The sequence below is a fragment of the Dendrobates tinctorius genome, unplaced genomic scaffold (genome assembly GCF_039654945.1).
Source record: "Dendrobates tinctorius isolate UK_male_01 unplaced genomic scaffold, ASM3965494v1 ptg000138l, whole genome shotgun sequence".
Taxonomy (NCBI): Eukaryota; Metazoa; Chordata; class Amphibia; order Anura; family Dendrobatidae; genus Dendrobates; species Dendrobates tinctorius.
The window spans coordinates 7,000,726-7,072,814 of NW_027361806.1; the positions used below are offsets into that span (position 1 = coordinate 7,000,726).

The following is a 72,089-nucleotide window of genomic DNA, read 5'->3' on the forward strand; positions in this document are numbered from 1 at the left end:
AAGTTCATTCCAACAATTTGCGATTCATTTTGTATGAATTCTATGGCGAGATCACGTTGACATTACAAAGGCTGTGTTTGCATGCTAGAGATTGAAAGCAGTTGGATACAGCCCTGGTTGACGGTAGAGTGTTACATCTTTCTTTTCAGGGCAGTTGGAGGTTTTCCAATATTGCAATTCGCTTCTAATCGATTTTTTGGGGTAAAAAATGTGTTGAATCTGATGAATTTGAATTTTACAGTATTTGATCATGTCTAGTGAGCTCATGATACTACAAAAGAAAATGCAAAACTGCTGTAAGTGTGGTAAGCCATGAGATATGACTACATTGGCTGTGACGGGCTGTGCACCTTCACTATAAGGGTCGGTTCTAGCAGGGACCTGGGCGCATTCAGTCTTTTACTCTCTTGCACTGAAATGATTTCTTATATTGTATCCTGAAAGAATATCAGATTTAAAAGCTCTTATCAACTTCCTTCCATCTGTGTCCAGAGGAATCCTGTGGCCGGGGTGATGATTTTCAAGAATCCATAACCGAAATTCTGAAATTGGCATTTCCTCTTGAAAGCCTTTTGCAAGATTTTTATCTCCTAGGAGAGAAGCCGATATTGAATATTGCATGAAAGGCGAAATGTGTCTTGTGCTCATTTATTGCTTCCTATAGGGTAGATTATCATCAGGGAACAGCCAAGTAGGAATATGGAAAAATCGCTTTATTTTTTTTTAACTGCGGCACATGATTTAACAATGTATCAAACTCCAAATTAAAAATGGCCCCAAAAAGGGGAGGTTAGTACGGACCAATGTGGTGTATTAACATTTCTTAACTTTTCCTATTGCAGACCATCCTATGTTTGCAATAATGCCGGAATTAGGAATATAATACTTTATAATATTGTAAATCAGAAATCTAGGAAAGCTGGGTGACTGCCATTATAATATTGATAATATTTTCAGTATTGTGTGACTTCCCCAGGGGGAATAAAAAAAAACCCATTTAAAATAAAACGTTTATTACGTATTATTTTCATACTACTTAAAGGGATGTTCAAAGTTATTAAGTTGCTTTTCTTAGCTAGAGAGCATGAAAGTATGCAGTTTACTTGCTTTTTCTATCTTCTGTCATTCTCCTGCTGTGAGAGCTTTTATCTTACATAGTGCACAGCTGGTTTCCGTGGAGATTGGTAGCAAATGCCTGCCCATATTCTGGCCCCAGAGTTCACAGTAACTACAGTCCAGGAGAGAAGTTAACTTCATGACAGTCAGCTCTCTCTCCATCCCAAATATTTATAACTTTTTAAAAGGCAAGAGCCCGTCCTTCCAGAAACCGGGAAGGGAGGAAACTGTAAGGAGACTACGTAGCTCTGAGCTGCTCAAGAGATAACTTGAGAATACCCTTCATTTAACTAAAATAAAACCTTTGATAAATTCCCGTTAAATTTCTAGAATAATACTGTTACTATTTCTACTTGACACAGTATGTTCACAGATCAACATTTTGTAAGACTCAATATTAACAGTGTTTACGCTTACTTTTCTAGACTTCAACCATTTCCCCTGGCAGCTGGATATCAGCTTCTGGGCCAAATCATGACAGTCCATGCTTGCCTTAGAATTGCTTGTAGTTTATCACAAACTTTGTGCTTTTGTTCTTCCACCCAATTTTTCAGGATTGACCACAGGTTCTCAATGGGATTCAGACCTGGGCAGTTTCCTGGCCATGGACCTCAAGTTTCAATGTTTACACATTGATGTTTAAATAGTAATTGAACTTGTTTCTTGTTGATCCAATAAATTGTCAATTTAGAGGCAATCTTACAAGCAGCAATGTCCTTACCTGTAAAGCCCTTTGGATGCAAGGCAATGAAGACTGCAAGTGTTTGCTTGGATGGTTCACAGAAGAAGACCATGATTTCAGGCACCATCTCCCTTTAAAAACATCCCATCTGCTCTTACAATTCAGTCACCATTACAGAGTGACATCAGTTGCCTTGACCTTGTTAACACTTTCTCATAAGATAACAAAAAGATCACGGAAATGATGCTAGCAGGTCCTTTTGTGGCAGGGATGAAATTCAGAGGAAATGTGGGTTTTGTGATTAATTTAATTCATTACCAAAGAACGACTTTGCAATTTTATGCTATTCATCAGATCAATGTTCATAGCAACCTAGATTCAATGGAGAGTGAGGAGGGGAGATTAGAGGAGAGAAGAAGCGAGGAGAAGAAGGGAGATTGGAAGATAGAAGAAGAGAGGGTGCAAGGAGAGAGATTCCATTCAGGTTCACAGAGGGGGTCTCCTGAATAAGAGACCCCAGTTTGTGAAGTCCAGTTGATTTGTCTTGACTAGTTGAGTCATTTGCTTTTTTTTTTTTAAATATGAGTTCCGAGTGACCATAAATTAGGTGCTGTACCTTTAAATCTGAGCAGGGATTTATGTTCCATTGTCTTTCTCCTATTTGATGTCAGTGTCTGATCTTATCTGTTTATCAATAATAGTGTTTTTTTTTTCACAATGGGCCTTGAATTAGCATAAATGGCACATAACAAGCGGACACCGTAATAAATGGCAGCGATACAAATCTCTGATAACATTTCACCTTGAATACAGAATAGAACTACGTACAAAAAGTGATTGGCAACTTAATAAAGGCTTTAGGAGCATTTCATTTATAAGGAAGCGTGGCGACTGATAGGGGAATTTGTTTAACTTGTCCTGAAGTTATATATTTAATATCACCGCAGGGGATTAGAATTGCAATTTCTGCAGTAGTAGAACCGTAGAATGTATGATGCCATTCACACAACCAGGGACACAAATAATCTGTAAGTGAATGATTCTCAATACAATGCACCATCTCATGCCGAATTATGAGTGGAAAATCATTATTTGGTCAGTGGACATAGATGTAGCTAGGGTCATTTTTTACAATAATTCATAAATTAGAAAATTGTGTGTTTTCTTGCAGATTTAAAGGGGAACTCGGAGGAAAAAAGTTTCCTATTAATTTTTTTCTATATCTGAACTCATGTTCCAGATGTACACTGCCGAGCTGCAGTTCCCAAAAATGTCCAGTGTATGGCGCTTTGCTCTTCTGGATTTGTACACTGTATACCTCCGACTATCTCCTGACCTAGTTAAATCTGATCAGAATAGTTGTCAAACTCCACAATCTGATACTGATAATCTATCCTAAGGATATTATATATTAAAGTCCTGAAAAAACCCTTCAAGTTACTCTTCTGCCTGTTGGGATATCGATGTCAGAAGTTGCCACTGTGTATAGTATATAATGTATCTAACTACATATGTACAGTGCAATGTGACGTTAATTCCAACCAACTGCTGATCTTACAAGAATAACCCCTTAGCGCAGAACCAGTCAGAAATTTTACGGGGGGTTGGAGTCCACAGAACAGCGACTTCCCTTCCACTCTGTGGGGATCCAATGGTCAATCAGCATCATGACCTGTCAACAGAGCAGGCCGAAAGAGATGGTGCCGCACTGTAGCGATGAAGTCAGAAGACCTGGAGAGTCACTGTCTGAGTTGTGAAAGATTTCTGCATGCAGATAGTTAGCCCAGCAAAAATGAAAGTGGATACAAATATCTACTCTCTCTGGTGGTCAAGGAATGTCCATGCATCTAATAGGCTGCACGTTGATTGCAATGTGTAGTACTCCATTTCTCCTCCAGGGGCGCTGCAGGACGAATAAGCACATGTTGTAAGTTATCCTCAATTATTTTATTAATTTTTATTTATTTTGCTCACTTATTTAGCGCCATTAGTTTCACAGATATTATCATCACTGTCCCCATTGGGGCTCACAATCTAGATTCCCTATCAGTATGTGTTTGGAGTAGGAGAGGAAACCGGAGAACCTGGAGGAAACACGGGAAGAACATACAAACTCCTTGCAAATATTGTCCTTCATAGGATCTGAACCCAGGACCCCAGCGCTGCAGTGCTAGCCACTGAGCCATGTGTTGCCTCATAACTTATAACTGATCCCACTAGGACAGCCTACATTCAGCTTATCATTAAGAGACTTAAAAAGATGAAAGCATTTTATTTTAAAATATGTATTCCTTTTTCCTATCATTTTGTAACAGTTGCGACATTCTCCGTCTCTATTCCTCCGGAAAGAAACTGCTGAATACAAAATATAATTGGAGGATTTCACTCCAGATGACATTTATTAAGTCCATTGTTTGATTTCAGGTGAATAGTTCTTTAAAGGGGAAGTAACACCGCTGATTGTTTATTATAAAGGGACGGATGGCCTAATAACGGGGTCTGTCTTTTCTTAGGTCCCTATTTGGATGATTACATCTAGTTTCTGCTTTGAGTCTGTCATGTATCATATGAGCTTTCTCCTGTCCAGCTCTACTCCTGTCGTCCACCGCTGCCTTTAATCTCTCGTCTCCACTCCCGGGCCCGGGATGATATGACTGCGCCAGGCGTTGTTGCATGTCATCCTGAACCGACTTCACATGTCAGTTCCAAGGACCACTAATTACGGCTCAGCCTGCGCAGGGCTGATACCATCCCAGCACTTGGACGGCGCAGAAATCAAGTTTCTCTTCCATCTTTCCCTAGACCCTTCTTCTCATCGGCAGAATATGACAGTTATGTGGACAGTACGAGTCAAGAGAGATTTGCTTTACAATTTGTATTTGAGATCTTTGGGGTCTTACGTGCATTTGACCAATTACATGGGGTCAACGCTCCCTGATAGTGATGTGTCCTGGAGGACGATATTCTTGTCTGTAGTCTTTGCTTGCAACTGGTTCATTTTACATCTTACATTTAAACATAAATTAAAAAAAAATCCCGGAATCCTAGAATCATACATTGCCCAAATAACACTTCCAGACAAATGCCTAAATACCACTTCCCAATCAATAATCTCGTGAGTATAGTTGCATTTCCTTAGGTGTAGGAAACATTTGTGAGATGAAGGCTGCAAGCTTGGGTTGCACAGGCTGTCAAGGCCAATGGCGCCCCTTAGAAGCGACAGTACATATGCACAGACCGCACAATCCTGAGGTCGATCCAAGGAAACATCTCTAATTCCTTACTGGTCACAGTCATACACAAACTGTACCTGTTGTGTGGCGGCCCCTGAAGTGTACAGGAGCTGTAGTATTGGGCCATGACGGCATGTCCCATATCGGGAGAAAAGTGGCCTCTACTATAAATGAACGACAAAACTCAGATGTCACCAGAATGTAACACACGTTTCATAGAACAGACCCTGGGGTCAATCAAAGAACAAAACCCTCCTGCCCCAAGTGTGTAAGGTTCTGGTAGGGAAAACAAAAAGTCATATTTGCAATGTACACCCCTGGATAGCCTAATAATGATAAATAACCCCATTACATGGCATATGGACCAGTTATATACACTGCTCAAAAAAATAAAGGGAACACTTAAACAACAGAATCTGACTCCAAGTAAATCAAACTTCTGTGATAACAAACTGTTCACTCAGGAAGCAACACTGACTGACAATCAATTTCACATGCTGTTGTGCAAATGGAATAGACAACAGAGATGGAAATTATTGGCAATTATCAAGACACCGTCAATAAAGGAGGGGTTCTGCAGGTGGGGACCACAGGCCACATCTCAGTACCAATGCTTTCTGGCTGATGTTTTGGTCACTTTTGAATGTTGGTTGTGCTTTCACACTCATGGTAGCATGAGACGGACTCTACAACCCACACAAGTGGCTCAGATAGTGCAGCTCATCCAGGATGGCACATCAATGTGAGCTGTGGTAAGAAGGTCTGCTGTGTCTGTCAGCGTAGTGTCCAGAGGCTGGAGGCGCTACCAGGAGACAGGCCAGTACACCAGGAGACGTGATTTACTTGGAGGTATATTCTGTTTAAGTGTTCTCTTTATTTTTTTGAGCAGTGTATTATTTGACCACATCGTATAATATTTAATCCTATTGTATGATACATGATTCCGTTATATGACATATAATCCTGGTACATGATCCATGACCTTATTATATGTTACATGATCCCATTATATGATCCATGACCCTACTATATGATACATGACCCTACTACAGTCATATGTTAAAGTTTGGGCACCCCTATTAATGTTAACCTTTTTTCTTTATAACAATTTTGGTTTTTGCAACAGCTATTTCAGTTTCATATATCTAATAATTGATGGACTCAGTTATATTTCTGGATTCAAATGAGGTTTATTGTACTAACAGAAAATGTGCAATCTGCATTTAAACAAAATTTGACCGGTGCAAAAGTATGGGCACCTTAACATAAAAGTGACATTAATATTTCGTAGATCCTCTCTTTGCAAAAATAACAGCGTCTAGTCGCTTCCTGTAGCTATTAATGAGTTCCTGTATCCTGATGAAGGTATTTGTGACCATTCCTGTTTACAAAACAATTCCAGTTCAGTTAAGTTTGATAGTCGCCGAGCATGGACAGCCGCTTCAAATCATCCCACAGATGTTCAATGATATTCAGGTCTGGGGACTGGGATGGCCATTCCAGAACATTGTAATTGTTCCTCTGCATGAATGCCTGAGTAGATTTGGAGCGGTGTTTTGGATCATTGTCTTGCTGAAATATCCATCCCCTGCGTAACTTCAACTTCGTCACTGATTCTTGCACATTATTGTCAAGAATCTGCTGATACTGAGTTGAATCCATGCGACCCTCAACTTTAACAAGATTCCCGGTGCCGGCATTGGCCACACAGCCCCAAAGCATGATGGAACCTCCACCAAATTTTACTGTGGGTAGCAAGTGTTTTTCTTGGAATGCTGTGTTTTTTAGCCTCCATGCATAACGCCTTTTTGTATGACCAAACAACTCAATCTTTGTTTCATCAGTCCACAGGACCTTCTTCCACAATGTAACTGGCTTGTCAAAATGTGCTTTTGCAGACCTCAGGCGACTCTGTTTGTGGTGTGCTTGCAGAAACGGCTTCTTTCGCATCACTCTCCCATACAGCTTCTCCTTGTGCAAAGTGCGCTGTATTGTTGACCGATACACAGTGACACCATCTGCAGCAAGATGATGCTGCAGGTCTTTGGAGGTGGTCTGTGGATTGTCCTTGACTGTTCTCACCATTCTTCTTCTCTGCCTTCCTGATATTTTTCTTGGCCGGCCACTTCTGGGCTTAACAAGAACTGTACCTGTGTTCTTCCATTTCCTTACTATGTTCCTCACAGTGGAAACTGACAGGTTAAATCTCTGAGACAACTTTTTGTATCCTTCCTCTGAAAAGCTATGTTGAATAATCTTTGTTTTCAGATCATTTGAGAGTTGTTTTGAGGAGCCCATGATGCCACTCTTCATAGGAGAATCAAATAGGAGAACTACTTGCAAGTGGCCACCTTAAATACCTTTTCTCATGATTTGATACACCTGGCTATGAAGTTCAAAGCTCAATGAGGTTACAAAACCAATTTAGTGCTTCAGGAAGTCAGTAAAAAGTAGTTAGGAGTGTTCAAATCAAGAAAATGATAAGGGTGCCCATACTTTTGCACCGGTCAAATTTTGTTTAAATGCAGATTGCACATTTTCTGTTAGTACAATAAACCTCATTTGAATCCAGAAATATAACTGAGTCCATCAGTTATTAGATATATGAAACTGAAATAGCTGTTGCAAAAACCAAAATTGTTATAAAGAAAAAAGGTTAACATTAATAGGGGTGCCCAAACTTTAACATATGACTGTATATGATAGGATCATGCATCATACAATGTTGATCATCTATTACATAATCCATGAGCCTATTCTATGTACCTGATCCGATTATATGATCCATGACCTTACTATATTATAGATGACCCTACTATATGATAAGTGATCCCATTATACTGTATGAATCATCATACTATTTTGTAATCCATGATCCTATCATATGATATATGATCCCACTATATGATACTTGATCCCATTATATGATCCCATCATATAATTCAAATTTAAATTTTCACTACCCTGGTCCAGTGTCCAGTCCAGTTCTTAGTGGCAGACAGTGTCACTTCTGCACTAGGCATCCACAGCCCAACATGCTAGGCATCTCCGGGGTTCACCAGACTCCACCACCTTAATGTGCCATAGTGCAATGGCTATAATGTCATCGCGGGTCCTAGTAAGCACCAGTCACCCATAATGTCAGGTTGCATTTGACTGGTACAGAAGTGAAGGCTGGCTGCCATGAAAGACCGGACTAGACTCCAAACCAAGGCAGCACAAATCATGTTGCACGCCTGTAATTGCCACATTATATGACCACAATATATGACACATGACCACAATGTATGCTATGTGTTACATGACCCTGTTGTATACTACATTGATCTTAATACATGACCACTATATATCATTTATGACCACTAGACACAATATATTACCAAATTAGATAATACATTAGTATATACGAGTCATGAGCACATCATATGATATAGGACCAAAATAGAGGCTACATGAGCAGCAGGGCTGCCCTGATTGGCGTCTGGAGCCCCTATGAACAGAGGGCCCCAGCAGCGGGGCAGGCTGGGCGGGAGGGGGGGTCAGAGAAGCACCATGTCAGCGCCTACTGCCCCCCGCCGCATTGAACTATATCGGCGTCTATGACACCGGCACAGTTCAAAGCAATGATGGAGGAGAGAGCATCAGCTGACGCTCCCTCTCCCATCATTCCCCGCTTTGCCTCTGACACAGCGGGTGCGCGATGATGTCATCGCGCTCTCACTGTGTATCAGGCAGAGCAGGAGACAGGAGCAAGCCAGCAGCGTGGGCACGAAGAGAAGGTGAGGAGAGTTTTTTTTATGCAACAGTGAGTACAGTCAGGACTGTGGGGCCATTCTCGGGGGGGGGTTGTATAGCATGGTGCTGTATACCATGGGGGGTGCTGTGCTGTATACCATGTGGGGCTGTATACCATGCGAGGCTGTGCTCTATACTATGCGAGGCTGTTCTGTATACCATGTGGTGCTGTGCTATATACCATGTGGTGCTGTGTTATATACCATGTGGTGCTGTGTTATATACCATGGGGGGTACATTATATTCTATGGGGGAGACTGCGTTATATAATATGGGGGGGCGACATTATATTCTATGGTGTAGCAAGTCAGACACCTGTCCTCCGCTCATTTCATTCTCTATGTGGGGGTGGAATTATGGGAGCGGTGGGGCTGTGGACAGTTCGAGGGATGAAGCCTGGGCTGGTCTCAAGGGGGTCCCAAAAATTTTGCCAGTATGGGGCCCCGAAATTCCTAGTGGCAGCCCGGGGTGGGTGGGGGGCTCATTTGAAAGTTCGCACCGGGGCTCATAACTTTGTAGTTACGCCTCTGATGAGCAGAATGCATCATGCTGTGTCATACACTGTGGTCATGAATGAAGACGCCTTGTCGTCAGGTCTGTGGCAGGAATGCACGTCCCAGAGTAAATATTCGGCTCTTCTACTAAATGAGATGCAGTTTTCTATCTATTTCATGGTTTTATGGGTCATGCAGCAATTTTAATGAAAATCAACTAATAACTATGCAGAGACATGAAATGTTGATGCTTCCTAAAAGTGCGGCAATTACTTCAGTCGAACAGCAATTACCTGGATTCGCTAAAAACTAATCCGCTGCCCCAAAAATCTTTTCCGCAGCTTTGGCAAATAAATATTATCACTTTTTGATTTAGCGCGCACTCAATATTTTATGAGGCTGCATATGTTTTATTGCAGAAAGTGAAGCCGCTTCCTTGTGTACCCGCTGCATGCTACAAATGAGACAAAGTGAGATGAAAAAAGAGATAGTGATACAATGTAACAATTCTGCAGGGGTCATAAATACTGATCCCAGAGGAAAATAGCTTCCTGTTCTTAATAGAAAGGGTCCAATTTGAAGTCAAAGAAATTTTGACAATTTTATGAGATCTAATTTATTTCTATTATGTGCCGGGTGAGGAAATAGTAAGCGGGATAATTTATAAAGCTGCGAGGGGAAAGGCTCGGTTATATCGATGCAATCCCTCACTGTGATCTATGGGAGAGCTGTCTTTATGGGATAACTAGTTCTTAACTAAAATCACTTTCAAGCATTATGTCACTAAATATTGGAGATCGTAATCTGAGAGTGGATTAATAAGGTTAACGTTGAAAATGGAGATGGAGAATGACACCATGATATAGGGCAAGGAAGGCAACCTTTGCATCTCCGTCTACTGTGAAACTACAACCCCCAGCATGCCAAGATAGCCTGGTGGCTCAAATGTAAGTTTGTTGAGAGCAGTGCCGGACCAGTGCAGGGCACAGTTATGCTACATTAATATAGCTGTAAGTTTAAAGGGATTGTTTAGTACTCAGATACAGTTGTGGCCAAAAGTATTGACACCCCTGCAATTCTGTCAGATAATACTCAGTTTCTTCCTGAAAATGATTGCAAACACAAATTCTTTGGTATTATTATCTTCATTTAATTTGTCTTAAATTAAAAAACACAAAAAGAATTGTCCTAAAGCCAAATTGGATATAATTCCACACCAAACATAAAAAAAGAGGGCGGACAAAAGTATTGGCACTGTTCGAAAAATCATGTGATGCTTCTCTAATTTGTGTAATTATCAGCACCTGTAACTTACCTGTGGCACCTAACAGGTGTTGGCAATAACTAAATCACACTGGCAGACAGTTGACATGGATTAAAGTTGACTCAATCTCTGTCCTGTGTCCTTGTGTGTTCCACATTGAGCATGGAGAAAAGAAAGAAGACCAAAGAACTGTCTGAGGACTTGAGAAACCAAATTATGAGGAAGCATGAGCAATCTCAAGGCTACAAGTCCATCTCCAAAGACCTGAATGTTCCTGTGTCTACCGTGCGCAGTGTCATCAAGAAGTGTAAAGCCCATGGCACTGTGGCTGACCTCCCTAGATGTGGACAGAAAAGAAAAATTGACAAGAGATTTCAACGCAAGATTGTGCGGATGTTGGATAAAGAACCTCGACTAACATCCAAACAAGTTCAAGCTGCCCTGCAGTCCAAGGATACAACAGTGTCAACCCGTACTATCCGTCGGCGTCTGAATGAAAAGGGACTGTATGGTAGGAGACCCAGGAAGACCCCACTCCTTACCCCGAGACATAAAAAAGCCAGGCTGGAGTTTGCCAAAACTTACCTGAAAAAGCCTAAAACGTTTTGGAAGAATGTTCTCTGGTCAGATGAGACAAAAGTAGAGCTTTTTGGGTAAAGGCATCAACATAGAGTTTACAGGAGAAAAAAGAGGCATTCAAAGAAAAGAACACGGTCCCTACAGTCAAACATGGCGGAGGATCGCTGATGTTTTGGGGTTGCTTTGCTGCCTCTGGCACTGGACTGCTTGACCGTGTGTATGGCTTATGAAGTCTGAAGACTACCAACAAATTTTGCAGCATAATGTAGGGCCCAGTGTGAGAAAGCTGGGTCTCCCTCAGAGGTCATGGGTCTTCCAGCAGGAAAATGACCCAAAACACACTTCAAAAAGCACTAGAAAATGGTTTGAGAGAAAGCACTGGAGACTTCTAAGGTGGCCAGCAATGAGTCCAGACCTGAATCCCATAGAACACCTGTGGAGAGATCTGAAAATGGCAGTTTGGAGAAGGGACCCTTCAAATATCAGGGACCTGGAGGAGTTTGCCAAAGAAGAATGGTCTAAAATTCCAGCAGAGCATTGTAAGAAACTCATTGATGTTACCGGAAGCGGTTGGTCGCAGTTATTTTGGCTAAAGGTTGTGCAACCAAGTATTAGGCTGAGGGTGCCAATACTTTTGTCTGGCCCATTTTTGGAGTTTTGTGTGAAATGATCAATTTTTACTTTTTGCTTCATTCTCTTTTGTGTTTTTTCATTTAAGACAAATGAAATGAAGATAATAATACCAAAGAATTTGTGTTTGCAATCATTTTCAGGAAGAAACTGAGTATTATCTGACAGAATTGAAGGGGTGTCAATACTTTTGGCCACAACTGTACAAGAGATACAAGTCATCAAGATCAGATAGATGTGGTGCCAGATGTCAGACCGCCAGTTGTTTGCAGCTTCCAGTGCTAAGGGAATTACATAGTGTGCAGAGTCAGAATACTACAGTTGTGTACACTACGTCAACTGCGGCTCCGCTCCTTTTCACTTCCTTTGGGACTGAGTTGCAGTACCCAAGAATGGCCACTACACAGTGTGTGGAGCTATGCTGCTTTGGCTTTGTACATGGTAGCTGCAAAAAACTGCTTGGTGGGGGCACCAGATGTATAACTTCCACTGACCTGATATTGATGATCTATTCTAAAAATAAATTGTTGATAACTAAGTCCTACACAACCTCCATTTTTATTTTGTTTCTCTATATTGGAGATATTAGTAAAATATTTGGCACCTACTAAGTTAATACTTGTTAAGTCCAAGTGGGTGTTGTCATACAGTTTTCACTGGGGGGTGTGTACTTCTCCCTGTATGAGTTGACCAACCATAAGCAGGCAACAACACAGAAGATAAAGAACATGCCCCCACCATAGCTTAGGCTTCTCAGTGTGTGAAATGTAAGGATACAGCTCTGATCTACTGGTCTCACCTCCTTCATGATTAGAAAGTGGTGAAAGATTAGTGAAGAAATTACTCATAGCTTTCAGATAAGGTCCATGTAGAGAAAAAGGGCAGCACAGCAGACAGCTGACTTTAGCTGTGTCACATTACAAACCCTTTTATTAGCTCTCTGGCTCTCATAGCACTGTCAGCTCTGCTGTATTCCCCTTCTTCACACTGCCTGTTTAGAGATGAGTCACACTTATGTCTGTTGTGCTCATAGCTAGTGTTGAGCATTCCGATACCGCAAGTATCGGGTATCGGCCGATACTTGCTGTATCGGAATTCCGATACCGACTTCCGATATTTTTTCAATATCGGAATTCGGCATCGGAATCGGAAGTTCAGTTGATTGACGGCCTGACGTCATCATGATGCGCGGTGTGTGCGCATCATGATGCGCCGTCATTTCGGGCCTTCCGGGGGTCTCTGCCGGCCTGCCGGGGGGCTGTGCCGGCCTGCCGGGGGGCTGTGTGGACTGCCCGGGGTCTGTACCGGCCTGCCGGGGGGCTGTGCCGGCCTGCCGGTGGTCTGTGCACCCTGTGGGGGTCTGTACCGGCCTGCCGGGGGGCTGTGCCGGCCTGCCGGGGGGCTGTGCTGATGTCCGGGGGTCTGTGCAAGCATCGTCCGATGGGACTACAAGTCCCATCGGGCGATGCCTGCTACCATGACAGTGATTGACACATTAGACAATGATGGGACAGTAGTAGTCCCATCATCCGGCTAATGTGTTAAATGTTAAAAAAAAAAAAAAAAATACTACATACATACTGCATGCTACATGCATGCTACATGCATGCTACATGCATGCTACATACATGCATGCTACATACATGCATGCTACATACATGCTACATACATGCATGCTACATACATGCTACATGCATGCATGCTACATACATGCTACATGCATGCTACATACATGCTACATGCATGCTACATGCATGCTACATGCATGCTACATGCATGCTACATGCATGCTACATGCATGCTACATACATACTACATACATACCACATGCATGCTACATACCACATGCATGCTAGCTACATACCACATGCATGCTACATACATACCACATGCATGCTACATACATACCACATGCATGCTACATACATACCACATACATACTACATACTACATATATGCTACATACATACTACATACATACCACATACATACTACATACTACATATATACTACATGCATGCTACATACATACTACATGCTACATACATACCACATACATACTACATACATGCTACATACATACTACATATATACTACATGCTACATACATACTACATGCTACATGCATGCTACATATATACTACATACATACAATACATTCATACAATACATACATAGACATACAGTACATATAACATAGAGTAACATACTTACCAATACTTGTCACATTGTTCCCCGAAGCCATTGTCTTTTCCGGAATAAATATTAACATAACAAACCACAAAAATACTCACCCACGATCCGAAGCACACAGCAATGGCATACAGTGAGACTAGGGACTTTTTTTTTTTTTAAGTGGCGGAGGAATACAGTGCGGAAGGATACCTACCTTCCGTCATTGGATTCCAGCAGCCCGTAGAGAACGGCAGCAACAGCTGATGCTGCAGTTCTCTACCCAAGATCGTCGTGGGACACACTCGTGGACTGCTTCGGATCGTGGGTGAGTATTTTTGTGGTTTGTTATGTTAATATTTATTCCGGAAAAGACAATGGCTTCGGGGAACAATGTGACAAGTATTGGTAAGTATGTTACTCTATGTTATATGTACTGTATGTCTATGTATGTATTGTATGAATGTATTGTATGTATGTAGTATATATGTGGTATGTATGTAGCATGTAGTATGTATGTAGCATGCATGTAGCATGCAGTATGTATGTAGCATGCATGTAGTATATATGTAGTATGTATGTGGTATGTATGTAGCATGTAGTATGTATGTAGCATGCATGTAGTATGTATGTAGCATGCATGTAGTATATATGTAGTATGTATGTAGCATGTAGTATGTAGCATGCATGTAGTATATATGTAGTATGTATGTAGCATGTAGTATGTAGCATGCATGTAGTATATATGTAGTATGTATGTAGCATGTAGTATGTATGTAGCATGCATGTAGCATGCATGTAGTATGTATATGGTATGTATGTAGCATGTAGTATGTATGTAGCATGCATGTAGCATGCATGTAGTATGTATGTAGTATATATGTAGTATATATGTAGCATGTAGTATGTATGTAGTATGTATGTAGCATGCATGTAGCATGCAGTATGTATGTAGCATGCATGTAGTATATATGTAGTATGTATGTAGCATGTAGCATGCATGTAGTATATATGTAGTATGTAGCATGTAGTATGTATGTAGCATGCATGTAGTATATATGTGTTATGTATGTAGCATGCATGTAGTATGTATGTAGTATATATGTGGTATGTATGTAGCATGCAGTATGTATGTAGCATGCATGTAGTATATATGTAGTATGTATGTAGCATGTAGTATGTAGCATGCATGTAGTATATATGTGTTATGTATGTAGCATGTAGCATGCATGTAGCATGCATGTAGTATATATGTGGTATGTATGTAGCATGCAGTATGTATGTAGCATGCAGTATATATGTAGTATGTATGTTGCATGTAGTATTTATGTAGTATGAATGTAGCATGTATGTAGTATGTAGTATGAATGTAGCATGTATGTAGTATGCATGTTGTATGTATGTAGCATGTAATTTTTTTTTTTTTTTTTTTACATTTAACACATTAGCCGGATGATGGGACTACTACTGTCCCATCATTGGCTAATGTGTCAATCACTGTCATGGTAGCAGGCATCGCCCGATGGGACTTGTAGTCCCATCGGACGATGCCTGCACAGACCCCCGGAGCCTGCACAGCCCCCCGGCAGGCCGGCACAGCCCCCCGGCAGGCCGGTACAGCCCCCCGGCAGGCCGGCACAGCCCCCCGGCAGGCCGGCACAGCCCCCCCGGAGCCGGCACAGACCACCGGCAGGCCGGCACAGCCCCCCGGCAGGCCGGCACAGCCCCCCGGCAGGCCGGCACAGCCCCCCGGCAGAGCCCCCCGGCAGGCCGGCACAGCCCCCCCCGGAGCCTGCACAGCCCCCCGGCAGGCCGGCACAGCCCCCCGGCAGGCCGGCACAGCCCCCCGGCAGGCCGGCACAGCCCCCCGGCAGGCCGGCACAGCCCCCCCGGAGCCTGCACAGACCCCCGGCAGGCCGGCACAGCCCCCCGGCAGGCCGGCACAGCCCCCCCGGAGCCTGCACAGCCCCCCCGGAGCCTGCACAGCCCCCCGGCAGGCCGGCACAGCCCCCCGGCAGGCCGGCACAGCCCCCCCGGAGCCTGCACAGCCCCCCCGGAGCCTGCACAGACCACCGGCAGGCCGGCACAGACCACCGGAGCCTGCACAGACCCCCTGGCAGGCCGGCACAGCCCCCCGAAAGGCCCGTACAGACCCCAGAGAGGCTGTACAAGGGCAGGAAAGGGTTTTTCTTATTCCGATACCGGAAGTCCCATAGACTTGAATGGGACTTCCGGTATCGGAATCGGCGATACCGATACTTTTTTTTAAAGATCGGCCGATACCATCCGATACGATACTTTGAAGTATCGGACGGTATCGCTCAACTCTACTCATAGCATCTTTGAATCTCACTGTAGCGATAGCACAATGAGCTATTCCAGTGTGAGATTTAATGACGACTTAATCTCCTCTCAATGCAGAGTGCTTACAAGTTGCTCTGAGCACAACAGACTTTAGTATGACTCATCTCTGGACAGACAGTGTGGTGGACAGGCAGTACAGCAGAAGTGACAATGCTAAGAGAGAAGAGCTGACAAAAGAATTTGTAATGTGACTTAACTAAACTCAGCTGTTCTGCCCATCCCTGCATACTGACTCATGCATGAGGTTAGACCAGGAGATCAGAGCTGTATCATTACACCTCACACACTCGGAAACCTAAGCTATAGTGGGGGCGTGTGTTTCTGCTGTGTTGTTGCCTGCTTGTGATTGGGCAACTCATATAGGGAGAAGTATACGCCCCCAAGGAAAACTGCCTGATAACTTTTTGTATGCCCAGTGGGTGTCAACTCAATAGGTGCCAAATAATTTGCTAAAATCCCCTCAGTGGAGAGACCCTCCCAAATTTTGAATGTAGTGACCTTGTTCCCCTCATTATATAGGAAGGAATATGGGGCTTACATCAGTTGGGGTGATTCTACATGGTCCTCATTGCAGCCACAGGCCTGTCTCTAAATGCTCTTGCTTGCAGTCAGTGTTGATTGAGGCTCCACCAAATCATGAAGGCCCCTCCTCTTTGGAAATCTGCAGGAGTTTCCTGGTGATCTATTTTTTCTCACTGAGGGTTTAGTTACTTGTGGTTTATTATCTTTCTGACTGTACTGTAGTGAGAATCATCTCTCCATATACAGACCTGCTGCGCTTGTACGAGCAAGATGAAAAAGCAAAGTTGCAGTGTAAAGCATGGGGGAAAGATAGAATAACAGTCTAAGACTCTGATGAGGCAAATGATGGATTTTAGATTACTTCACTCTTTTTATCTACAGTAGATCAACAGTCTTTCTTTTTTTTTATCCCCCTTTCAGCTCACTCCATTGGATCAAGGAGACTATGAATGGCGGCAGCGCACACTGACTGTAGTGTGCACTTACATTTGCCAGAGAACTTTATTGACTTCAAATAGAATTGAAGTGACTTGGTAATTTCTGCAATACTTGTCAGGAACAAGCGGAATATACAAATCCTTCCTGTCGAGTATAATGTCTGCAGCCGACGTCTGACTTCTCCCTGCACCTCTCCACTCCACTTAGATTTAATGAAGCGATCTTGAAACGCGGCCGAGTCCTGTACAGGGCGCAATTCATTTACTGCCGTAAAATATTTAGTCAGTGTCATGTATATTTCATTAACGTGACATATTTAATACAGTCGATGAAGGATTTCTGATCTGCTCCTGACGCAGTTAATAAATATTGTCTGCGCTTAACGCACGCCGGCCGTAGAGCTTTACATTAACCGTTTGCAGTCTTCATGTTACGTGGGATTAAGAAACCAGACTGGCACAGCACGTTACCAATCACGTAATTAATAGATAATACGAAAATTCTGATATCAAGAATATAGGAGATTAATGGCACGTCTATTAGGCAGAGTTCACACAGGAACAATGGGAGCAGTACGCTGCGATGTCCCACCCAAGACAATAACTAAAGCTTACAGGTTGTCCTGTAAAAATCCATTGCTCCCAAAGTGCACAAACGCTAAGTGATAGTGCCATATTGTAAATCACTCTACCAGACAAATCCTGCGCAGTGCTAGTCAGGGTCAGTCGCGTACGACCATATATGCCTCCAATGTGTTTCCCAACATTTCTTCTAGCATTGGCTGCACACATCACCAAAGTAAAGATTGGAAAGAAGGTTGAGTATTTGGGAACTTCATGATGTGCCTTAAAATCACATTATGAGGACTAAAGTCTTGTGCCCTCTACAAAACCCCCCCAGAGAATTTTTTTCCTGCTCCTATTCTATATCTATATGCATTATTTTAGACTTGGACCCTTTGCAGATATAATGGCTCCTGCTTTTCCGAGAAGGTTTTCTACAAGAGTTTGGTGGCAAGTGTGGGAATGTTTGCCCCTTCATCCAGAAGAGCATTTGTGATGTCAGACACTAATGTTGGACCTATGGTTCTATCCTATGGGCATGACTTCAATTTCATCTAAAAAGTTATTGGACTGGATTTAGGTCCGAGCTCTGTGCCTGTCTAGTTTGCACACACCAAACTCCCCCAACCATGCCTTTATGGATCTGGCTTTGGCCACAGGGGCACAGACATGGGAAACACAAAAGAGCCGTCCCAAGACTGTTCCTACAAAGTTGAAAGCAATATCAGAGAGTCTAATATTTATGGGGTTCTCCCCAATCTCCCCCAACAGATGATGTCAGGGGAAAGAAGGATCTGGCACGTAAGATTTCTGATGGATACTACGTGTGTTCTCCAGGTGATAAGTAGAGCAGTCTGGCAGAGGTTCTATTATAAAGCACACTTGAACACTCAACCGAGAGTGGACGTTAAAGAGATAGCTATCTAATGTATATAGAGGGCTCAAGGGTCGAGGCCGACCCCTGAAAACAACCCATGGCTTATTCCTTCTCCACCAAACCATATAATGCAGCCAGGAGGGTAACGTCCTCCTGGCATTCACCACACCTAGACTCCTCCATCAGACGCCAGATAAAGAAGTGGGATCCGTCACTCTGCAGAACAGATTTCCACTGCTCCAGAGTTTAGTGGTGGCGGCTTTACACCACTCAATCCGACACTCGACATTGTGCTTGGCGATGTAAGCCTGCATGCAGCTGCTCGGCCATGAAGCTCCTGACGGGGGTGCAGTGTTTGTACTGATGTTAATACCAGAGGAGGTCTGGACTCTGCCGTTATGGAGTCAGCGGAGCGTGGAGTGTTGGTGACTTTCATGTCTTCTGCTCCTCAGAACACTTGTAGCACCCGAAATGCATCAACAGGCTATTCTTTTTTTTTATATATTTATTAATGCCATTTTTCCATGTAGATCAGGAGAGGAGACTCCCAGTCATTAAATGTCTCACACTGGTAACATCTCCTTTCATTTATAATAATCTCTGGAGGCAGATTCTCGGGGAGCTCTATATCCGGCCTGTAGATCTTAACAGCTCATTTACATATTAAGGAGTGGCTTGATCTGGAATAAAACATTTAATTGCAGATATCAAGGTATCCTTTCATTCAGCTTCCTATGACCTACAAGCCCATATAGACAGCTCAGATTGGTTGTGTCCTACTGACGCATTCCCTTTAACGCAAAGTGCATTGGAATTCCTGAAAAGTGAATCTTACTGTGTATCTAAAGAAGCTGTTGATCTGTGCATATTTTTGCTGTTTTTCTTTTCCTATAGACTTCTATGGATAGATGGGAAAAAATGCATACAATTAATGTGGTCGTATATTTAAGTGTATGGTGGACCACGGTCTTAAAGGGGTTGTCCAGTCTATAATGAAAGGTCTGCAGTCGCTCTGTGTGATTAAAGACTTTTGCGTATGCACTGTGCGCTACGAGGATTAGCCAGTTTCTGAGCTGGGAACGGCGGGGATGTATGTGATATGCACACTCCAGGGCAGAAGCCATCCGGTGGGTGTAGCCTCACTCCATACAAGTGAATAGAACAAGGCCACGCCCACTAGACTGCCACGCCCACTGGACTGCCACACCCACTGGACGGCTTCTGCCCTGGAGTATGCATATCACCGATATCTCCAGAGTGACTGCAGACTTTTCATTTTAGACCGGATAACTCCTTTAATTTTTTTTTATTTAAACATTAATAGTATTGCTTACAATTATTGACCTTCTGGTCATACACTGGAGCTATAGACCTCCATTCATAAAACAGTTTATCAGATTTCTGTAGAAAAACTCCATGGAATGTCACAAAATTCTCCCCAACTTGTAGTTTCAGACTTTCTGAGACTATTGGCGCTTTTATGCCAGTCTCAATATAATAAAATAGAGGGCAAAGGTTCACTGGGAACCTGAGGGAATGGCCAAAAAAAGTGGAATGCATTCTGGCATAAATCTTCTCCAGTGCATTACTGGAATACAGTGTAATGTTGGCTCAGGGTAATTGAAAGATTCATTAACAAGGTCAATGAATTTTGCGCATCGTACTCCAGTGTTCCCTCTTCCCGTCGGCCTTTGAAGAATCGGGGCCGTAGAGTTTCATGATAAAATCCTGGCGACCATCTGCCACCACTAGGGGGCGCTCCCATTTTGTATACTCCTATAATGCTTTGCGTTTCTATCGAAAAAAGAAGGAAAATTTAAAGTTGCAGAAGTTTTCTCTATACAGTGATTCTGGCAGTCTCCTACGCCGCCCCGCCAGCCTGGATGCTATTCCGTGCACGCTGAACACTCGGATACGAAAAAAAACTGTTATTATTAGAAGTGGTGCAGAGAAAGGAAATGCATTTCTCAGAGATGCTGACAGCCTTGTGTTTTTTTGAAGGCGCACATACTTTTATGTTCTCTCTCACCACCGTCTGCCCATCTGCAGCGCTGCCAGTAAAAGGCTCGTTAGTTAAATCGCATTTATCTCAAAAAGGCGACTTTTTTTTCTTCCCCTCCGTAATTACGTGCATCACTCGCCTTGGCGGTTACATTTTCTTCACCTGTCTTCCCGGACTCCATTTTGAACGGAGATCTTGACGTTCTGAATATCATCAGAGGGAAAACCTGTGAAATTGTGGATGCTTTGTCAGCACAGATTAAGCCTACGGAAAAAGGATCGCTGACCCAGAAAACAGAGCGCAGCGGGCGAGAGGAAGTAAAGGGAAAGTGACAGCGGCAGAGATTTACAGGAAAGATTCTACCGGTGAAAGAAAATTGTGGGGTGGGAAAAATCTCACTTGATGTCCAAAGAGGAGGGGGCGCCATAGTGAGGGGTCAGGAGACATTTCAATTCCTGTTGCAGATCAGATCTGGGCTTTTATGCAATAATTCTCCCTGTCATCGCCGCCAACAAGGTGTCTCCTCTGGTTAAATCTCTAGTGAATAGTGTGAAATACAGTTCTGAGCGTTCAGGAGGCAGCGGCAGAGCCGCCACCCGCTCATCGCCCGGAAAGAGACCTGATCAGGTACAGGGGGAGTAATGCTCAAAAGGCGGAATTCAATTCAGAATCAGTAATCTAACAGAAAAATGTTGAGTAACTTTGCAATAATGTATTCCCATCATACATCTACATGGCGGAGTCACAGGATGTGATGTCAATGCTCAACGTTTGTGGGTCTCAGCTCACGCAGCCCCCACTGTCTTCATCATTCAGGGTGTGTTACACAATCCATTGATCTTGTACTCCAGTCACAGCCAGAGCTGCACTCACAATACAGCGCATTGCATTTGGATACAGACTAAGATTCAGCAGGATCAGTCATCTGGCCAAACAGTATAAGGCAGTCCTCCAGGCAGAAAAACTTATCTCTTTGCCTCACTTTTTACGCTCAATTTGCAGTCTCTTCCTCCCATGCAGTTGCTCCTGTGCAGTCATTGTGTGCGGTCTCTTCCTCCTGTGCAGTCACTGTGCGCAGTCTCTTCCTCCTGTGCAGTCACTGTGTGCAGTCTCTTCAGTCTCTTCCTCCGGTGCAGTCACTGTGTGCAGTCTCTTCCTCCTGTGCAGTCACTGTGTGCAGTCTCTTCCTACTGTGTACAGTCTCTTCCTCCTGTGCAGTCACTGTGTGCAGTCTCTTCAGTCTCCTCCTCCGGTGCAGTCACTGTGCGCAGTCTCTTCCTCCTGTGCAGTCACTGTGCGCAGTCTCTTCCTACTGTGTACAGTCTCTTCCTCCTGTGCAGTCACTGTGTGCAGTCTCTTCAGTCTCCTCCGGTGCAGTCAGTGTGCAGTCTCTTCCTCCTGTGCAGTCACTGTGCGTAGTCTCTTCCTACTGTGCGCAGTCTCTTCTTCCTGTGCAGTCACTGTGCGCAGTCTCTTCCTCCGGTGCAGTCACTGTGCGCAGTCTCTTCCTCCGGTGCAGTCACTGTGCGCAGTCTCTTCCTCCGGTGCAGTCACTGTGCGCAGTCTCTTCCTCCGGTGCAAGTATATTGTGGCACAACTTTGTTGATGCACAAAAGAAGGTTCCCACACCAGAATAGATACCAGAAAAAAATTTTGGCACTCAACTTTTTATCATAAGTGAAGAGTTTTATTTGCAGCCACATATAAATGTTTCGGCTGTAACAGTAAGCCTTCATCAGTACACTGCAAGGTCAATAAAAATATATACAGACAAATCAGATGCTACAAATAGGATCAGTAACCAAATGAAAAACAAAACAAAAGAAAAACTTTAATCAGTGCACAGTGCATTAGTGCTTGGGAGGATGGGTAAGGCCTCTTTCACACATCAGTTTTTTGCCTTCAGGCGCGATCCGGCTTTTTTTGGAAAAAACGGATCCGGCAAAATGCAATGCCGGATCCGGTTTTTCCCCATTGACTTGCATTAGCGCCGGATCGTGCCGGATGGCATTGCGTTTCATCCGTTTTTTGCCGGATCCGGCAACTTGTCTCATTCCGGCGTCTTGAAAAAACGTCTACTGTAACGTTTTTTGTCTCCGGCGAAAAAGCCGGAAGCGCCGGATCCGGCGCTTCCAGCTTTTTGCTACAATGAAAGTCTATGGGCACCGGAATGCGCCGGATACAGAAAAAGACGGATCCAGCAACCGGATCCGTTTTTTTTAAGTCTGCGCATGCTCAGATCCAATTGGCCAGCCGCCAGGAACAGAGACGGATCCAGCAAAAAAACGGATCCGTTTCTACAGTTCTCCAAAATTTATGCCGGATCCGTTTTTTCTAAAAAAAGCCGGATCATCCCTGACGGCAAAAAACTGATGTGTGAAAGTAGCCTTAAACAATAAAAGGTGAGGTTTGGACAAAGGAAGAGAACGACCAAAGCGGACCTACCAAGACTACTTTTGTTCACTAAACTGCTGAACGTCTGAAAATAAATGTCAGCACAAATGTATCAAATATTTATGTCATTAAATCTGAGATTATGGATGAGGCTCATACAGAAGTAAACTAAAATATACTCACTAAGATAGGGAGCCACTGTAATAATGGGAGTGATGAGTAAGTAATGTGCCATCCACACTGGATTACGAGGCCTAGAGACCTGTGTGTAAGAAATGTGTGGGTAAATCCATAATGTGTCCCACTTGAATAAACAAATATAATAAAAAATATATAATAATAAAAATTATGAATATATGAATCAGACCCAAGAGAGAGGGAACGCTAGATCAGTGTCCACAGCAAATGGAAAATAGTGGAATCAATCTTCTATGAGGTCTGGTAAGAAAACAGAGAGTTAAATCTATCAGCAGATGTCTCCTGTCAGCCGATTAGTGAAAGAGAAAAAAAAAAAAAAGTTCTTACCCACGTTTAGTATGGGGATGGCATGGACTCAGATGTAGCTAAGCGGCCTCAGGAACAAATATGAATATATGGATGGCCTTATTCATGTACATGTATTTAAATGAATAGCCGTTTCTGTGGGTAAATAAAGGAGAGGGTTAAGACGGCAGTCTGTAGCAAATGAATATGTGTACTATGGAATCAATATGTTATCGTTGGTGGGTGGTGGCGCCGTGTGACCTGGAGAGTACGCGGAATCCACTGCTAGTGTGACAGGCCACACCCTGCCGCGGTATAAGAAGGCAGGGGGCGGGACCATCCTCTGAGGTGATTGGACAGCATCAAAGGGAAGTGATGTGGTAGAGCGTGTCATCGCTTAGAAGCCCTGTGAAGCAGGGCGGTGAATGAGGGGCCTTCCTGTGTGTGATATGTAAGGGGGATGGCGCGGACATGCGCATTCTGTATGCCTGCACTCAGTGTCTCATTAAAGGATGGCATAGCGATCTGTGAGCTGACGTGTGTCAGTACATGTGTGTCTGCACCACAAATAAGGATGGCGTGGCCCTGCGTCTGCTATGTGCCTGCTATCTGTGTGCTACCTTGTGTTAGCAAATAAAGTCCGTGGAGCCTCATTTAAGAGTCTCAAACACGGGACTAGCCAGATGTTCCTCCAGGGAAGGACCCAGCCAAGGAGTGGCTCCTTTCGGAAACCACCATTACCACCATATTAAGTGGCCCTTTAAGTCAATATCCAGCTCTTTACAGATATGACAAGGGAAATACCAAGGCCAGGTATCCATCCACAGACAGCTGTTTCGGGGTGTTGCCCCTCATCAGTGTGGAGTAGGATTCTGGCTAGGTGGGAGCAATGCCTAGTAGACCAACATCACGAAACAATCTCTGACCTCAGGGAGACCAGTTAAAGAAAACACTGCGGAAGCCGGCAAAGGCGCTCAATCAGTGAAATCCTAGGTGCAATGCTCCCTGGGAAATACGAATATGCAAATAAAGTCGGTGGAGCCTCATTTAAGAGTCTCAAACACGGGACTAGCCAGATGTTCCTCCAGGGAAGGACCCAGCCAAGGGGTGGCTCCTTTTGGAAACCACCATTACCAACATATTAAGTGACCCTTAAGTGGCCCTTAAGTGGCCCCGCGTCTGCTATGTGCCTGCTATCTGTGTGCTGCCTTGTGTTAGAGCACACATGTCTGCACTATCAATCTATACCTCTATGTCTGTAGTGCCTATGCATGTTGAAGAAAGAAAAATAAGAGCAGAAAGGGAAGGGGAAAAAAAAGGGGGAAGAGTGGTATTTAGAGGACAAAGAAAAAAAAGAAGAAAAAATTGCATAAAGGGGTACGGGAGGGGAGAGTCCGAGGGGTAAACAAGACCGGGAAGGTGACAATTGCGTGACGTTTCAATAAAGATGACTCTGCGGAGATGAGACAATATGTTAGAATTATCATACATTATGCAAATGAGTTCAATGACAAAAATCAGATCCACACAATTAATGTAACCACATTGTAACTTTTTGGATTAAATTAATCGGATATATTATTATTAATACCCCAAAATATGGATGAATAGAATCCAATGGCCGGGACACATTTCACTCACTGTGGCCCATACCTATTAAATGAAAGATAATAAGTCATATTCTCTATTCAGACCTTTTGGAGTTAGGGTCTGTAATTCATGTATCCAAAAGGCTTCTCTTTGAGAAGTTGGATACGATTACCGCCTTTCCGGGGAGAGGGGACGTGCTCGATGACTTGAAATTTCAATTGTGGAATGGTGTGTCCGGCTGTGATGAAGTGATAGGGTAAAGGTAGTAGTGTATTTCCACATCTTATTGTAGACTTGTGTTTGCTGATGCGGTCCTTTATCGGTTGTGTGGTCTCACCGATGTAAAGAAGACCGCATGGGCATTTAATCAAGTATATCACATATGTTGTGTATGTGGTAAAATCTTTAATCTTATAACGTTTGCCAGAATGTGGGTGATGAAAATGGTCACCCTTTAGTACATTACCACATTGGTTACAATGCAAGCATGGGTGGGTGCCTGTCTTAGGAGTGGAGAGAAATCTTTGTGTCGATGATCTTAAACCCGAGCCAATATCAGCTTCGATTAAAGAGTCCCGAATGTTTTTAGGGCGTTTGTAACATGGTAAAAAATTCTGTTGAAATTCAGTGACCTCAGGATGTGACTCCCTTAGAAGACCCCAGTGTTTCCTTATGGAATGATGCAAAATGTGTACATATGGGTGAAACGTGTGAACAAAAGGTACTCGACCTGTTGTTGTAGTCGAGGTAGGAGGATGAAATGCATGATCCAATAAGTCAGGAGGATAGCCTCTCCCTTTGAATTTTTTATATATCTCTTAACGGCAGGATCAGAGACAATACGTTCAACTCTCCTGAATTGTGATGAGGGTATGGACTTCTTAGTGGAGAGGGGATGTAGGCTTTTGTAGTGTAATAAACTGTTGCGATCTACAGGTCAGTGCTTAAGTGTCCCTCATGACTCTTGATAATCTTAGTGTCTAGGAAACTCACTTCATGTACATCGCTCGTGTTGGTAAAAGACAAGTCAGAGCAGGCTGTATTTAAGGTGTTATAAAACTCCTCCAATGTGTGTGGTGGACCTGTCCAGATGCAAACAATATCGTCTATGAATGTTTTCCATATTAAGCAGTGGGTCTTAAAAAGAGGGTTGGAATACACTATTTCGTCCTCAAAGGTCGCCATGAATGTATTTTCATAAGGTGGTGCGACGTTAGACCCCATTGCGGTCCCCTTCCTCTGCAAATAAAATGTATCCTCAAAGAGGAAGTAGTTTTTGGTGAGTACCAGTGAAAGTAACGCAATGCAAAAATTGACCGTGTCACTATTCATTTCAGATCTTAATAGTCGTTTGACACAGCTAATGCCCAACTCATGTGGAATTGAAGTATAAAGGTCCTTAACGTCAAAGGACACTAAAAGGGAGTCTCTAGGAATGTGGCCTAAAGAACGTATAACCTGAAGGAAATCCCCTGTATCAAGTAGAAAGGATGGCGCTTGGCGTGTGAGGGGAGTAAGTATTTTCTCCAAAAGTATAGACAGTGGTGACAGAATGGATTCTGTCGACGCCACTATGGGTCGGCCCAGTGGACACTTCAATCTCTTATGTACATTTGGAAGAATGTAAAACACTGGAGTAATGGGATCTGTTTTTGTCAGGAAGTCACGTGTTTTTGTGTCAATCACCCCTCTGAGGGTTTAATCAGTAATAATAGTGTTAATAGAATCTCTGACACTTTTTATGGAATCATGTGGTAATATTGTATAGACTGAACTGTCACTGAGTTGGCGCATCACCTCTTTCAAGTAGTCCTGTCTGTCCATTACAACAATCGCCCCGCCTTTATCTGTGGGTTTAATAATGATGTTGGGGTCTCTCCGAAGGGCTTCTAATGCTTGGAAATCTACTACATCGAGGTTAGGGGAAACATGTAGTCTCCCATTCTCGATGTCCTGACGTAGTTTGAAGAATGCTTTATCAATGAATTCAATAAAGGATTCCACCGCATGTGAGCCAAGTGGAGGTAGGTATGTGCTCCTATTGCGGAGCCCCAGACGGTCGATAGAGATAGGACAAGGAGTAGTAGATAGAGGAGCGCCATCCTTTCTACTTGATACAGGGGATTTCCTTCAGGTTATACTTTCTTTAGGCCACATTCCTAGAGACTCCCTTTTATTGTCCTTTGACGTTAAGGACCTTTATACTTCAATTCCACATGACTTGGGCATTAGCTGTGTCAAACGACTATTATTAAGATCTGAAATTAATAGTGACACGGTCAATTTTTGCATTGAGTTACTTTCACTGGTACTCACCAAAAACTACTTCCTCTTTGTGGATACATTTTATTTGCAGAGGAAGGGGACTGCGATGGGATCTAACATCGCACCACCTTATGCAAATACATTCATGGCGACCTTTGAGGACAAAATAGTGTATTCCAACCCTCTTTTTAAGACCCACTGCTTAATATGGAAAAGGTTCATAGACAATATTTTTTGCATCTGGACAGGTCCACCACACACATTGGAGGAGTTTTATAACACCTTAAATACGGCCTGCTCTGGCTTGTCTTTTACCAATACGAGTGATGTACATGAAGTGAGTTTCCTAGACACTAAGATTATCAAGAGTCATGAGGGACACTTAAGCACTGACCTGTTTGTTAAACCCACAGATTGCAACAGTTTATTACACTACAAAAGCCTACATCCCCTCTCCACTAAGAAGTCCATACCCTCATCACAATTCAGGAGAGTTGAACGTATTGTCTCTGATCCTGCCGTTAATGAGACTAGACTTAAAGAGATGTATAAAAAATTCAAAGGGAGAGGCTATCCTCCTGACTTATTGGATCATGCACTTCCTCCTCCTACCTCGACTCGCACTAGAACAACAGGTCGAGTACCTTTTGTTCACACGTTTCACCCATATGTACACATTTTGCATCGTTCCATAAGGAAACACTGGGGTCTTCTAAGGGATTCGCATCCTGAGGTCATTGAATTTCGACAGAATTTTTCACCATGTTACAAACGCCCTAAAAACATTCGGGACTCTTTAATCAAAGCTGACATTGGCTCGGGTTTAAGATCATCAACACAAAAGATTTCTCTCCACTCCTAAGACAGGCACCAACCCATGCTTGCATTGTAACCAATGTGGTAACGTACTAAAGGGTGACCATTTTCATCACCCACATTCTGGCAAACGTTATGATTAAAGATTTTACCACCTGAGACACAACATATGTGATATACTTGATTAAATGCCCATGCGGTCTTCTTTACACCGGTGAGACCACACAACCGATAAAGGACCGCATCAGCAAACACAAGTCTACAATAAGATGTGGAAATACACTACTAACTTTATCCTATCACTTCATCACAGCCGGACACACCATTGCACAATTGAAATTTCAAGTCATCGAGCACGTCCCCTCTCCCCGGAGAGGCAGTAATCGTATCCAACTTCTCAAACAAAGAGAAGCCTTTTGGATACATGAATTACTTATTATCTTTCATTTAATAGGTATGGGCCAGTGTGAGTGAAATGTGTCCTGGCCATTGGATTCTATTCATCCATATTTTGGGGTATTAATAATAATATATCCGATTAATTTAACTCCAACCCATAAGGTTACAATGTGGTTACATTAATTGTGTGGATCTGATTTTTGTCATTGAACTCCTTTGTATAATGTAAGATAATTCTAACATATTGTCTTATCTCCACAGAGTCATCTTTATTGAAACGTCACGCAATTGTTACCTTCCCGGTCTTGTTTACCTCTCGGACTCTCCCCTCCCGTACCCCTTTATTCAATTTTTTCTTCTTTTTTTTCTTTGTCCTCTAAATACCACTCTTCCCCCTTTTTTTCCCTTCCCTTTCTGCTCTTATTTTTCTTTCTTCAACATGCATAGGCACTACAGACATAGAGGTATAGATTGATAGTGCAGACATGTGTGCTCTAACACAAGGCAGCACACAGATAGCAGGCACATAGCAGACGCAGGGTCACGCCATCCTTACTTTATTTGTGGTGCAGACACACATGCACTGACACACATCAGCTCACAGATCGCTATGCCATCCTTTAATGAGACACTGAGTGCAGGCATACAGAATGCGCATGTCCGCGCCATCCCCATTACATATCACACACAGGAACGCCCCTCATTCACCGCCCTGTTTCACAGGGCTTCTGAGTGATGACACGCTCTACCGCATCTCTTCCTGTGATGCTGTCCAATCACCTCAGAGGATGGTCCCGCCCCCTGCCTTCTTATACCGCAGAATTACACACCACCTTGGCCTGTCATACTAGCGGTGGATTCCGCGTACTCTCCAGGTCACACGGCGCCACCACCCACCAACGATAAGATATTGATTCCATAGTACACATATTCATTTGCTACAGACTGCCGTCTTAACCCTCGCCTTTATTTACCCACAGAAACGGCTATTCATTTAATTACATGTACATGAACAAGGCCATCCATATATTCATACTTGTTCCTGAGGCCGCTCAGCTACATCTGAGTCCATTCCATCCCCATACTAAACGTGGGTAAGAACCTTTTTTTTTTTTTTTTTTTTTTTTTTTCAGGTCTGCTTTGTTCTCTCTCTTCCTTTGTCCAAACCTCACCTTTTATTGTTTAACCCATCCTCCCAAGCACTAATGAACTGTGCACTGATTAAAGTTTTTTGTTTTGTTTTTCATTTGGTTACTGATCCTATTTGTAGCATCTGATTTGTCTGTATATATTTTTATTGACCTTGCAGTGTACTGATGAAGGCTTACTGTTACAGCTGAAACGTTTATACGTGACTGCAAATAAAACTCTTCACTTATGACAAAAAGTTGAGCGCCAAAAAATGTTTTCTGGTATCTCCCTCCTGTGCAGTCACTGTGTGTAGTCTCTTTCGCCTGTGCAGTCGGTGTGTGCAGTCTCTTCTTCATGTGAACTCACTGTGTGCAATCTCTTCATCCAGTGCCGTAATTCCATCCAGTTTCTTCCTCCTGTGCCATCACTGTGTGCAGTCTCTTTCTCCTGTGCAGACACTAAATGCAGTCTATTCCTCTTTTGCAGTCACAATGTTCAATCTCTTCTTCCTGTGGAGTCACTGTGTGCAGTCTCTTCTATCTGTGCAGTCACTGTTTGGTCTCTTCCTCCTGGGCAAATATCAAAAGACTGACCATTTCTTAAACCGAAAACTCGTGTGAACAGGTGCTTACCAAGAGTAGCCATTACCATATAGCCAACAGATAAAGCTGCCCTCTGTAGCGCTATAGCATGCAAATATGAAATATATGAAATCTGAATTGCATTACTGCTCTAGAAAATTAGAAAAATTGAGAATACTTAGCGCATAAATTGGCCAATTCATGCGTGTCTGGCAGCCACGATAAGGTGATTCCCATTGCTGGAAACCTGCCTAATGTGAATCCTCTCTTAGGCTGAAGCCTACATTTATATGGGAAGGTAGGATCCTGCTGTAATTAAAAACGCCTGAGGCTGAGGTTTGGAGTGCTCAGTCAGAGAGCCTATGTATGCAAATATCAAAAGACTGACCCTCACTTCCTAAACAAAAAACAGGTAATTATTAATTTTCTAGAGCAGTCAGTGTCCAATTTCTTCTTCCTGTGCAGTTACGGTGTACAGTCTCTAATTCCTGAGATGATACTGTGTGACCTTTCTTCCTCCTGTGCATTCACTGTGTGCAGCCTCTTTCTCCTGAGCAGACAACATGTGAAGTTTCTTCTTTTAGGACAGTCACTGTGTGCAGCCTCTTTCTCCTGAGCAGATATGTGTAGTTTCTTCTTTTAGAACAGTCACTGTGTGCAGTCTCTTCCTCCTGTGCAGTCACTGTGTGCAGTCTTTTCCTCCTGTGCAGTCATTTTGTGCAATCTCTTCCTTCTGTGTAGTCACTGTGTGCAGTCTCTTCCTCCTGTGCAGTCACTGTGTGCAATCTCTTCCTCCTGTGTAGTCACTGTGTGCTCAGTCTATTTCTCCTGAGCAGACAACATGTGAAGTTTCTTCTTTTAGGACAATAACTGTGTGCAGTCTCTTCCTCCTGTGCAGTCACTGTGTGCAGCCTTTTCTTCCTGTGCAGTCACTGTGTGCAGTCTCTTCCTCCTGTGCAGTCACTGTGTGCAGTCTCTTCCTCCTGTGTAGTCACTGTGTGCAGTCTCTTCCTCCTGTGCAGTCGCTGTGTGCAGTCTCTTCCTCCTGTGCAGTCGCTGTGTGCAGTCTCTTCCTCCTGTGCAGTTGCTGTGTGCAGTCTCTTCCTCCTGTGCAGTCGCTGTGTGCAGTCTCTTCCTCCTGTGCAGTCGCTGTGTGCAGTCTCTTCCTCCTGTGTAGTCACTGTATGTAGTCTCTTCCTCCTGTGCAGTCACTGTGTGCAGTCTCTTCCTCCTGTGCAGTCACTGTGTGCAGTCTCTTCCTCCTGTGTAGTCACTGTGTGCTCAGTCTCTTCCTCCTGTGTAGTCAGTGTGCTCAGTCTCTTCCTCCTGTGTAGTCACTGTGTGCTCAGTCTCTTCCTCCTGTGTAGTCACTGTGTGCAGTCTCTTCCTCCTGTGTAGTCACTGTGTGCAGTCTCTTCCTCCTGTGCAGACGGTGTGTGCAGTCTCTTCCTCCTGTGTAGTCACTGTGTGCTCAGTCTCTTCCTCCTGTGTAGTCACTGTGTGCTCAGTCTCTTCCTCCCGAGTAGTCACTGTGTGCAGTCTCTTCCTCCTGTGCAGACGGTGTGTGCAGTGTCTTCCTCCTGTGCAGTCACTGTGTGCAGTGTCTTCCTCCTGTGTAGTCACTGTGTGCTCAGTCTCTTCCTCCTGTGTAGTCACTGTGTGCTCAGTCTCTTCCTTCTGAGTAGTCACTGTGTTCAGTCTCTTCCTCCTGTGCAGACGGTGTGTGCAGTCTCTTCCTCCTGTGTAGTCATTGTGTGCTCAGTCTCTTCCTCCTGTGTAGTCACTGTGTGCTCAGTCTCTTCCTCCTGAGTAGTCACTGTGTGCAGTCTCTTCCTCCTGTGCAGACGGTGTGTGCAGTCTCTTCCTCCTGTGTAGTCACTGTGTGCTCAGTCTCTTCCTCCTGTGTAGTCACTGTGTGCTCAGTCTCTTCCTCCCGAGTAGTCACTGTGTGCAGTCTCTTCCTCCTGTGCAGACGGTGTGTGCAGTGTCTTCCTCCTGTGTAGTCACTGTGTGCTCAGTCTCTTCCTCCTGTGTAGTCACTGTGTGCTCAGTCTCTTCCTTCTGAGTAGTCACTGTGTTCAGTCTCTTCCTCCTGTGCAGATGGTGTGTGCAGTCTCTTCCTCCTGTGTAGTCACTGTGTGCTCAGTCTCTTCCTCCTGTGTAGTCACTGTGTGCTCAGTCTCTTCCTCCTGAGTAGTCACTGTGTGCTCAGTCTCTTCCTCCTGAGTAGTCACTGTGTGCTCAGTCTCTTCCTCCTGTGTAGTCACTGTGTGCTCAGTCTCTTCCTCCTGTGTAGTCACTGTGTGCAGTCTCTTCCTCCTGTGTAGTCACTGGAGGAACATTCATGGACTCTTCTCTCGTCCTTCCGTACTCATACACAACTTAAGAATAATTGAAGTATTTAACAACAATATGCTGAGGCGAAAACTGAAACAGGGCAATTAGGCATTTGCCCGGCAGGAAAAATGGAGTATTACATTGTGGCCATTTCGATGGTCGTCCATGTGATACAAGCCTCATTTTCTAACCACAGTCGGTTAGTACAAGTCCCAGCTCAGTACCTCAGTGTCTCTAATGACAGCCACAATAGTTACATGTTACAACCCCGAATAACCATTGTACCCCCAGTCACTTTCTCCATAATTCCCAACTGAGGATGTAAAATAAAAGTCCTTTATAAGGTGATAATTAGTGACATGAAACTACTAGAATTATCTCTGTTGCATCCAGCGACCGATCACATTGTAGTTTTACGTTTTAATTCTGTTCTTGAAACATGAACGCTGCGCTCTGATTGGTCGCTACAGGCAAAAAGAAAAGTTTTTTTGTTAGTTACTTTTTATAAAAGTTCCCCGTTGCGCTAGATTCTTGCTCTATACGTATGCTTCTAGATATGAAATCCAATAAATTTGAGAACTAGAAGGTCTTCAATAAAATATAGCAGAGCTGAGAGGGTTCTGTGCACATATAATGGGATGCTATGGACATCTGTGAGGACTGTACCCATCATCAGTCCTCCTGCCAGGACACATTTCCACTGAGGTCTTCCAGCCAATAACCATTTCCAAAAAACAAGTGCATTGATCCTCGCTGGCAGCGATACCGCGCCAAGCACATTATCGCCTAAGCCATTTGGATTTCCATCTCTGAAGAAGGGAAGCCAAACGGTACCTGGTCTGAAGACCTAAAATAGGCAGGGCCGGGATAAAAATGACCATGTAAATTCATATTTTTACACTAAATTAGATCCCGGGGAGGGACCCTGATAACTGTTTTGTCTTTATCACTTTGCACAATATATCCAAATTTAGGCAATCGAGAAAGCAGTTCTAAAATATTGAGCTACGGGGTTAATCCTTGTCTGGTTTTGATTAATGATCCAGAGAGCTGTGTAAACCTAAGACACTGTCAGTCAATAAGTTCTGCTTACCTGGTGTATAGCCCTATTATGCCTTGCTCTTGCTGTGTCTTCCTGTTTTATTCCATTTTCTGACCTTAGCTTCTATTTTGACCACTTGCTTCTTTATTTTGTCTCTGATGTGACCTCTAAGTATCGAACCCACTCGACAATCCTTCTTGCCACCAGCCAGCAGTTTATGGCCCCAGCCCACGGATTCCTGTACAGAGATTAACAGGTGAAGGCCAGGGCAACATCTTGGATCTGCTAAACAAAGCGGCTTGTGCGAAACCTGTCCGTGGAAGCCCTATTAAGAGCTGCCAGGCTTCCATGCACAGTGCAACTGAGACACCTAGAAATTACTAGCTTAAATACAAGGACAAAAGGAAACGCCAGCCCACTGGATCCACAATGAAGGTATCCATCAACCCTATACATGTTATGTTTATAAAGGTAGTCACTCATTATGATGGAGGGAACCAGACTAGCGTCCCCCTACCTCCCGGGGAGCTTTAACTGAACCCGACCTTAGGTCTCCAGTATTGTTAAGTTTATAGAATAGAAAAATCAGTCATTGCCAATGTTCTTAATAATTCTCCATAAAAGAGCCAATAAACAAAATAAAAATATCCAGATTAGTATAGACGTGTTTCTGGAATCATCCCTTCTTCAGGATTACACTTTGACTACTACCATCATGCATACAAAACCTGACAAAGAAACAAAAATGAATATAAAAGTAGTAAAGAGCAATAGTGCATATGAATACATAAGTAACATAGAGTACTTAGTAAACCGTAAAAGCGTAAATGCAGTGCCAAGGTGCACCCAGTCAGGATGGTCCTAACCTCTTGTATTAATACCTTTCCATGGGTCAAAAATTACCTCAATGTGAACAAGGGCTGAACAGGACCGGGGAGCAACTGTGGATACCCAGCAATGGGAAGCTGTAGTAACGTAATGCCAAGCTCAAAGAAAGGGAGGCCGCATCCTTGAGTGCACTGAGTACAAAAACCTAAAGCAAAACTTAAAGAAAGGAACTGGAGTATAAGCTGGTATACATGCAACGGACCACCTCCAATGAAAGTGGGATTGTGCATTATCATCAGCCGGACTGCATATACTGTTCTAGCACACGGGTCCTCTCTTGTCATGACTGGGAGGAAAGGGTTTGATGAGTGGCATAACTAGAATCTCGGGGGGACCTAATGCAGAATACTTAGCACATCTCCCACCTATTAAACGTTAATATTATTAGTCATATCAAATGGCCAATGGCCAAAAGGAACCTTTTGCCCCCCAATCTCCAAGTAGTCCAGGATGTTACTTCATTCCCTTCACCAATACATCTATGTCCCTGGGACTGACCTCTTGGACCTTCTCTAATGAGTAGAACCCTGTGGCGCAGCGCTCTCTAGCTCTTTCCCATAGACAGTAGGTCACTAGTGTATACTTGGACTGCATTTCCAACTTTGTCTTTCTAGACATAATGCATCATAAAATAGTATTTTCCCCTGACATGGCGGGAAGGTTTGTGTCTTTCTCGCATGTTCTACTTGTGTGACGGTTTGGAACGTTGCATTTCCGTTCTGTCTTTATTTTGAAATCACACACTGAAGCAGGAAAGCGGCGCTGACTCTGGTAAAAGTGACACTTTACAACGCTCCGACATATGGTCGGGACAAAACTGCTGTTTCTGAGGAATTCACCTGCATTAAACCAGCAGCCCTGAAGAATGAAATGTTCGGCGTCTGTGGGGGACCGTGGAGATAAAAAAATCAAACTGAAACAATTTTCCTTCATTTTGGGGGGCTGAAATACCCTCCTGACTGACCAAAATGTATCGGTGCAGGTATCAGGTAAGATTACCAGTCAGGGGTTCTGGATAGGAGAGTGATGTATGTTGCTTTCTGCTACACTGTAACAGCCCACAGCTGTGTGAGCAGAATTAGATTAGGACAGGTTTTGAGACTCTCCCTGGAGGAAATCATGCTTCCATATGTGGGGAAGGTGACTTAACGGACGGACTTGACTGAAGGAAGAAGGGACGGTTTGTGCACTGTAGACGGATATTGGCAATGACAGAAGGGAAACAGCTGCGGAAGATGGAAAAGGAGTGCAGTACCTAGATTTGACCACAAGATGGCTGGGGGAGCGTAGTTCAGGACTTGACAGCAGCTTAGGGCTTTAGAAACCGCTTAGTCATGGGGGGCGCGGAGATAGGAACCAGGAGGGAAATTCCCAAGGAAGGGGATAAATAAGACAGGACAGGGTTCCAGCCCCGGGAGGAGCTCAGGAGGAGAAGAATCAGTACGGAGAACTGACAATGGTGGAGAGCTCGACCAGGGGACTGATAGGAAGAGACAGTCAGGGGGGTGGCCCTGACACAAAGAACCGCAGGACAGACGAGGCCCCGGGGGTACCGATTGGACGACGACCTCGGACTGGTGAAGCGCTGGCGGTAGATAGGCCTAGGGCAGCCCCAGCAAAAGATCCACGAGGAACGTCGCTACGACTGAAGGAAGGTGAAGGTACCCGGGCCTGAATATGGAGAACTGTAAAGGAGCTGCGGTGTATGGCTACGGCCGCCAGGAGGACGGCCAATAAACTCGGACCTGTTGCAACCAAAATCTGCCTCCGTCTGGTGTCTGTGTCGTCTGGTCGCGGTAAGCAGTGGACCACCCCCCAATCCGGGCCATTACCATACATACACAGAAAGCAAGCAGAGATATTGAAAATGAACGGCAATGAGCAACTCTTCTACCTAAATAATTTATCGGATTTGAGATTAATTTTTGCTGCATTTTTGAGAATAATTAGCAAATCGATCCTTCTGTTTTCCTCTTTTGCAAATGCTTCATTCTTTTATTTTCATAACGTAAAGTAATAATAAATAAACAAACTAGAATTAACCCCTTCACCCCCAAGGGTGGTTTGCACGTTCATGACCGAGCCAATTTTTACAATTCTGACCACTGTCCCTTTATGAGGTTATAACTCTGGAACGCTTCAACGGATCTAGGCAATTCTGAGATTGTTTTCTCATGACATATTGTACTTCACTTTAGTGGTAAAAATTTTTCGCTATAACTTGCGTTTATTTATGAAAAAAACAGAAATATGGCGAAAATTTTGAAAATTTTGCAATTTTCAAACTTTGAATTTGTATGCCCTTAAAACAGAGAAATATGTGACACAAAATAGTTACTAAATAACATTTCCCACATGTCTACTTTACATCAGCACAATTTGGGAAACAACATTTTTTTTGTTAGGAAGTTATAAGGGTTAAAATTTGACCAGCGATTTCTAATTTTTACAACTAAACTTACAAAACCATTTTTTTTAGGGACCACCTCACATTTGAAGTCACTTTGAGGGGTCTATATGGCAGAAAATACCCAAAAGTGACACCATTCTAAAAACTGCACCCCTGAAGCTACTCAAAACTACATTCAAGAAGATTAACCCTTCAGGTGCTTCACAGGAGCAGAAGCAACGTGGAAGGAAAAAATGAACATTTAACTTTTTAGTCACAAAAATAATATTTTAGCAACAATTTTTTTATTTTCCCAAGGACTTCACAGAAGTTTATAACACCCGGGCGTGAAAATAAAAAATCATATTTTTTCCACAAACATGATCATTTAGTCCCCAATATTTTGTTTTCCCAAGGGTAACAGGAGAAATTGGACTCCAAAGGTTGTTGTCAAATTTGTCCTGAGTACGCTGATACCCAATATGTGGGGGGTACCACTGTTTGGGCACATGGCAGGGCTCAGAAGGGAAGGAGCCCCGTTTGACTTTTTCAACCTAAAATTGGCTGGAATTGAGATCGGACGCCATGTCGCGTTTGATGAGCGTCTGATGTGCCTAAACAGTGGAAACCCCCCACAAGTGACCCCATTTTGGAAACTAGACCCCCTAAGGAACTTATCTAGATGTGTGGTGACCACTTTGAACCCCCAAGGGCTTCACAGAAGTTTATAACGCCTGGGCGTGAAAATAAAAAATCATATTTTTTCCACAAACATGATCATTTAGTCCCCAATATTTTGTTTTCCCAAGGGTAACAGGAGAAATTAGACCCCAAAGGTTGTTGTCAAATTTGTCCTGAGTACGCTGATACCCAATATGTGGGGGGAACCACTGTTTGGGCACATGGCAGGGCTCAGAAGGGAAGGAGCCGTGTTTGACTTTTTCAACCTAAAATTGGCTGGAATTGAGATCGGACGCCATGTCACGTTTGACGAGCATCTGATGTGCCTAAACAGTGGAAACCCCCCACAAGTGACCCCATTTTGGAAACTAGACCCCCTAAGGAACTTATCTAGATGTGTGGTGAGCACTTTGAACCCCCAAGTGTTTCACTAAAGATTATAATGCCCAGGCGTGAAAATATAAAATCCTGTTTTGTTCCCACATAAATGATCATTTAGTCCCCAATTTTTAATTTTCCCAAGAGTAACAGGAGAAATTGGACCCCAAAAGTCGTTGTCCAATTTGTCCTGAGTACCCTGATACCCCACATGTGGGAGAAAACTACTGTTTGGGCACACGTCAGGGCTCGAAAGGGAAGTAATGACGTTTTGGAAAGCAGACTTTGATGGAATGGTCTGCGGGCATCATGTTCCATTTGCAGAGCCCTTGATGTTCCTAAACAGTAGAAACCCCCCATAAGTGACCCCATTTTGGAAACTAGACCCCCTAAGGAACTTATCTAGATGTGTGGTGAGCACTTTTAACCCCCAAGTGTTTCACTAAAGATTATAATGCCCAGGCGTGAAAATATAAAATCCTGTTTTGTTCCCACATAAATGATCATTTAGTCCCCAATTTTTAATTTTCCCAAGAGTAACAGGAGAAATTGGACCCCAAAAGTCGTTGTCCAATTTGTCCTGGGTACTCTGGTACCCCACATGTGGGAAAAAACTGTTTAGGCACACGTCGGGGCTCGAAAGGGAAGTAGTGTTGTTTTGGAATGCAGACTTTGATGGTCTGCTGGCGTCATGTTCCATTTGCAGAGTCCCTGATGTGCCTAAACAGGAAAAAAACCCCACATATGACATCATTTTGGATACTAGACCCCCAAAGAACAAATCTAGATGTGCCCCCAACTAATCTAATGTAAATTAGTAGTGCATGGAGGTGTGGTACAATTTGAAGCAATCCTTCATGCACAGGCCAGGTTTTTCGGGGCAGGTGTCGCATTGATAAGTGGTGTCCCTGCGTATTCCTTTTTTGTAACACACTCGACACCTTTTTTGCGGCTTACCTTTTCTTGGGGCTGGCGGGACCACCCCCGGAAAATGCTGACCTGGGACAATACGAGCACCTTCAATTCCTGAAGTACTGGGGCCCGCTCCTTCCTGAGCGCCAAGCATCAGGGTATTAACCACTACCTCCTGGAACTGAAGGTACGTTGTATCGCTGGGGCATGCACATTGTGACAGCAGGAATGCGTTGAGTATTGCCATTTGGACGATGTGCACGGCCAGCTTTTTGTACCACGCCTTGGCCTTCCTCAATGCATTGTACGGTTGGAGGAGTTGATCGGAGAGATCAACTCCCCCATGTTTTTGTTGTACCCCACTACACATGCCGGTTTGCGGACCTGTGTAGAGGTACCCCGTACAGTGCAGAGGGTACTGCCATCACCGTGTATGGTGGTCAAGAGATGGACATCTCTCTTGTCCTTGTACTTGACCACCAGCAGGTGGTCGCTACATTGGGCTCTGCTCTCACCTTTTCGGAGCATCTGCCCAAGTAGCGTCTTCGGGAGGCCTCTCTGATTTTTGCGGACAGTACCGCAGGCTGCGGTACGTCGCTCAGAGAGGGATTTGTAGAGTGGGATGCTGGTATAAAAGTTATCAGTGTAGAGGTGATAACCTTTATCCAGCAGTGGGTGCACCAAATCCCACACAATTTTCCCACTCACTCCCAGGAAAGGAGGACACTCAGGGGGTTCAATCTGGGTGTCCTTCCCTTCGTAAACTCTAAACTTGTGGGTGTACCCTGAGGTACTCTCACACAACTTATAGAGTTTGATTCCATACCTGGCCCTCTTACTGGGCAGGTATTGACGGAATCGCAGCCTTCCCTTGAAGTGAACCAAGGACTCATCCACGCAGATGTCCCTTTGGGGCACGTACACTTCAGCAAACTTTTTGTTGAAGTGTTCGATGACCGGCCGAACTTTGAACAGACAGTCAAAGTTGGGGTCATCTCGTGCGGGACACTCTGCATTATCAGTATAATGCAGAAACTTGTGGATGGCCTCAAAACGCGTCCAGGCCATGACCATTCGGAACACTGGAGTGTTGTATAAAATATCAACACTCCAATATTGCCGAATTTCCGGCTTCTTCAGTATCCCCATATGGAGGACCAGGCCCCAAAACTGCGTCATTTCAACTGCGTCTACAGGAGACCAGTTTGAAAATGTTGAACGCGGGTTTTGCTCCAAAAATTGACGAGCGTACAAATTAGTTTGCTCCACCATGAGGTTAACAAAATCCTCAGAGAAAGAGACTTTGAAAAAGTCAATTTCTGTGAGGCTGGTGGTGTCAAACTTGATTCCTGATTCTGTCACAAAATCAGGAATCAGTGGCTCGTAATTTTCGGGGGGCGATATCCATACGGGGAGCACTGGGTCAGCTGCGGGCATGGTGGGCGCTGCCTCATCTTCTGTCCTGGAGCGTCTGCGTGGCGGTTCCGCAGGACCCGAGGAGGAAGATGAGGAGGGGGAAGAGGAAGAAGAAGAGGATGAAGAATCCGAAAAATAAAGAAAAGTCGGATCATCATCCAAATCGCTATCAGTGTCGGAGGCAAGTATAGCATATGCCTCCTCCATTGAATAGCGCTGTTGGGATGAATTTGATGACATTTTTGTGTAAATATGGTGCTTGGGTGTACACTTTATTGAAAACTGTATGTGTACATGAGGGGGGGGGAGTGATTGGTGTAAACTTTCTGTAAAGAAAAAGCTGTGGAAAAAAGTCTAAAACAGCAGGCCCTAGCTGATAAGTGTCACTTATCAAAACTAGGCTGCTGGATGTGCGCACGGGGTGGCGCAAGGGGGTGAGGTGGAAAAAAAAAAAAAAAAAAGGAAAACGGCAGGCACAAACTCTGATAAGTGAACTGTGTCACTTATCCAAGTTTCGCAGCTGCGGGATGTGTGTATGGAGGGGCTAAGGAAAAAAAAGCGAGCTCGAGTGTTGATCGGTGAACTGCGTCACCAATCAACGCTCGGCGGCTGCGCACGGAGGTGGCGCAAAAGTGGGGTGGAGGGGGGTAAAAATAGGGAGAAGGGGATGGGGGGATTGGGGTGGATGAAGAGAGATTGGGCAGGGATCAACAGTTAGGGTTGTAGTTAGGTGGCACAAAGGGGGGTGAAAAAAATGAAAAATGGCAGGCACAAGCTTGGATAAGTGACGTGTGTCACTTATCCAACTTTTGCGGCTGCGGGATGTGTGTACGGAAGTGGCGCAAAGGGGGCTAAGGAAAAAAGCGAGCTCGAGTGTTGATCGGTGAACTGCGTCACCAATCAACGCTCGGCGGCTGCGCACGGAGGTGGCGCAAAAGTGGGGTGGAGTGGGGTAAAAATAGGGGGAAGGGGGATGGGGGATTGGGGTGGATGAAGAGAGATTGGGCAGGGATCAACAGTTAGGGTTGTAGTTAGGTGGCACAAAGGGTGGTGAAAAAAATGAAAAACGGCAGGCACAAGCATGGATAAGTAATGTGTGTCACTTATCCAACTTTTGCGGCTGCGGGATGTGTGTACGGAAGTGGCGCAAAGGGGGCTAAGGAAAAAAAGCGAGCTCGAGTGTTGATCGGTGAACTGCGTCACTGATCAACGCTCGCCGGCTGCGCACGGAGGTGGCGCAAAAGTGGGGTGGACGTTGGTAAAAGGGGGGTGAAGGGGGGTAAGAGGGGGGGTGGAGGGGGGATGGGAGGATGAAGATAGATTGGGGGGGTGAAGATAGATTGGGCAGGGGATCAGGGATCAATTAACACTTACAGTTGTAGTTTTCTTTCTTCTTTCTTCTGCAGGGATTGTGATGCTACAAGCTGTGGCACCACAATACCCAGCATAGGAGCTCTTGCTGCGTCCGACCTCTCTGCCAGAATCCTCAGCTAGAGTGAGGACCCCTGCAGACAGGTCAGACAGGTCAGAGGCAGGTCAGGGGGCAGGTCACAGAGCGGTCACATCGCTGCTGTGACCTGTCATTGGTGGGATCGAATGATTACATCGATCCCACCAATCCCTGATCTGCCTGGTGACCATGGCAACTGCCTAGAATCGGAGCTCACAGCTTCGATTACTAGGCAGGTCATGCCCAGGTCACCAGCAGGGCACAGAGCGGTCACATGGTGACCGCAGCTGTGCCCTGTGGTTGGCGCGATCGCCGATCTAATCGATCGCGCCAGCCAACTCCTGCAGGCTCCAGCCTAGGATCGGTGCTAATATAGCACCGATCCTGGCCGGTACTGGCAGGGCACAGCGGCGATATAGTGCTGCTGTGCACTGTGATTGGCGCGATCGATCAGATCTGCGATCGTGCCAATCTGGGTGCGTTTTGCCGGTGCCTGGCGTTGCCAGGCATCGGCTCTAGGATCGAGTACATCAGTACTTGATCCCAGCCTAGGACATCATTGTTTCAGCCAAGCTGATTGGCTGAAACAATGAGAAACGCTGCGATTGGCTCTGGATGCCGGGGGGGCGGGATCGCAGCCCGGGATGCCGAAGCCATCTTTTGTAAGGGGAGATGGCGTCGGAATTTTAATGCGATCACCGCGACTTTAGTCGCGGTATCGCATTAAAGGGCCCGACGTACTATCCCGTCCCGTCCACGGTCATACGGGCCCGGGTACCGAGGACGGGATAGTACGTCGGATGTCAGGAAGGGGTTAAAATAGGATAGAAAGGAGATTGTGACCAAGAAATAATATTCACCAGCAGCTCTGAAAATTGGGTAAAGCAAGTAATTAAGTCCACATTCAGTATTTGGTCAGTATTTCACATCAGTATTTGTAGGCCAAAATCAGGAGCGGGTGATAAATGCAGAAGTGGTGACGGGTTCCTATTATACTTTTCCTCTGATTGTTCCTCTCCTGATTTTGGCTTACAAATACTGATGTAAAACACTGACCAAATACTGAACGTGTGAACAATCGGGTTAGTTAAACCATTTCTGATTGGCTACTTGTTTAATAGAAGGTTTAGACCGACCGTACTTTCAATGTGCACAGAACAATCAAAATAGATCTGTAATTGATCAGTCTGTGTCGATCTGCTGTCAGTGTTCTCGGCAGCACGTGTATAATTAATTGAGCATAAAGTGCTGCCGAGAATGATCATTTTTTTATGAAAGTATAAAATAATTTCACCGGACAAATAAGAGTTTTGTTCTTTCATCAGGTGATCGGCAATCTGTTCGCTCTGGCCGATTATTTGGAAATAAGCAATAATATGAATGTGTATGTACAGTAATTGGCCTGTGTAAATGTTCTTAGAATGTAACCAAGTGCGCTGGAATGCTGCAATACTCACGATTTTCAAGATCACTGCTTGCTGTTAGTGAATGAGAGCAGTCTTGCTTGTTTCCGCAGACAATAAACATGTTCACACCCAAAAAGGAGAGTTTGCTACAACTGCATCCAGTCTAGGCCGGTCTCTGTGAGCGCCGATACGTTATAGCAAACTATCAGGAAGAGATCTGTTCTGCTGATGACTGTAGCTCACAGAGGAATGTATAGTCTGAACGCAACTGTAACAATCCTTAAGATGTAAAAAGTGTTTGAAGAAATTTTGGTTTAATGATTGTAAGTAATAACATTCCCATTCACTTGACAACAAGCAGAGATCATGAAAATGGTAAAGAAGTAAAATACAAAGTATTTTGAAAGGTTTCTGCACTTCTCATCATACTTCCACGGCCATCGTTAGGGGCAGGCATACCAGGCAGCTGCCTAGATCCCCCTATTCCTCTGGGGCCCCCAACCAGTGGCTGCTATGGTACCCCCGAACAAGAGGGGCCTGCGCCCCCACCCTGCATCTTGCATTCAACTTATTGGCATCATAAACGCCAATACAGTTGAAAGCAGTGATGGAGGAGAGAGCGTTATGTGATGCTCCCTCTAGCATCACTCCCCCTTTTCCTCTGACTCAGCATGTGCCAGCAGTGGAGCAGATGAGAACCTCTGCAGAAGCCAGAGCAGCGGGGAATGGGGAGGAGAGGTAAGTATTGTGTGTGTCTGCTGCACTATACTGTGTGTGGGGGGACTGCACTATACTGTGTATGTGTGGGGGCTGCACTATACTGTGTGTGTGGGGGCTGCATTATACTGTGTGTGTGGGGGCTGCATTATACTGTTTGTGGGGCTACACTATACTGTGTGTATGTGGGGGGCTGCATTATACTGTGTGTGGGGGTTGCACTATACTGTGTGTAGGCTGCACCATACTGTGTGTGGCAGCTGCATTATACTGTTTGTGGGGCTGCACTATACTGTGTATGTGGGGGCTGTATTATACTGTGTGTGGGGGACTGCACTATACTGTGTGTGTAACAAAACAAAATCCAGAGGAAAAAGATGCAGCACACTTCAACTCCATTAAAAAAACAAAGTCCTTTATTGAACTAGTTGGACAAGGTTAACATCAGGCTAGGTACATGAACACATGCAGTGAAAAAAGCAGGACTACAGCTGTTTTGCGTTATCCACGCTTCAACAGGTCCAGATGTGGAAGCAGGAATAACGCAAAACAGCTGTAGTCCTGCTTTTTTCACTGCATGTGTTCATGTACCTAGCCCGATGTTAACCTTGTCCAACTAGTTCAATAAAGGTTTTTTAATGGAGGTGAAGAGTGCTGCATCTTTTTCCTCTGGATTTTGGTTTGCTACTACATGTGGTTTTGTACAAGCACCACATCAACCATTTTGGAAATCACCCAGGTGTCCGGAACTCAGACGTTAATACCTCCACCAGTGGGTAGACTATTCTTGGTGCCGTTCTTCTGTTGTGGGGACTGCACTTTACTGTGTGTGGGGGCTGCACTATACTGTGTGTTGGGGCTACACTATACTGTTTGTTGGGGCTACAATGTACTGTGTGGGGACTGCATTATACTCTGTCTGGGGGCTGCATTATACTGTGTGTGGGGAACTGCACTATACTGTGCGTGGGGGGCTGCATTATACTGTTTGCGGGGGCTGCATTATTCTGTGGGGGCTGCACTATACTGTGTATGTGGGGGCTGCACTATACTGTGTGTTAGGGCTACGCTATACTGTGTGTGGAGGCTGCACTATACTGTGTGGGGGGTCTGCACTATATTGTGTGTGGAGGTCAGCCCTATACTGTTTGTGCGTGTGGGGCTGCACTATACTGTATGTGGGGGGGGCTGAATTATACTGTGTGTGTGTGTGGGGCTGCTTTATACTCTGGGGGTGCCGCATTATACTGTGTTTGTGTGGGGGGGATGCATTATATTCTGAGGGTGCTGCATTATACTCTGAGGGGGCTGCATTATGTTCTATGAGGGGACGACATTATACTCTGAGGGTGGCTGCAGTATACTCTGAGGGGGGGACACATTATACTCTGAAGGGGCTGTAGTATACAGGGCTGTATTATACTATGAGGTGGACTGCATTATACTCTCTCAAGGACCATGGGCAGTGCATTTTACTAAATGGAACCTGCATTATACTGTATCAAGGACTATCTGTACCAATCATTCTGCCTCAGCCGGAGTAAGTGTATGTGCAGACGATCAGCAATCGTTGCGGTTGGATGCTGTGTACTTGTGCAGCGTCCAACCCGCAAAGTCCAGATGTTACTGCATAGTGGATGGAATTTCAACAAATCCCATGCCCACTATGCGTCCAAAGGCACCCGCGGAGATGGACATGCGGCGTGTCTCTCCAGACCGCAGCATGTCTATTTATCTTGCGGAGACGCGAGCCTCCGCAAGATAAATATCACCCATACAATGTATTGGACGTGGTGAATCCGCACGGTTCAATGAACACACACGGAATCACCTGCATTCAATAGTCAGCAGCGCTTTGGACACAGCGGACATGTGCTGTGTCCAAACCGCTACCAATTACTGAATGTGTGCACCTACCAAAAAGAGGTCGGGAAACAAGCGTCGAACGACTTCATATTGTCAATCACACTCGTTTAGCGGCCTGATCTCGGTGCATGTAAATACAACAGAAATGTTTCTGAGTGATGGTGCAATATGTTAGCATTTGGGGCCACACTTTAAACTTTTGCCTAGGGCCCCACTTTGTCTAAAACTGGTCCTACATACTTCTATAATACAGCTCTGGCAAAAATTAAGAGACCACTTTCAAATGTTCAGTTTTGTCTGATTTTTCTCTTTCTAGGTATATTTTTGAGTAAAATAATTAAATTTTGTATTTTTTTTTTTCTGACAAAGAAAAATGGTCAAAATGTAAAAAAAAACACAGTGCTTTCAGACCACAAATAATGCAAAGAAAACAAGTTCATAATCATTTAGAAACAACAATACTGATGTTTTAGCTCAGGACGAGTTCAGAAATCAATATTTTGTGGAATAACCATGATTTCTAATCACAGCTTTCATGCGTCTTGGCATGCTTTCCACCAAGCTTTCACCCTGTTCCTGATACAAAAATGTAAGCAGTTCTTCTTTGTTTGATGGCTTATGACTATCCATCTTCCTCTTGATTACATTCTAGAGGTTTGTAATGAGGTTCAGGTCTGGAGATTGGGCTGTCCATGACAGGGTTTTGTTGTGGTGGTCTTTTAATTTTTGCCTGAGCTGTATAATGGCAGCTTTGGGAACTTTCTGAATGTTACACAAACAGTGCTTGCAGTATCAGGTGCAGCTGAAACAAGGAATACAATGTGGCCTCTTTCCTTTAGATGCCCCCCCTATAGTTTTTAATTATCTCCATACGTTTCTTAAGGTATGACCCATTCAGAAATTATTTTTTTGGGTTGCACCCATTTATAACTTCCTAATATTAACTCCTACTGTACAATCATCTGGAAATGAGGCACAGTGGAGAATTCTTTATCCTCACACCTCCAGAGAGACTCAGATTCTTTGCACTTCCAGTCATCAAAGCCAAAGCAATTACAGCCTGACTCTGAAAACACTTGACAGTTAGCAGCTCAAGTCAAGCAAGTTTGGGTCAGATTAGTCTTTGTGTAAAGAAGCAAAATGTCCTCTCTAAGAGTCAGGAATAAAACATTTCTGGGAAGAGATGGAGACTTTCAATATTTCTCATCCACCTCTTTTATTCCTTATAAACTGTTAGCTCTTATGGCAAAGCATTGCTCTTAAAGGGTATGTACAACTTTGCCACCATTTTTTGCTAATTTTAGTTTAAAAAATCTTTTGTTTTGGGTACATGTGAAGGATGACACCTGAGAGATCAAGCAGAATCCCTCCGCTGCCACCACATGAAGAACCCGCACCTCGCCCCCCTGCCTGAAGTCACTATTGCGTCAGCGAGATCACGTGGTACGGTCTCCTCACTTGCACCAATGTGACATTCTGCACCCCCCTGGGGAAACGTAAGGTCAGCTTGGTGCAGTTTTACACACACACCCCCTGTCTACAAAGGTCCAGGGAGGCATAAGGAGTGAGAGGATGTGGTCCACACAGTCACTGACATGGCACCACATTTGCTCACAATCCTGGCAGGCTGAAAGGTCCTTTTTGCTACCACCAGTGAAACAGAGCATTGCCAGCCCGAAAGGACTGCCACAAGTTCCTAGTTAGATCTAAGCCCAGTCCATTAACGGGATTATATGAGGCCAGAAACCAGCCCTGGTAGCATGGAAAGTTAAACCAAGAAATGCACCTGTGGATTCGGGGATCAAGATAAAAAAGCAGCCTAAGGTTAAATTATATATTTAATCACCTTAAGGGCACAATAGACAATACACTATATACACAATGGTTGCACATATACAATGGTCAGATATATGCAGATGGATGATGTTAATTACCGGGTGATGTTAAATTATGGGTTCACTGGACCACAAGGTGGCATGTTCTGCCAGCTGGCTCTTTGGACCTTTACAGAATGTTACTCGACTTGGCCCCCACTGTCGAAGTGGACTGCATGTATAACAGAGAGAGCGATGACATGGCCTTACACTAGCCTTTACTCCTTTGGGTCACTCCCCTCCTGTTCTCTGGGCTGAACCTAAATCCACTCCCCTTTCCTCTGCAGCTGCAAACTCCAAAATCTATAAAAGATCATGGACAGTCTTAGAGTGATGATTCTGGCCCAATTGGATCCAGTTGATCCCCTGAAATGCATGGGAACCTAACAAGCCTTCGCTATTTGGCTTCTACTAGATTTTCTGTATATCTGCACACCCCTGGGTGCTATAATGGGTCAAGTCCCAGGCAGGTGTTCACCACGTTCTGGGGATCTCGGAAATATACACTATGTATGGCTAGGAAAGTATTAAGTTACGTACCAGTAACGGTATTTTTCGGAAGCCCATGACAGCACCACGAGAGAGGGGATCCGCCCTTTAGGAACAGGAAACCTACAGATACAAAAAGGGCGGCACCTCTCCCACGCATCAGTTGGTTTACAGAGCTTGAGACGCTACCATGGTTAGTACACAACATATAATATATACAACCTATCTACCCTATATAGCAGAAACATTTTCCTTTTTTTTTTTTTTTTTACACCATCTCCCACATACCGTAAATTGTGGACAATCTTCTAAAGGAGTGCACCCCTATATGTGAACAAGGGAGGGAACTAAGGGTGCCGTCATGGGCTTCCGAAAAATACCGTTACCGGTACGTAACTTAATACTTTATTCGGACTCCCATGACAGCACCACGAGAGAATTACAGAGATGTAAACTAATTTAGGGCGGGACTACAGCTTGCAGCACCCTTAGCCCGAAGGTGAGATCTGAAGAGGCACCCATATCTAATCGATAGTGGTTAAAAAAGGTGGAAGGAGATGACCAGGTGGCCGCCTTACATATCTGATCAATTGACACTCCAGATCTTTCTGCCCAAGATGATGCCATGGCACGAGTGGAATGCGCCCTCAGGTTCTGCGGAGCCGGACCTCCACCTGCTGTGTAGGCAAGAGAGATAGCCTCCCTAATCCACCTCGCTAATGTGCGTTTTGATACCCTACAACCTTTCCTGGGACCTTGGAAGGATAGGAATAATGCATTCTCCTTCTTCCAAGGATCCGTGGCTGCTAAATATTTAAGTAAGCATCTCCTAATATCTAATGCCTGAAGTTTTTGCTCCTTAGGGTTGGTCGGATTAGGGAGGAAGGAAGGCAGAACTATCTCTTGTGTCCTGTGAAATTGTGATGCTACCTTGGGAAGGTATGCTGGTTCTGGCCTTAGGATTACTCTATCCTGTAAGAACTCTGTGTAAGGGGGCAATCTGGAAAGTGCCTGTATGTCGCTCACTCTACGTGCGGATGTTATCGCCACTAGAAAAGCTGCCTTAAGAGATATAATCTTTAATGAGGCCGAATCCAGAGGTTCGAATGGTTTTTCTGTCAAGGCCGTAAGGACTAAATTTAAGTCCCAAGGTACACATCTGTCTTTGTGTATGGGTCTCGATCTAGCCGCTGCTTTGATGAACCTTGCTACCCAATAGTTATTGGCAATATCATGTGCAAACAAGGCCCCTAAGGCTGAAACTTGTACTTTTAATGTACTTGTGGAGAGACCCAATTCGAGACCCTTCTGGAGAAATTCCAGAATATGTTTCGTGGGAATTCCGTCTCTGGCGTCAAACTGAAAGGTGGACAGGAATCGCTTCCAGGTCCTAGCATAAATGTTAGTGGTAGTCAACTTCCTGCTTTTTAGGAGGGTATCAATTAACTTCTTGGAGAACCCTCTATCCTCTAACAGTGACCTTTCAAAGACCACGCCGTCAAATGGAGTCTCGCTACTTGTGGGTGGCTGACTGGCCCCTGGTAGAGGAGATCTGGAAGGTTCGGCAGCACCCAGGGATCGCATACAGACATGGTCCTCAACCACGCGAACCAGGTCCTCCTGGGCCAAAAGGGGGCAATTAATATAACTCTTGCCCGATCTTCCCTGATCTTCCTTACTACCAGAGGTAGAAGATTTAATGGCGGGAAGGCGTATGCCAGAGAAAAGTTCCATTTTATCAGGAGGGCATCCACTGCCAGTGGATTTTCCCTGGGGTTCAGAGAGCAGAATGATTTTTCTTTCCTGTTTTCTCTGGTGGCAAAGAGGTCTACCTCTGGCCGACCCCATCTGCGGACAATTTGGTGGTAAATATCCCTGTTCAAAGCCCATTCTCCTTGCTTTAGAGTCTTGCGGCTTAGAAAGTCTGCCTTTACGTTGTCCTTTCCTCTGATGTGGAGCGCCGTCAAAGATAGAAAACTTCCCTCTGCTATTTGAAGGAGACGTTCTGTTGTCCGCATCAGGGCGACGGAGCGGGTTCCACCTTGGTGGTTGATATATGCTACCGCTACCTGGTTGTCCGAGAGTATCCTCACGTGATGGCCCTGTAGGTACATAATGAGTTTTTTGACTGCCTGCTCTATCGCCAGTAGCTCTCTTTGGTTGGATGAGATCTCCGTATCCGAATCCCACTGTCCCTGTACTACTATGTCCCCCATATGGGCCCCCCAACCGAAGGGACTAGCGTCTGTGGTTATAACACGGGTTATCTGCGTTATCCAGGGCACCCCTGAGGCTAGGTTTTTATCATCGAGCCACCATCTAAGCGATGTGACAGTCGAGGGGCTTAGCAACAGTTGACCTTGTAAGGAGTGTCTTAACGCCCTGCTATTAAATAGGACATCCTTCTGAAGGGCTCTAGTATGGAATTGTGCCCACCTAACTGCTGGGATGCATGAGGTTAGAGATCCCAACAGGGACATGGCCTGTCTGAGGGTCATAGAAGGATTATCAACCGCCCGAAGAACCTGCTGCTGTATCTTTTGCATTTTATCCAATGGCAACAGACACTGCTGAGTTTCTGAATTTAATAGTAAGCCTAGAAACTTTTGTATTTTTGAGGGCTGGAGTCGGGATTTCTCGTAGTTTAATATCCATCCGAGGTTTCCTAACCTGGACTTAGCTCTTTCTATCTGGGATGTACAATGGCCCACTGATTTTCCCACAATTAAAAAATCATCCAAATATGGAACAATCAGGATGTCCACTTCCCGTAAATGCGCCATCACTTCGGCCACTATCTTTGTAAATACCCGGGGCGCTGCTGAGAGACCAAAGGGAAGGGCTCTATATTGATAATGACGGACTGTGCCGTTTATTGAAACCGCCACCCTCAGGAACTGCTGGAAGTCTGTATGGATAGGTACATGATAGTACGCATCTTTCAAATCTATGACTGCCATAAAACACCCTTTAAACAATATTTTTATTGTCGTATTGATGGACTCCATCTTAAAAGTACGGTTTACCAAAAACTTATTAAGGAAACGTAAGTTAATGATCGTTCTAAATGTCTTATCAGGTTTTTGGATCAGGAATAAGGGAGAGTAGAACCCTCTTCCTCTCTCAGCTTCTGGAACCTCTATCAGGACGTTTTTCTGGCATAGGCTCAAGACCTCCGCTTCTAAAGCTGTTTGTTCGAGGGGTGAAGATCTTAACGAAGTAGATTTAAAGGTATCCCGCGGGACCTGGGTAAACTCCAATCTAAGCCCGGTGGATATTACATTGCGCACCCAGACACTATTTGTAATCTGTGACCATGCCGGAAGAAAGGGTGATAGTCTACCTCCCACGGGAATTGCTAGTCATTGATCTTGTCTCTTTTGATCTCTAGACGAGCGTCCAAACATGTAGCCCGTACCTCTTCTCCTTCTATCTTCCCATCTGGGACGGTCTCTAGTAGGCGAAGAATTGCGCCTTCTCCCCAGACGGAATCTCCTTCTACCAAATGGGCGTCGGTAGGATGTAGGCCAGAGATTTGGAAATTTTTTCTTGTCGTCCCCAGCCTTCTCAAGCAGTTCGTCCAGGACTGCGCCGAACAAATATTCCCCCTCACACGGAATAGTACAAAGCTTCGCCCTGGTTTGAATGTCTCCCTGCCAGCACTTTAGCCACAGGGCTCTACGAGCCGCATTAGAGAGACCTGCTGCTCTGGCTGCCATTCTTACTGCATCCGCCGAGGCATCTGCAAGGAAGGCTGCTCCCTCTTGGATTGTTGGTAGGGCCCCAAGAATTGTTTGTCTTGACGTACCCTGTTTTAATTGTGACTCCAACTGGTCCAACCAGACCATCATGGACCTGGCTGTGCATGTCGACGCCACTGCTGGTCTTAAGGAACCGGCTGCCATCTCCCAAGTATTCTTAAGGAAGGTGTCTGCCTTCCTGTCTAGGGGATCTTTAAGGGATCCCATGTCCTCAAAGGGCAGCGAGGATCTTTTCGATGCCTTTGCAATGGCCGCATCTAATTTGGGGGCCTTGTCCCAAGTATTTACTGCCGGATCATCGAAGGGATATCTGCGTTTGAGGGCTGGTGGTAGCGACCCTCTTTTATCCGGTTTTTTCCACTCTCTGTGGATTAGATCTTGGATCTTCTGATTTAACGGGAAGACTCTATGCTTCCTCTGCTCCAGCCCCCTGAACATGACATCCTGCATGGATAATTGGGGCTTAGGCTCCTCTACTTCCATTGTCCCTCTAACTGCTTTGACCAGCTTGTCTACCCGGTCAAGAGGCAGACAAAACCGACCAGAGTCCTCTTCTCCTGAGGAGGACGAGGGAGTTGAAGCCTGGGAGTCTCTACTTCTCCTCCATTCTGCCGAGGAATCGGACTCCACCGGGACCCCGCCCTTTATAGTTTCCCGCTGGGACAGTGACTTTAGGGTTTCATTCATTTCCGCCCTAACAATGTCTCTCAAACTCGCTGCTACTGCGGGCGACTCTTCCGCCACTGTCTGCTGAATACAGGGGGGCACAATCTTTTAGGGCATGAGTCCGGTAATGGGCATGCACAGAGTGCGCATTCCCTGTGTTTAGCCTTACTTGAAGCCTTCTTCCCCGGAGGATGAGGGGGGTTCTTCTCAGACGATGCTCCTGTCTGCTTAGAGGAGCTTTTATGGCTGGACTGATCACTTCGTCCCGCACGTTCGCTGCCACGTGACTTTCTTTTTCTGCTTGACCTGCCGAAGGTCATCCAGGGGCGGCAGGGATGTTTGTCGCTGCTGCCGTCTTTGCTGCTGTTGCCGCCGCTGCTGCTGCTGCTGCTCGCTCTCCATTACTGCTTGCAGTAATGTGGCCAAGGCAAGGCACCCTACCAGGGTCCTGCCTTTATACCCCTCCTCCGGACAGCAGTATGCGTGCCGCGCCCCTCCCCCCCTAACCGGGCTCCCTTCCCCAGCTGGCGCCGCACCCGGTCGGAGAGCCGACGCTCATCGGCGTTTGCGATGGGCGCCGCCATCTTGTTTTTCTCGCGCATGCGCAGTGGCGCCGCCGACCCGGAAGCACCTCCTCCGGCCGCCCCCTGACGTCACCGCGACCCCGCCTGACCGGAAGTCACGCGGGACGCCCGGGAGCTTCGGAATACCGCGCTCCCCGGTCGCAGCCCCCCCGCAGCGTGCCGGCCACCGCACTAGCGCCGCCGGATCCGGGGGCCCCCGGGGGGGAATATACTCACCGGCGGCGGCCTTTATTCTGGAGTCGGACATCCTCCGGACGCCGCTCCCTGCTGACTACGCCACCGCCGTGCTACCCATCCTGGGCCACCGTGACATCTTCCAGGGATCCGCACCAGGCCGAGGTAGGAGACCCCCCCGCTACCTGTATCGGCCGGCCGGCCTGGGATCCTGGTCTTCTGTAGGATCCCGTCCCTTCAGGAACAGGAAACCAACTGATGCGTGGGAGAGGTGCCGCCCTTTTTGTATCTGTAGGTTTCCTGTTCCTAAAGGGCGGATCCCCTCTCTCGTGGTGCTGTCATGGGAGTCCGAATAAATATAGTATCTCCATAACTCCTTATGGCATCATGTTTCTAGAATGTTCTATGGCAGCTTTACCATGACTCTAACACCCCAATTTCTAGTCAAACGCCTAAGTAGCATAAGAAAAACTGAGCTTATATAAATACTTTTTTTAAAACATGAATTAAAGTAACTAACATTATAAAGGGCTGGTTAGGCAGAGAATTTAGCAATACCTATACGAATGCTGCTGGGTTGAAGGGAATGGGAGAGAAGACAAATTCCAAACCTTTTCTGTCCTAGTTATGCTTCTATAGCTGTTGGACTTGTTACACGTATCAGTCTGGATAAAAGCTTTCGGATTGGAATCAAGGGCAGTAGAAACATTATATTGTGCTGGCTGATACATTGTTACAATCTCAGCAGTGTGAGCTGGGAATGGTCAGAAAGCCATGCTTAGTTATTATCTGTAACATTTCTCCCGATTCGGTCACAGCAAGCAGAGATCTGATAAAGTACATTATAAAGTTACAGAACTGTTTACGTCGTCACGATTGGACTGCAGGCTTATATCCCATTATCCACGGATTCAGCATTTGGACAGTTCCTAGTTCGTATTCAAGAGGAAAGTATTTTTTTTCTTTTCTATACGTAACTGTAAAGTTCCCTTTTAATTTAATTTCATGTTTTCCATTTTTGTAATTTCTCTAAAAGCCAGTGACAAACTAAAAGGGTGCAGGTAGGTGAGGATGGTGATGGATGGTGCACAATTACCAGGATATGACCAACGCCATGCCTGGGGTAATGTCATTACTAAATACACTTATCATGAATGCTGGTATTTTAGATGTGATGTGCTAATTTGTGTTACCACTCCCTTAAAATAAAAACGTGATAGCGATCCAAGCTCCTCTACAACATACGAATGTGTTCACGAGGAGGGAGGCTCTTAAAGCGTTGATCCTGCTGTCATTCTCTTATAAAGTGCAGCCTCCGAGCCTTAAATAGAATAATCTGTTCCTACGACGCCGATCTACGCCATGAAAAGAGCTCCGATATTAAAATAGAAATACATTACGACCTGCGCTATGGCGGAAAACCAGCAGCTTGTCTGAAACAAATGGACTATGAGCAGCCTCTAGGCATTGTATCCTTTAGTAAATCTGCTCAGATATAACCCGGCGCCATATGGTTCCCTGGCAAACCCTGTTTGTTTTCTGCATCAAAATTCCCCCGTCAAATTGTTATTGTGTCATTGCCCTTTGCAGATATTTGATGGGATTGATATGTTCTATAAGGGTCAGTAATTAACGCTGAGATAATTGTATTTGAAAGTTACTTCCATCAGAAAAGTAACTGGAGGGAATATTTCCGGCTGAAGGATAAATTAAAGGGGAATTTCACCCCCCCAAAAAAACTTACTATACCAGCAGAATTTACATGATGGTTTCATTCCTTACAGAGGTTGTATGCAATCAAAGGAAATGCATTTTTTTCCCCAAAAGAGCGCCACTCTAGTCCACAGGCCGTGTCTGGTACTGCAACTCGATTCTAATTTTACCATTTATTCGAAGTCGTCCTCTTATTAACCGAAGATAGACATCGCATTTTGATAACGGTCCACACTTATTAGGCAGTGAGTATCGTGACCTGATCATGATTTTTATGCAGATTTGCCACATCCTAGTTGTATACAGCTGGATGACGGTGATGTGTATTTGTGTAATGAGGAGGATGCAACACTCTTTATCAAGGATTATCAGCCAGCTTGTTTTTCCTCAGGCCAAATGGGCCAAAAAAGAGATTTAACCGACTCTGAAAAATCACAGAATTGTTACAAATCTTACGGAGGATGCAACTCCTGAAATGGCTCAGTTATTGGGGCGATCTCAGAACTATCAAAAGTTCTGTTGCAAATAGTCTCCGGGATCGCAAAAGTCGGGATGAGAAAAAGACGCCAAAAATTTGAGAACAATCAAACATGAAGTGGCCATGGTCCTCCGGTGCAGCCATATTCCAGTAGAAGGTAGGGAAAATACAGACGATTTTTGGATACAAAATATGCAACATTATTGTAGATTCATATTAAACAGGATATTCCCAGTACTGTAAAAAAATAAGAGCTTTACCTATAATAATAATAACAAAAATAATTTTATTTCTATAGCGCCAACATATAACTATGCGTTTAGAAAACGTCCTGCTATCAAGTACTAGCGATTTACTACTGATATCCTCCGTCTACAGGAAAACAAATAGAGAATGATAATTGTGCTACATTGTATCTATAGTGGCAGTCTCAGGGGGCAGAATAAGTGATAGCTGTTAATAGTGGAAAATCCATTCCAATATTATTAATGATGATAACAACCATCATCTTTTACAAGACAACATGAGGCGACCCAGCTCCAGACATAGGCGATCCTTCCACTCAGGAAATGTCTTGCAGACCTCTCCTGAGAAATTCTGTTTACCGTGTTTTTTTTTTTCGTTCTCCCTCATTTGCCTTCTTCCTTGAGTGATCGCACAGTGTATATAACACGAAGAGGAACAGAACAAGCCAGCGGCCCCAGCGTCTGTCACAAATCCATCGAGCAGAGAAAAGCTTGAGACCTCCGGGGTGTTTGTGAGAGGCAAATCGTATCCCCTGTCTCGGAAGAGTGCACAGCAGGAGGCGCGGGGGGTCCCCATAACTGTGCCGAGAATGAGGGGTATCGGAGATGAACTGCCGTGCTCGATAATCTATTCATGTCATGCAGCAGAGTCGCACACAGTCAGCCTGCATCCTCTGTACGGGGCTCGTGATTGTTAAGACCAGTGGTTGTTGTATCTTTTTTTCTCCAGTTTTATGATTTTGTTTAAAATGTTTGCTGAGCAGCCGTAAAATGCCGAGTTTTATTTGATCATCAATGAGGTAGTTACTGCAGAGCCGTCTTCCCTCAATGCCAGACTTTGCTGCCAATCCATCTGTTTCACATAGCGCAGGGACAAGCAAAAATTCAAGAGTCTCTGTGCTCCCCACCCAACCGTTAAAATGCCACATCAATCCCTCCGGTGACACAAAACCTTCTTAGTTAATGTTGGAAGCCATTCAAGAAGCCTATTTATCAAGCAATGGAAACTTGTGAGAAGATGGCTCAGCAATGTCCTATGTGAAGACACTGTTCTTTTTAATTAATGAGCGTAAATTATTAATGACAAGGGTTAATCGCTGAGCACCATGTCATAAACAGTATTATTCTACACATAAGATTGAGGAACTTTCTGAATATATTGCATTACATATATTGTACTGATCCTTAGTTACATCCTGTATTATACTCCAGAGCTGCACTCACTATTCTGCTGGTGGAGTCACTGTGTACATACATTACATTACTGATCCTGAGTTACATCCTGCATTATACTCCAGAGCCGCACTCACTATTCTGCTGGTGCAGTCACTGTGTACATACATTACATTACTGATCCTGAGTTACATCCTGTATTATACTCCAGAGCTGCATTCACTATTCTGCTGGTGCTGTCACTGTGTACTTACATTACATTACTGATCCTGAGTTACATCCTGTATTATACTCCAGAGCTGCACTCACTATTCTGCTGGTGCAATCACTGTGTACTTACATTACTGATCCTGAGTTACAGCCTGTATTATACTCCAGAGCTACACTCACTATTCTGCTGGTGCAGTCACTGTGTACATACATTACTGATCCTGAGTTTCATCCTGTAATAAGACGCCCATGTTAGACCATGATGGTGGCGAGTGGCGACTATACTCCATCTTAAGACATGATGGCAGCAGAGACATTACACTTGTATTTATCCTACTTTATAAGTCGTTTGAACCATGTAACTTAGAATTGATTTCTGTATCATTGATGTTAATATCACTTTGTGACTGAAGTTGCTCAGAAATAAGGTCAAACATAAGTAAAACCCCCATATCTCCAGGACTGGTATTTATCTTCAACTTCCAAGTGTGGTTGCCGAGCACATTGATTAATCACCCTCTATGAGCCGCTTTTTATCAATGGATATAATTAATGTGGACTATCCGGCTGTGGGAAGCCTTATCCAGAGCGTTCTATATCTGCCTTCCTCCCGCTCCCTGGAAACAAATGTCTGACCGCACTTTTACAGGGAAGGTTTTTTTTTCCCTTAACATTCCCCAACCGATTCCCCGACGCACGTTATGCCAACTGTCTGTCTCTGCTGGCAGATGCCTGCCTGCCACCACATTGACAGCTCCGTGATGGTCCTGTGCCCTGCTGCTGAATGCTTACCGCTGTTTACTGGCTTCTCTGCTGGACACAAGTGTTCATTCGCTCTCAGAGATACAATTCTGTCAACTTAGAAAAGGAGGAAAGAAAAGTTAAAATAAGTAAAGATTACACCAGTTCCCCCGATAAATAAAAGTTAGCAAAACTCACCCCCAAGTTGGCATCAAGCGGGAAGAAAGTTCAATATCCGTCTAGCATCAAATCTACTTTAATTCTCTCCTATTGGAGATTCAATATGAAATTCATCTATTTCACAGACAGACTGCGTCACATTTTGTCCCAAGTCTCACAGCTGATTTATAGAACGATGGTAATTTTGTTTCCCTCTTATAGAGACGTGGAAGTCGCCGCTTCAAATGTATTGTGCCACTCGGATTTTTTTCGGGGATTATTGCTATTCACTCTTTGGATTTTCTTGTGTCCTGGGTTTTATATTATCCATTGCCCTCTTCAGTGTCTCTGCTTGGATGGATGGAAATAAAAGCTCTGGCAAAAATAAGATGGACCTTTATATGTACGGTGTATGATGAAGAATGTATAGAAAATTCACAATAATTCCTTTAATGCTGTTTACTGGATCAGACGCACGCCACTATACCAGGATGCTGACCACTGTGCACACCTGAGTGCCAACGTTTCCCCCATTGTCTCAGCAGAGAGTTGCTCTTAAGGTTTGCAAAAACTACAGATGAGACCACCCTCTTTGGGCAAACTTTAGTAGGGACTCCAAATTCTCATGTTTTAAATTCAGCATGTGACCACAGCAATCACCCCATTTATTGCACTGATGAGCGGACTGTACAATACAAGCACGTTTTACCATTTACCTTTCGTGTCATAGATTGTAGCTCGAGTGCAAGAAAAAACTCACTCCTTATAGCATCTACCAATTTATGTGTCACAAAACCTACAAAAGACAAAATGAGAAAAACCCCGCTGTATTTAAACAAATAAAAAGCAAAATTGCATTTACCGGTAAGTAATACAGAGTTCTTAGTAATACTGTATTTGATCAAATATAGCATAACAGCCGACCCACCATCGACAAGGTGACTCTGTGGACGTGGCGGTCCTACACATTCTAATATTAAAAACCTTATCATGTGTCAAAGTTGACGTCAGTGTGTGAATAAGGGCAGACTAAAGGACCGGGTCCCAACCAGTTGTTTAATTACAGCAGGGTTTTTCTCATTTTGTCTTTTGTTGGTTTTGTATGCTTTATGGCCAGTGTGAACATGCATTTATATGCTGCATATTTACCAACTCAAACCAAGTTCAATTTTTGTGTTTTTTTCTTTGTATTTTTGCATTCTGTGCAAGCCGGGGCGTGGCCTCCCACTCCTGAGCTGGAAATTTTATTTAAAGGCTAACTGGTGTCCACTGGTTGGGACCCGGTCCTTTTGTCTGCCCTTATTCACACACTGACGTCAACTTTAACGCATGATAAGGTTTTTAATATTAGACTGTGTAGGACACTCTCGATCAGAGTCACCTTGTCAATGTTGGGATGGCTTTTATGCTATATTTGATCAAATACAGTATTACTAAGAACCCTGAATTACTTAAATGCACTTTTGCTTTTTATTTGTTTAATTACAGCAGGGTTTTTGTCATTTTGTCTTTTGTGGGTTTTGCATGCTTTATGGCCAATGTGAACATGAAGTCTGAAAAAATCATGACCCAGAAATTAATATTTGTACAATAATTCCTAGGCTCCATCTTTAAACCCAAGGATATATGGATATTGAGGGCCTTAATGAAAAGTCTTTATTAAGACCCCCCAGACCTATAGATATGCTCTCATGTTACAGAGGGGGCATTGGGCTCCATCAGACATTGGTGTACAACTGTACCGTGCAGATAGCGGCCCCATTTCCAGGTTGTGTTCTTCATGAATCTTATCTGTAAATTAGGTGTGCACCTAAAATATAATTGGAGATCGCTAAAACCAAGAGAAACCACAGGATTTCATAAAGAAGACATATCATATTCTGATACTAAACTTCTTTTATTTTATATTCTACTTATAGTTAAAGACAATACTACAGACTACGTTTAGCTACAGGTAGATTAAATTAATGATCCCAAATTGCCATTTTTTCCAGATATTATGACTTGAAATAAGTCATAAAGTTGTCAGGAATTATGGAGCGCTCAATGAAACTGAGTATTCCTAGGCTGATTTATGGCTGTTCTGGTTTGCTGAGCCTTAATACTGTCCAGAAAATGGGGATGTAAATGTTTAGAAGAATGCAAATAATTTATAAAAGATGTAAAATCAGGACTACTCCATATATATTTTTTTTAATGTAAATTCTAGGTGCATACAACTACAACTGGGAGGAGCTTACCGAAAATGTATTTTATGGCTTTCTATAGATGCTGTATACATTTGTATGCAGTGAGCTCCCTCTAGTGCTGTGTGTGTAAATCAATGTGCAGTGACTGACCTCCCCTAGTGGTGACTGTGTAAATCTGGATATAGTGAGCTTCCCCTTGTGGTGGCTGTATATATTTGTATACAGTGAGCTCCCCCTAGTAGTGGCTATATAAATCTAGATATAGTGAACCACCCCTGGTGGTGGCTGTACAAATCTGGATATAGTGAGCTTTCCCTTGTGGTGGCTGGATATATTTGTATGCAGTGAGCTTCCCCTAGTGGTGACTGTATAAATCTATAAGCAGTGAGCTTCCCCTAGTGGTGGCTGCATAAGTCTATAAGCAGTGAGCTTCCACTAGTGGTAGCTGTATACAGTATATCTGTATGTAGTGAGCTTCCCCTAGTGGTGGCTGCATATGTCTATAAGCAGTGAGCTTCCACTAGTGGTAGCTGTATACAGTATATCTGTATGTAGTGAGCTTCACATAATGGGGGATGTATAAATCTGTATGTAGTGAGCTCCACCTAGTGGTGGCTGTATACATCTGTATGTAGTGAGCTCCCTCTAGTGGTGCTATATAAATCTGTATGCAATGTGCTCCCCTAGTGGTGACTGTATAAACCTGGATATAGTGACCTCCCTCTAGTGGTGGCTGTATAAATCTGTATGCAGTAAGCTCCCCCTATTGGTGGCTATATAAATCTGTATGCAGTGAGCTTCCCCTAGTGGTGGCTGTATATATCTGTTTGCAGTGAGCTTCCCCTAGTGGTGGTTGTATATATCTGTTTGCAGTGAGTTCCCTCTTGTGGTGGCTATATAAATCTGTATGCAGTGAGCTCCCCTAGTGGTGGCTGTATAAATCTGGATATATTGAGCTCCCCATAGTGGTGGCTATATAAATCTTTATGCAGTGAGCTCCCCCTAGTGGTGGTTGTATAAATCTGTATGCAGTGAGCTTCCCCTAGTGGTGGTTGTATATATCTGTTTGCAGTGAGCTCCCTCTAGTGGTGGCTGTATAAATCTGTATTCAGTGAGCTCCCCTAGTGGTGGCTGTATAAATCTGGATATATTGAGCTCGCCATAGTGGTGGCTATATAAATCTGTATGCAGTGAGCTCCCCTAGTGGTGGTTGTACATATCTGTTTGCAGTGAGCTCCCTCTAATGGTGGCTGCAGGTGGCCAAAAAAATGTAAAGTCTTTCAGTGGTTGTATGAAAGGAAGTAGCTTATTATAGAATTATCCAAAAATATAGTCATTTTTATGCATATACTGTAGTTAATCATTATGTATCTTAGACTAGAAGAATTTATTTAATAACCCTTGGAAAAATACATTTGGAGTGTCAGCCATACTGGCAATGAGAGGCCAGCACAGTGCGTCTGGAGGTGCAGATCCTCGCCATGTGGACAGCATCGTACACTGATATTTTTAATGACAAGTGCCTTTATTCCCACTAATGAGTGGGACTCGACAGGCCTGTCTGTGCATGTACAGACCCCGGCGCAGAACACAAGAGACACAACTGTCAGCTTCCCAGTTCCTCTCCTCCTTGTCCCCGAGTACACAGGCTCTCCATTTATAAATTGAGCGCCTGAGATTCGCCAGCAGTACTTTTTCTCGGCTTAATGAGATTTTGTGTTTGTGGTTTGTTATTTTCTGTTTAGATAAAAACAAGCAGCTTCTCATTAAATCGTGATCCTCTTGGCTGAATTCCAACATGAGACGATCTCCCCTAGATCCGGACAGACGTGTTAATCAGAGAGCAGCGGATCAGCGTTCTGCACCGGGTCACGTGGCGGAGAATGTGGACATGCTTTCTTGGCACTGCACTAATAAGACATATTTTTTCCCATTAACATATGGTTATTTTCTTTAATCTGACCCATTGTCTTGGGACTGAAGAAAAGTGTGTCTAATTCTTTTTCTCTCCTTGGTATTTTCAGAAACCTCGGCAGAGGATGGATTCAAGTGGAAATGTTATGAAAGAGAAAGTGATTAAGAAGATCCGCTCCAAATAATATCAGTCTGATTCAGAAGTGGCAATGAAAAGTCGCCTCCAATTTTTAGGCTAAGTGCACATGTAGATTTTCCTCCTGTGGATTTTTCCACGCAGATTTGAAGAAATCCACAGGTCAAATGCAGGTCATTTGACCTGTGGATTTCTTCAAATCTGCGCGGAAAAATGCGCAGGAGGAAAATCTACGTGTGCACTCAGCCTTACAGTAGACAGTCCTATGCAAAATGTAATTTTAGATTAGTATTACAATATGCAGTCCTATGCAGAATAGATTAGTATTACAGTAAGCAGTCCTATGCAGAATAGATTAGTATTACAGTAGGCAGTCCTATGCAGAGTATATTAGTAATACAGTAGGCAGTCCTATGCAGAGTAGATTAGTATTACAGTAGGCAGTCCTATGCAGAGTATATTAGTAATACAGTAGGCAGTCCTATGCAGAGTAGATTAGTATTACAGTAGGCAGTGCTATGTAGAGTAGATTAGTATTACAGTGGGCAGTCCTATGTCACAGTTCACCTCCTCCTGTACGCTGACTGATATCACCTCTATATACAGGAGATAACACCGGATCTAACATTTATAATAAGTGATGTCACAGCTTCTTCTCCCTTCACAATAACTTTTGCACATGCGTTTTAGATGCCTCAATATAAAAGACAGGTACAGAGTTGCTGCTAATGTACATGTGCATTTTCGGAAACAGGAAAATAGAGTCTAAAAATCCCCATTAGCCATACATTTAACACAAAAACCTTTTATCAATAGGTCACCTTCTGAAGGCACAATCCCTTTAAGCCTACAAATTAAAATAATAGCTGTTTGCAGTCACTGAACCAGCAGAGGGTGTATGGAAATATGAAACCTTGTGTCCAGATAACTGAAACCAAATTGTAAATGTAAGAGCAAATTCAGACTTCCGAACATGGACCGCTAGTGCACAGAGTAGCTGCGGCTCTCTTTCATCAAGATGAACAAGTCATGGATCTCCAATGACTTTTTCTTTCCCAGTCGCAGACTGTGCAGACTAGGTGATGGTGTAGTTTTCGGTGCGCAACATTGATCTCACATTACTGCAGTCTGTGACACCTTTGTTGTGGCTTCTGTGCCTGCTGTTGCTACTGCTGCTGATGATCTTCAAGTCTGACTATAAATTCTCACTTGAATTAAGGTCTGGGCTTTGACTAGGCCACGCCAAAACATTTACCCGTGTCCCCTTAAACTGCTCCATTGTTGCTTTAGCAGTATGCTTTGGGTCATTGTCTTGATGGAAGGTGAATCTCCATCCCAGTCTCAAATCACTGATAGACGGAAGGTTTCTCTGAAGAATATCTGTCACTATTCGACTGGCGAGGGACCTGGGACCAGGGGCACCTTTCCTGGCCCTAACACTAGGGGATGCTCTAGCTCGCCATGATCCCCGGGATACTTCAGATGGCGAAGACACCGTGGCCTCCACCCTTGCCCTATCTCCTAGATTAGCCCTTCGTTAGTCCCTTCCCCCACCCAGGGAAGAGGGGTGCTACTGTGCACTGCAGTACACCAACCCGACAGACAGGGTAACAAAGGTTTAACCGAAAACTCCACACATACAAAATATGCACTCACATATAACAGAAGTATTCACCAGGGTGTGTAAGTGGGGGAAGAAAACGCAAAACAGGATAGGATAAGGAATTTCCAAGGGGGCAAACCAAGCAAGTCGCTTAATAAACTGCACCAGCTCTCCTTCACAAAACCAACTTCCCCCACTCCTATGTCTTGCAGCTGAAGCGATGGCCGGGGGACCACCACAATGCAGGGAGACTATGGTACACAAGATGAGGTGTAAGCAACAAAGGGTTAATTTATTTACAGGCAAGGAATGCAGTGTTAGGAAAGTGTAAACAGGGGAATGCAATGACAAAGCAATTTACAAAAGTGATATTCTCTAGCTGGGCTGTACAAATGGCACGGAGCACCAACTATTACAGATCAGTGTATTCTTTCAAAAGGCAAAATAATACAATAAAGTACAGTATGCTGCTACTCCATCTATAGCCTGACTAGCCGCTGCTACTCCAGCAGCACGGCTACCATGCTCTGTCTATTGCAGCCTATCCTAAGCCCTAAACATGTGCGCACACGGGGTTAACACTCACAGTAGTTGGTATCTCAGTCCATTCCCTTTTGCAAGATGGTGCACAGCTCTTCCTGGAAGCTCTGTGCAATGTGATCTTTTCCTTGTGTGCAAATTCAATGATGCTCATAGGAATGGTGGTTTCCTCCTCTGGATTCCTTTCTGGTCTTTTCTTCGTGGCTTCTCAAGGCAAGACAGGAAAGCCATCTTTTAATCCCCAGAATAGTTTACAAAGTCACAGTCGCAGACTAAACATTCTTTTCCTCACAGCTCACGCAGGTACACCTGCTTCCTGCAGAAATCTTGGGTCTCTTCTCCACACAGAAAAGCAGCCCCTCCCCTCAGTAGTAGTCTAGCAGATGAAACTAAACAGCCTTTACAGCAGGGAAGCACAGAATGTCCCACTGCTCTAACCAAGGGGGTGCTGTCTCTTAAAGGGGCAGCTTGTCTCTACTGTCCATAGTAATGCCACCCCCTTACACAGCAATGGCTAACTCAGACAAGGACTTGGTAATCGAGCCCGGATTTTATAGAGGAGAGAAGTGGCTAACCGAGCACAGATAAATGCAGGAAATTCCAACATGGCCGCTTAACCCCTATTCTGCTGAAAGAAACAAACGTTTAATACACTGGAGAAGTGCTTCTTCTCAGCGGCGGAGTAGGAACCACCAGACGCCGCCGTCTTCTGGCTCCGCTCTGTTGCGGTACCCCCTGTGACAATATCCTTGTATTTTGCACCGTCCATCTTTCCCTAGATTCGACCATTTTCCTTGTCCCCACAACATGATGCTGCCAACACCAGGCTTCACTGTGGGGATGGTGTTCTTGGGGGTAATGAGCTGTATTGGTTTGGCGCCAGACATAGTGTTTACCATGATGGCCAAAAAGTTCAATTTTGGTCTCATCTGACCACATTACCTTCCTCCATACATTTGGAGAGTCTCCCACATGTCTTTTGGCAAGCTCAAAATGAGCCTTACAATTTTTGTGTGTTAGTAAAGGCTTTTTTCTGGCCACTTATGAAGTGTATGGCTTATTGTGGCCATATGGACAGATACTCCAGTCTCTGCTTGGGAACTCTGCAGCTCCTTCAGGGTTACCTTTGGCCTCTGTGCTGCGTCTCTGATTAGTGCCCTCCTTGCCCGGGCTGAGAGTTTTGGGTAGTGGCCCTCTCTTGGTGTCATGATCACGTGTGTCAGGACGCAGATGTTACCGCAAGGCGGACCCATAACACACGTGGCCCTGGATACACCGCCTCCAGTGGGGCAAATTTAAATAATAAAGCGTGCAGGTGGATACGCTGCCTCCACCTGGCGAATTTGGGTATTACACGTTATATACATAAAATCTGGAAACCCCGCCTCCAGTACGGCGAATTTAAATAATAAAGGGAGAAACCTGGGAAACTTTAACAATGGTGGGCCCTGCAATAGGGAAAAGGGAATTGGAGACCTCCTGAGCTCCCCTGAGCCAGTGTCCCTGCACTCCTAACGTTCCCTATGCCGGTTTCGCACCGGGCGCCGCACGCGTACCTCAACGCCCTTGCTCACCCTGAACCTAAACCCTCACTAGGGAATGGGTCGGTGCGGAGACTAATCCCACCACTGCACTAATAATACACATGAGGAAAGAGACAATACAGGGGAAACACCACTTAGCTTTGCTCTGTTGCGTGCGCTCCTAGCAACAGAGCCCTCCACCTGAGTGCATCTTCTCCTCCACCCGGATCCATCACCATAACAGGATCCTTCACCTTAGTGCAGCCTCGGAGCAGAGTCCAACACCAGTTGCAGCTGCTTAGTACCAGAGTCCCAAGGATGAGTTCAGCTGCTGACACGAAGTCGAGCATGCTTGAGTCCAGCTCAGCGGCCAAGTCCCACATGGTGAGTGCCACTCTCCATAGTCGCCACTCCACCAGCCCATGCAGACACTTCCCGCTGACACCATCACTGCGACCCCACCACGCCATGCCAGCCCTTCGTCCAGACACCATAGCTGAAACACGTCTCCCCTGGCTAAACTGCGCAGGACTCCTCACCAGCTCCATCCTTCATCCAGGCACTCCAAAAACAGAGTGAACACAAACTCACAATATCACAGGCAGTGAGTGAACCCCCTGAGCACACCTTTATAGGGTGTCACACCTGATCCATAATTAAGTGCAAAAAACCCTAAAGTGCAATACCACTCACCACCACCGGGGACAGTCAAGACACCTTGGAACTTTCCAAAGTAAAAAAAGTTCACTTTGTGCTTTTAATACCGCCAGATCCAACACTGGATCATGACAGTACCCCCTCCTTAATGAGGGGCCTCTGGACCCTCAAGACCACCCCTCATTAGGGAAACACCTACAGCGGTGACGCCCAGACCCTGAGTTCACCCCACCATTCCCTGACACTTCAGGTTTATGACAAACGCACTGCTGGTATTGGCAATAAAGTTCATTTTTATTATTTTGGAGGAACCACCCATCTCCACAGCGCCGACCTGGGGAACGAGTTTATGTATATATATGTATGCTAAGAGCTGATCAGACTCCACAACACATTTCCAAGATGTTTTTTTGGTGGCACCCATACATGCTCGTTCACTCACAGGTCCGGACCTGAACGTTTATTGCACACATACATATGTCATAACTTGGTGAACTCACTCCGGACACAGAGGCGTCCCCCTGTGTCACCACACTCACACCCCCACTATTCACCAAGGGACACCACCCTCCAACCCTTTCACCATGAGGACTGCACCTCTTAGGGTTGGTTAATGGCGAGGGTAGAGATTTGTCCCTACTTCCCCGCAGCACACCTGCTGCACACACCAGGAGGAGAAGGGGACCGGGAAATGGAGGAAATATACACTCGCTGGTCGCCTCCATACGACCAGGAGGGGCGGCTTCTTCGATGGTATAGAAGATTTGGCGTAAACCCCGCGGACTATCACACCAGTCAGCTCACCACAGGGGCGTACCCCTTCACCTCGGGGAATACCAGGCAGCTCCGTGGGGCACCATTCTTCCCACCTGCCTGGGTGCGCCCGCCTGCATGAACCAGTCCCGCTCCCCAGCAGCGACTCTAGGGGGTTTTAGTACCATAGCCGCAGGAATATGGAGGAAAATATATATACTCGCTGGTCGCCTCCACACGACCAGGAGGGGCGGCATTGAAGGTTTGGCATGAGCCCCGCGGACTATACACACCAATCTGCTCACTACAGGGACGTACCCCTTCACCTCGGGGAATACCAGGCAGCTCCGTGGGGCACCATTCCTCCAACCTGCCTGGGTGCGTCCCCTGTAAGAGCAAGTCCCACTCCCCAGCAGCGACTACACACCTAGTCTGCTCACCACAGGGATGTACCCCTTCACCTCGGGGAATACCAGGCAGCTCCGTGGGGCACCATTCCTCCCACCTGCCTGGGTACCTCCCAGTGCGAGAGCAAGTCCCGCTCCCCAGCAGCGACTCTAGGGGCTTTTGCCAGACCGCAGCCGCCATTTTTTTTTTCTCTGGTTATCTGAGCAGAGGCCCCAGACCGTGATAACTGCTGCTGCAGCGGCTCTAACACACCTTGCCGCTCCCCACTCACATCAGTGAGGCCCAGCAGCAATAACTCAGCGGTCTCCACATGGCCAAAGCTCACCAGAAAAAAAAACTGTAGGGCCTGTGACAGGGCCGGACTGGGACTAAAATTCAGCCCTGGCATTTGAAGTTACACAGGCCCACTAGTCACATGGTGACTATATAATATTTTTGTACAGTTGTAGGTTACAAGCAGTGAGAGGAGATTAACACGACTATATACCATGTAGTCACAGCTGTGTCCAGTATTTCAGCTCAGTCCTATTTATTGCTTTTAGGTACAGTACTCCTCCCAAAGCTCTGTCCCCTTTTGTATGCACGGTGACAGAATTCCTGGCAGAACTGCTATCCATTGGGCCACCAGACCCCCTGGTCATAGCTGCCCCTATCATACCTCCCAACTTTTGAGGAAGGGTAAGAGGGACAAAGACTGCGGCGCGCGCAGCACGGCGCTGCAAATTTTAAGCTACGCCCGGCCACACCCATTCCACAACTAGTCACACCCATGTCCACGCCTAATCGCACCCATTTAGCACTGCTGATCACACTGACTGGTACTGAGGGCACAGTGACTGGCATTATGGGCACACTGACTGGCACTAAGGAAGAGAGAAAACAGAGAGAGAGAGAGAGAGAGAGAGAGAGAGAGAGAGAGAGAGAGAGAGAGAGAGAGAGAGAGAAAAGAAAAAAAAGAAAGAAAGAGGGGAAAAAAGAAAGAAAGAACAGAGAGAGAGAGAAAGAAAGAGGGGAAAGAAAGAACAGAGAGAGACAGAGAAAGAATAGAGAAAGAAAGAGGGGAAAGAAAGAACAGAGAGAGACAGAGAAAGAATAGAGAGAGAAAGAAGTAAAGAAAAGAAAGAAAGAAAGAAAGAAAGAAAGAAAGAAAGGAAAGAAAAGGAAAGAAAGAAAGAGGGGAAAGAAAGAACAGAGAGAGAGAGAAAAAGAAAATGAGGGAAAGACAGAACAGAGAATGAGAAAGAACAGAGAAAGAAAGAAAAAGAGAGAAAGAAATAAAGAAAGATTCTATAAAGATACTATAGCAGCCCGGCTCCCATTGTAATGCCCACCTGAGCCTCCCGATGCAGGACCTATCATGATCCGCTCACAAGGCCGACATCCCCGATTCCAAGGCGATCCTGCTGTCTGCGCTGTCGGAGGAGGACATGGTGATGGATCTGAAGCATTCCTGGTTCTGTTACATTCTCCTTAAGAAATTATCTCATTTCCGGTCAGCTTCAAGCACATCACTTCAGGTGGAACATCACGTGTGTGTTTTAAAATGCTCCTCGGGGCTCCGCCGTGTACTCCTGTGTCCGTGGGAAAAGCCCGCTTTGTATGCTTTGTACACACTTGGCTCCGCTCCGTACATCCTGTACACATAAGGCTCCGCTCCGTATACCCCAAACACACGCAGCTCCGCTCGGTACACCAAGTACACACGCGGCACCGCTCCGTACACCTTGTACACGCGGCTCTGTTCCATACACCTCATACACACACGGCTCCTCTCCATACACTTCGTACACACGCGGCTGCGCTCCGTACACTTCGTACACACACGGCTCCACTTCGTACACACGCGGCTCCACTTCGTACACACGCGGCTCCACTTCGTACACACGCGGCTCCACTTCGTACACCTCGTACACACACGGCTCTGCTCCGTACACCTCGTACACGCGGCTCCGTTCCGTACACCTCGCGCACACGGCTCCGCTCCATACACCTCGTACACACACGGCTCCGCACACCTCGTGCACGCGGCTCCTCTCCGTACACCTCGTACACGCGGCTCCGTTCCGTACACCTCGCGCACACGGCTCCGCTCCGTACACCTCGCACACACACGGCTCCGCTCCGTACACCTCGCACACACACGGCTCCGCTCCGTACACCTCGCACACACACGGCTCCGCTCCGTACACCTCGCACACACACGGCTCCGCTCCGTACACCTCGCACACACACGGCTCCGCTCCGTACACCTCGCACACACACGGCTCCGCTCCGTACACCTCGCACACACACGGCTCCGCTCCGTACACCTCGCACACACACGGCTCCGCTCCATACACCTCGCACACACACGGCTCCGCTCCATACACCTCGCACACACACGGCTCCGCTCCATACACCTCGCACACACACGGCTCCGCTCCATACACCCCACACACATACAGCCCTGCTACATCTACCCTGTAAACCCCTCCTGACCCCACACATACTTATCTCATCCAGCACCATGACAACAGCACAGCAGAGTCCTGCAGACACCAAGAGGCAAGGCTGTGCGCACAGGACCTGTGATGAGGTCACAGGAGGGGCGGAGTCAGGGGTCACATGATCAGGGGTCTGGACAAAGGCTCCTGATCATGTGACCCCCTGACTCCTCTCCTCCTGTGACCTCATCACAGGTCCTGCGAACAGAGAAGGCAAGCGACACTGAGTGGCTGCGGGGGGGAGGGGGTCTCATGCTGCGGCGAGGATGGGGTGCGTGGGGGAGGCGTGGCGGCTTATCTCCCTGCAGTGCGGGAGGAACTTGGAAACTATCGGGCCGGCGGCAGGAGCCACAGTGGCCGCAGCAGCTGACAAGCGGCCATTTGATCGGGCGCTGCCGCCCGCGGCCCACATGACAGCGGCCCAGCGGGAAAATGCCCGGTTGGTTATATTGCCAATCCGGGCCTGGCCTGTGATAATGTCATGATCACGTGTGTCAGGACGCAGATGTTACCGCAAGGCGGACCCATAACACACGTGGCCCTGGATACACCGCCTCCAGTGGGGCGAATTTAAATAATAAAGCGTGCAGGTGGATACGCCGCCTCCACCTGGCGAATTTGGGTATTACACGTTATATACATAAAATCTGGAAACCCCGCCTCCAGTACGGCGAATTTAAATAATAAAGGGAGAAACCTGGGAAACTTTAACAATGGTGGGCCCTGCAATAGGGAAAAGGGAATTGGAGACCTCCTGAGCTCCCCTGAGCCAGTGTCCCTGCACTCCTAACGTTCCCTATGCCGGTTTCGCACCGGGCGCCGCACACGTACCTCAACGCCCTTGCTCACCCTGAACCTAAACCCTCACTAGGGAATGGGTCGGTGCGGAGACTAATCCCACCACTGCACTAATAACACACATGAGGAAAGAGACAATACAGGGGAAACACCACTTAGCTTTGCTCTGTTGCGTGCGCTCCTAGCAACAGAGCCCTCCACCTGAGTGCATCTTCTCCTCCACCCGGATCCATCACCATAACAGGATCCTTCACCTTAGTGCAGCCTCGGAGCAGAGTCCAACACCGAGCTGCTTAGTACCAGAGTCCCAAGGATGAGTTCAGCTGCTGACACGAAGTCGAGCATGCTTGAGTCCAGCTCAGCGGCCAAGTCCCACATGGTGAGTGCCACTCTCCATAGTCGCCACTCCACCAGCCCATGCAGACACTTCCCGCTGACACCATCACTGCGACCCCACCACGCCATGCCAGCCCTTCGTCCAGACACCATAGCTGCAACACGTCCCCCCTGGCTAAGCTGCGCAGGACTCCTCACCAGCTCCATCCTTCATCCAGGCTCTCCAAAAACAGAGTGAACACAAACTCACAATATCACAGGCAGTGAGTGAACCCCCTGAGCACACCTTTATAGGGTGTCACACCTGATCCATAATTAAGTGCAAAAAACCCTAAAGTGCAATACCACTCACCACCACCGGGGACAGCCAAGACACCTTGGAACTTTCCAAAGTAAAAAAAGTTCACTTTGTGCTTTTAATACCGCCAGATCCAACACTGGATCATGACACTTGGCAGGTTTGTTGTGGTACCATATTCTTTCCATTTGATGATAATGGATTTGATGGTGCTCCGGGGGGATCATCAGAGATTGGGATATTTTTTTAAAACCCAACCCTGACTTCTACTTCTCAACAACTTTGTCCCTGACTTGTTTGGAGATCTCCTTG

The 72,089-nt window shown here is 45.2% G+C and overlaps 1 long non-coding RNA gene across 1 annotated transcript; it reads right to left on the minus strand.

Moving 5' to 3' along the window:
- Window positions 1-33,797: 33,797 nt before the first annotated feature.
- LOC141048883 (uncharacterized) lies at window positions 33,798-58,905 on the minus strand. The gene is made up of 3 exons (XR_012220169.1): window positions 58,179-58,905; window positions 58,032-58,097; window positions 33,798-34,007 (listed from the first exon to the last, which is right to left on the minus strand). It is a non-coding gene; the product is annotated as an uncharacterized lncRNA (long non-coding RNA).
- Window positions 58,906-72,089: the final 13,184 nt, after the last annotated feature.